At 49.6% G+C, this 62,281-nt stretch overlaps 1 long non-coding RNA gene across 1 annotated transcript, besides 3 other annotated features; it reads right to left on the bottom strand.

The window, feature by feature from the left end:
- Positions 7,869 to 8,421: an enhancer, noted in NCBI's record as "NANOG-H3K27ac-H3K4me1 hESC enhancer chr2:43216953-43217505 (GRCh37/hg19 assembly coordinates)". NCBI's record gives its function as "activates a minimal SCP1, AML or CMV promoter by ChIP-STARR-seq in naive and primed H9 embryonic stem cells {active_cell/tissue: H9 hESC(naive and primed)}" and the evidence as "EXISTENCE:reporter gene assay evidence [ECO:0000049][PMID:30033119]".
- Positions 8,715 to 8,888: a transcriptional cis regulatory region, noted in NCBI's record as "candidate enhancer chr2.1678 targeted for multiplex CRISPR interference". NCBI's record gives its function as "positively regulates THADA gene expression in K562 cells {active_cell/tissue: K562}" and the evidence as "EXISTENCE:mutant phenotype evidence [ECO:0000015][PMID:30612741]".
- On the bottom strand, positions 26,078 to 57,201 carry LOC112268413 (uncharacterized). The gene is made up of 3 exons (XR_002959381.2): positions 57,164 to 57,201; positions 45,032 to 45,144; positions 26,078 to 27,052 (listed from the first exon to the last, which is right to left on the bottom strand). It is a non-coding gene; the product is annotated as an uncharacterized LOC112268413 (long non-coding RNA).
- Positions 51,884 to 52,683: an enhancer, noted in NCBI's record as "H3K4me1 hESC enhancer chr2:43172691-43173490 (GRCh37/hg19 assembly coordinates)". NCBI's record gives its function as "activates a minimal SCP1, AML or CMV promoter by ChIP-STARR-seq in primed H9 embryonic stem cells {active_cell/tissue: H9 hESC(primed)}" and the evidence as "EXISTENCE:reporter gene assay evidence [ECO:0000049][PMID:30033119]".
- Positions 57,202 to 62,281: the final 5,080 nt, after the last annotated feature.

The following is a 62,281-nucleotide window of genomic DNA, read 5'->3' as shown; positions in this document are numbered from 1 at the left end:
AGCCGAGATCCTGCCACTGCACTCCACCCTGGGTGACAGAGCAAGACTCCATCTCAATAATAATAATAATAATAATAAGCTTGGAAAATTTTTCAAATAAAGAGTTTAACAGAATTTTGAATCAGTTTGCTAAAATTATAAAAACAAAACCTTCCAATTATTTTTCAAGAACAACCGGGGGCCGGGCACGGTGGCTCACGCCTGTAATCCCAGCACTTTGGGAGGCCGAGGCGGGCGGATCACGAGGCCAAGAGATCGAGACCATCCTGACCAACATGGTGAAACCCTGTCTCTACTAAAAATACAAAAAATTAGCCGGGCGTGGTGGCAGGCGCCTGTAGTCCCAGCTACTCGGCAGGCTGAGGCAGGAGAATGGCCTGAACGTGGGAGGCGGAGCTTGCAGTGAGCCAAGATCGTGCCACTGCACTCCACCCTGGGTGACAGAGCAAGACTCTATCTAAAAAAGAAGAAGAAGAAGAAGAAGAAGATTGGAAAATTTTTCAAATAAAGAGTTTAAGGGAATTTTGAATCAGTTTGCTAAAATTATAAAAACAAAACCTTCCAATTATTTTTCAAGAACAACTGGGGGCCGGGCACAGTGGCTCACGCCTGTAATCCCAGCACTTTGGGAGGCCGAGGCGGGCAGATCACGAGGCCAAGAGATCGAGACCATCCTGACCAACATGGTGAAACCCTGTCTCTACTAAAAATACAAAAAAATTTGCCAGGCGTGGTGGCAGGCGCGTGTAGTTCCAGCTACTCAGGAGACTGAGGCAGGAGAATGGCGTGAACCCAGGAGGCGGAGCTTGCAGTGAGCTAAGATCATGCCACCGCACTCCATCGTGGGCGACACAGCAAGACTCCGTCTCAAAAAAAAAAAAAAACAAAAGAACAACTGTTTGAAATTGGGAAAGATGGAAATTTACCAGCTAAATGTCAATTTGATTGCATCGTGAGTGAAATATAAATGCCATGAAATAGTGAGTGCAGCGAATGATGCACTTCTATCATTTGGTAAGGTCTGTCTTATAGCAATGGCCATTATGAATACTAAGACTCAAAATAAACTGAACCAAAGGCAGGGCGAGGTGGCTCACACCTGTAATCCCAGCACTTTGGGAGGTCAAGCCGGGTGGATCACCTGAGGTCAGGAATTCAAGACCAGTCTGGCTAACACAGTGAAACCCCGTCTCTAGCAAAAATACAAAAAGTTGCTGGGCATGGTGGCAGGCGCCTATTATCCCAGCTACTCAGAAGACTGAGGCACGAGAATCGCTTGAACCCGGGAGGCGGAGGCTATAGTGAGCCCAGATTGCGCCACTGTAATCCAGCCTGGGTGACAGAGCAAGACTCCGTCTCAAAAACAAAACAAAACAAAACAAAAAAACAAAAACAACAACAAAAAAACAAGTTTCCTTGAAAATCTCTCCAACAGAAGACATCTATATGCTGCCACCCCAGTGTGGGTGCTCCCTCACCTTATGAATCATTGCAAGATTAAGGCAGGAAAAAGGCATGGGTGTGGACAGCCAGCATGGCGTCACGGCTAATAGCATGGGCAACTCTGGAGTAGGGCTATCTGGGATCCATGCTGGTGGCCAGTTCTAGCTGAGTGATGGGCTAGTTACTCAACCTTCTTCTACTGCAGTTTCTCCTTCTGTAAAATAAGGAAAATAACAGTGCTTACTTCATAGGGGTTTTAAGAAGATTAATATTTGTAAAGCACTTAAAATAGTACTCTACAAAATATATATATATGTACACACATACAAAATTACATATATATATATATGAATGAACTCCTACACCTCAATAGAAAGAATATACCTAATTAAAATATAGCCCCAAAATTTAAACAGACATTTCACCAAAAAAGATACACAGATTTAAAAAAATACATAAAAGATATTTAACCTCATTAGTTATTAGGGAAACACAAATGAAAACCACAAGGCAACAGCATTACACACCAACCAGAATGGCTAAAATTAAAAAAACAGACAATACCAAGTGCTGAGGAAGACTCAGAGCAACTGGAACTTTCATTCATTGCTGGTGGAAATATAGAATGGTACAGCACCTAGGAAAACACTTTGTTTCTTATAAAGTTAAATATCCACATATCAAATAATTCAGCAATCCTACTTCTTGATACTTAGGGAAGAGAAATGAAAACACATGTACACACAAATACACACAAATGTTTATAGCAGCTTTATTCACAATTGCCCCAAACTGGAAACAACCCAAATGTCCATCAACCGGTGAATGGATAAACATACTGTGGTATGTCCATACAATGGAATACTGCTTAACACTAAAAGGGAACAAAGTACTCATATACACAATGTGGGTGAATCTCAAAAGCAATGTCAACTGAAAGAAGCCAGACACAAAAAGATTACATACTGTGATTCCACATATGTGTCATTCTGGAAAAAGGCAAAAGTATAGGGATGGAAATCAGACCAGAGATTCCTGGGGGTAGGAAGAGGGGAATAATTGTAAAAGGGAATGAGGGGACTTCTTGGAGAGATGAATCTATTTTGTATTTTGATCGTGATGGTGGTTACATACCTATACATATTTGCCAAAACTCACTAAGCTGTACACTTGATAAGGGTGAATTTTATTGTATGTAAATTATATTTCAGTAAACCTGATGGAATAAACAATGCTTAGCACATCATAAGTGCTACATAAACATTTAATAAAGCAAATATTTTTTTTATTTTTATTTTTTATTATACTTTAAGTTTTAGGGTACATGTGCACATTGTGCAGGTTAGTTACATATGTATACATGTGCCATGCTGGTGCACTGCACCCACTAACTTGTCATCTAGCATTAGGTATATCTCCCAATGCTATCCCTCCCCCCTCCCCCCACCCCACAACAGTCCCCAGTGTGATATTCCCCTTCCTGTGTCCATGTGTTCTCATTGTTCAATTCCCACCTATGAGTGAGAATATGTGGTGTTTGGTTTTTTGTTCTTGCGATAGTTTACTGAGAATGATGTTTTCCAATTTCATCCATGTCCCTACAAAGGACATGAACTCATCATTTTTTTATGGCTGCATAGTATTCCATGGTGTATATGTGCCACATTTTCTTAATCCAGTCTATCATTGTTGGACATTTGGGTTGGTTCCAAGTCTTTGCTATTGTGAATAGTGCCGCAATAAACATACGTGTGCATGTGTCTTTATAGCAGCATGATTTATAGTCCTTTGGGTATATACCCAGTAATGGGATGGCTGGGTCAAATGGTATTTCCAGTTCTAGATCCCTGAGGAATCGCCACACTGACTTCCACGATGGGTGAACTAGTTTACAGTCCCACCAACAGTGTAAAAGTGTTCCTATTTCTCCACATCCTCTCCAGCACCTGTTGTTTCCTGACTTTTTAATGATTGCCATTCTAACTGGTGTGAGATGGTATCTCACTGTGGTTTTGATTTGCATTTCTCTGATGGCCAGTGATGATGAGCATTTTTTCATGTGTTTTTTGGCTGCATAAATGTCTTCTTTTGAGAAGTGTCTGTTCATGTCCTTTGCCCACTTTTTGATGGGGTTGTTTGTTTTTTTCTTGTAAATTTGTTTGAGTTCATTGTAGATTCTGGATATTAGCCCTTTGTCAGATGAGTAGGTTGCGAAAATTTTCTCCCATTGTGTAGGTTGCCTGTTCACTCTGATGGTAGTTTCTTTTGCTGTGCAGAAGCTCTTTAGTTTAATTAGATCCCATTTGTCAATTTGGCTTTTGTTGCCATTGCTTTTGGTGTTTTAGACATGAAGTCCTTGCCCATGCCTATGTCCTGAATGGTAATGCCTAGGTTTTCTTCTGGGGTTTTTATGGTTTTAGGTCTAACGTTTAAGTCTTTAATCCATCTTGAATTGATTTTTGTATAAGGTGTAAGGAAGGGATCCAGTTTCAGCTTTCTGCATATGGCTAGCCAGTTTTCCCAGCACCATTTATTAAATAGGGAATCCTTTCCCCATTGCTTGTTTTTCTCAGGTTTGTCAAAGATCAGATAGTTGTAGATATGCGGCGTCATTTCTGAGGGCTCTGTTCTGTTCCATTGATCTATATCTCTGTTTTGGTACCAGTACCCTGCTGTTTTGGTGACTGCAGCCTTGTAGTATAGTTTGCAGTCAGGTAGTGTGATGCCTCCAGCTTTGTTCTTTTGGCTTAGGATTGACTTGGCGATGCGGGCTCTTTTTTGGTTCCATATGAACTTTAAAGTAGTTTTTTCCAATTCTGTGAAGAAAGGCATTGGTAGCTTGATGGGGATGGCATTGAATCTGTAAATTACCTTGGGCAGTATGGCCATTTTCACGATATTGAGTCTTCCTACCCATGAGCATGGAATGTTCTTCCATTTGTTTGTATCCTCTTTTATTTCCTTGAGCAGTGGTTTGTAGTTCTCCTTGAAGAGGTCCTTCACATCCCTTGTAAGTTGGATTCCTAGGTATTTTATTCTCTTTGAAGCAATTGTGAATGGGAGTTCACTCATGATTTGGCTCTCTGTTTGTCTGTTATTGGTGTATAAGAATGCTTGTGATTTTTGTACATTGATTTTGTATCCTGAGACTTTGCTGAAGTTGCTTATCAGCTTAAGGAGATTTTGGGCTGAGACAATGGGGTTTTCTAGATATACAATCATGTCATCTGCAAACAGGGACAATTTGACTTCCTCTTTTCCTAATTGAATACCCTTTATTTCCTTCTCCTGCCTAATTGCCCTGGCCAGAACTTCCAACACTGTGTTGAATAGGAGCGGTGAGAGAGGGCATCCCTGTCTTGTGCCAGTTTTCAAAGGGAATGCTTCCAGTTTTTGCCCATTCAGTATGATATTGGCTGTGGGTTTGTCATAGATAGCTCTTATTATTTTGAAATACGTCCCATCAATACCTAATTTATTGAGAGTTTTTAGCATGAAGGGTTGTTGAATTTTGTCAAAGGCTTTTTCTGCATCTATTGAGATAATCATGTGGTTTTTGTCTTTGGCTCTGTTTATATGCTGGATTACATTTATTGATTTGCATATATTGAACCAGCCTTGCATCCCAGGGATGAAGCCCACTTGATCATGGTGGATAAGCTTTTTGATGTGCTGCTGGATTCGATTTGCCAGCATTTTATTGAGGATTTTTACATCAATGTTCATCAAGGATATTGGTCTAAAATTCTCTTTTTTGGTTGTGTCTCTGCCTGGCTTTGGTATCAGAATGATGCTGGCCTCATAAAATGAGTTAGGGAGGATTCCCTCTTTTTCTATTGATTGGAATAGTTTCAGAAGGAATGGTACCAGTTCCTCCTTGTACCTCTGGTAGAATTCAGCTGTGAATCCATCTGGTCCTGGACTCTTTTTGGTTGGTAAGCTATTGATTATTGCCACAATTTCAGATCCTGTTATTGGTCTATTCAGAGATTCAACTTCTTCCTGGTTTAGTCTTGGGAGAGTGTATGTGTCAAGGAATTTATCCATTTCTTCTAGATTTTCTAGTTTATTTGCATAGAGGTGTTTGTAGTATTCTCTGATGGTAGTTTGTATTTCTGTGGGATCAGTGGTGATATCCCCTTTATCATTTTTTATTGCATCTATTAGATTCTTCTATCTTTTTTTCTTTATTAGTCTTGCTAGCGGTCTATCAATTTTGTTGATTCTTTCAAAAAACCAGCTCCTGGATTCATTAATTTTTTGAAGGGTTTTTTGTGTCTGTATTTCCTTCAGTTCTGCTCTGATCTTAGTTATTTCTTGCCTTCTGCTAGCTTTTGAATGTGTTTGCTCTTGCTTTTCTAGTTCTTTTAATTGTGATGTTAGGGTGTCAATTTTGGATCTTTCCCGCTTTCTCTTGTGGGCATTTAGTGCTATAAATTTCCCTCTACACACTGTTTTGAATGCGTCCCAGAGATTCTGGTATGTTGTGTCTTTGTTCTCATTGGTTCCAAAGAACATCTTTATTTCTGCCTTCATTTCGTTATGTACCCAGTAGTCATTCAGGAGCAGGTTGTTCAGTTTCCATGCAGTTGAGCGGTTTTGAGTGAGATTCTTAATCCTGAGTTCTAGTTTGATTGCACTGTGGTCTGAGAGATAGTTTGTTATAATTTCTGTTCTTTTACATTTGCTGAGGAGAGCTTTACTTGCAAGTATGTGGTCAATTTTGGAATAGGTGTGGTGTGGTGCTGAAAAAAATGTATATTCTGTTGATTTGGGGTGGAGAGTTCTGTAGATGTCCATTAGGTCCGCTTGGTGCAGAGCTGAGTTCAATTCCTGGGTATCCTTGTTGACTTTCTGTCTCGTTGATCTGTCTAATGTTGACAGTGGGGTGTTAAAGTCTCCCATTATTAATGTGTGGGAGTCTAAGTCTCTTTGTAGGTCACTCAGGACTTGCTTTATGAATCTGGGTGCTCCTGTATTGGGTGCATATATATTTAGGATAGTTAGCTCTTCTTGTGGAATTGATCCCTTTACCATTATGTAATGGCCTTCTTTGTCTCTTTTGATCTTTGTTGGTTTAAAGTCTGTTTTATCAGAGACTAGGATTGCAACCCCTGCCTTTTTTTGTTTTCCATTGACTTGGTAGATCTTCCTCCATCCTTTTATTTTGAGCCTGTGTGTGTCTCTGCACGTGAGATGGGTTTCCTGAATACAGCACACTGATGGGTCTTGACTCTTTATCCAATTTGCCAGTCTGTGTCTTTTAATTGGAGCATTTAGTCCATTTACATTTAAAGTTAATATTGTTATGTGTGAATTTGATCCTGTCATTATGATGCTAGCTGGTTATTTTGCTCATTAGTTGATGCAGTTTCTTCCTAGTCTTGATGGTCTTTACATTTTGGCATGATTTTGCAGTGGCTGGTACCGGTTGTTCCTTTCCATGTTTAGTGCTTCCTTCAGGAGCTCTTTTAGGGCAGGCCTGGTGGTGACAAAATCTCTCAGCATTTGCTTGTCTGTAAAGTATTTTATTTCTCCTTCACTTATGAAGCTTAGTTTGGCTGGATATGAAATTCTGGGTTGAAAATTCTTTTCTTTAAGAATGTTGAATATTGGCCCCCACTCTCTTCTGGCTTGTAGGGTTTCTGCTGAGAGATCCGCTGTTAGTCTGATGGGCTTCCCTTTGAGGGTAACCCGACCTTTCTCTCTGGCTGCCCTTAACATTTTTTCCTTCATTTCAAATTTGGTGAATCTGACAATTATGTGTCTTGGAGTTGCTCTTCTCGAGGAGTATCTTTGTGGCGTTCTCTGTATTTCCTGAATCTCAACGTTGGCCTGCCTTGCTAGATTGGGGAAATTCTCCTGGATAATATCCTGCAGAGTGTTTTCCAACTTGGTTCCATTCTCCCCATCACTTTCAGGTACACCAATCAGATGTAGATTTGGTCTTTTCACATAGTCCCATATTTGTTGGAGGCTTTGCTCATTTCTTTTTATTCTGTTTTCTCTAAACTTTCCTTCTTACTTCTTTTCATTCATTTCATCTTCCATTGCTGATACCCTTTCTTCCAGTTGATCACATCGGCTCCTGAGGCTTCTGCATTCTTCATGTAGTTTTCGAGCCTTGGTTTTCAGCTCCATCAGCTCCTTTAAGCACTTCTCTGTATTGGTTATTCTAGTTATACATTCTTCTAAATTTTTTTCAAAGTTTTCACCTTCTTTGCCTTTGGTTTGAATGTCCTCCCATAGCTCAGAGTAATTTGATCGTCTGAAGCCTTCTTCTCTCAGCTCATCAAAGTCATTCTCCATCCAGCTTTGTTCCGTTGCTGGTGAGGAGCTGCGTTCCTTTGGAGGAGGAGAGGCGCTCTGATTTTTAGAGTTTCCGGTTTTTCTGTTCTGTTTCTTCCCCATCTTTTTGGTTTTATCTACTTTTGGTCTTTGATGATGGTGATGTACAGATGGGTTTTTGGTGTGGATGTCCTTTCTGTTTGTTAGTTTTCCTTCTAACAGACAGGACCCTCAGCTGCAGGTCTGTTGGAGTACCCTGCAGTGTGAGGTGTCAGTGTGCCCCTGCGGGAGGGTGCCTCCCAGTTAGGCTGCTCGGGGGTCCGGGGTCAGGGACCCACTTGAGGAGGCAGTCTGCCCGTTCTCAGATCTCCAGCTGCATACTGGGAGAGCCACTGCTCTCTTCAAAGCTGTCAGACAGGGACATTTAAGTCTGCAGAGGTTACTGCTGTCTTTTTGTTTGTCTGTGCCCTGCCCCCAGAGGTGGAGCCTACAGACGCAGGCAGGCCTCCTTGAGCTGTGGTGGGCTCCACCCAGTTCGAGCTTCCCGGCTGCTTTGTTTACCTAAGCAAGCCCGGGCAATGGTGGGCACCCCTCCCCCAGCCTCGCTGCGGCCTTGCAGTTTGATCTCAGACTGCTGTGCTAGCAATCAGTGAGACTCTGTGGGCGTACGACCCTCTGAGCCAGGTGCAGGATATAATCTCGTGGTGCGCCGTTTTTTAAGCCGGTCTGAAAAGCGCAATATTCGGGTGGGAGTGACCCGATTTTCCAGGTGCGTCCGTCACCCCTTTCTTTGACTCGGAAAGGGAACTCCCTGACCCCTTGCGCTTCCCGAGTGAGGCAATGCCTCGCCCTGCTTCGGCTCGCGCACGGTGCGCACACCGACTGACTTGCGCCCACTGTCTGGCACTCCCTAGTGAGATGAACCCGGTACCTCAGATGGAAATGCAGAAATCACCGTCTTCTGCGTCGCTCACGCTGGGAGCTGTAGACCGGAGCTGTTCCTATTCGGCCATCTTGGCTCCTCCCCGCAAATATTTCAAAGCATAGAACAATTAACGATGTATACACCCAAAATATTACCAGGAATTATCTCTAAGTGGCAAGATTATTATAATTTTTAATTCCTTCTTTGTGTTTTCTGTATATAAAATAGTTTAAAATATATATATAAATTGAGAAACTAATTCTAAAACTCATATGGAAGTGCAAAGAAATGAATAATCACAACAACTTTTGAAGAAGCATAAAGTTGAAAGACAAACACCATCTGATTTTAACACTTATTATAAAGTGCAGTAATCAAGACAGTGTGATATTGGTATAAAGACAGACAAACAGATCAATGGAACAGAATTGAAAGTCCAGAAATAGACCCATATTTAAATGGACAAGTGATTTCTAACAAAGGCATAAAGGCAATGCAGTACAAGAAAGGATAGTCTTGGCCAGTCGCAGTGGCTCACACCTGTAATCCCAGCACTTTGGGAGGCTGAGCCAGGAGGACTGCTTGAGCTCAGGAGTTCAAGACCAGCCTGGGTAACATGGGGAAACCCAGTCTCCACAAAAATACAAAAATTAGCCGGGTGTGCTGGTACATGCCTATAGTCCCAGCTACTTGGAAGGCTGAGGTGGATCACTTGAGCCTGGGAGGTCAAGGCTGCAGTGAGCCATGTTTGTGCTACTGCACTCCAGCCTCCAGCCTGAGTGACAAAGCAAGACACTGCCTCGAAAAACAAAACAAAACAAAAATGATAGTCTTTTTCAACAAATGGTACTGGAACATATCCATAAGCAGAAAAGTAAACTATACTTTGCACCATACGTAAAATATAACTTCAAGTGGACTCTAGACCTAAATGTAAAATCTAAAACTGTGAAACATCTAGAAGAAAGCCTTTTTGACCATGGAGTAGGCAAAAATTTCTTAGATATAACACCAAAAGCATGATCCATAATGAAACAAATTGGTAGGTTGTCCAACACAGTGAAACCCCATCTGTACTAAAAATACAAAATTAGCCAGACATGGTGGCACATGCCTGTAATCCCAGCTACTTGGGAGGCTGAAGCACGAGAATCACTTGAAACCGGGAGGCAGAGGCTGCAGTGAGCCAAGATCATGCCACTGCACTCCTGCCAGGGCAACAAGAGCAAAACTCCGTCTCAAAACAAACAAACAAAAAAACTTAATAATGCCAGGTGCAGTAGCTCACACCTGTAATCCCAGAAATTTCCGAGGCCAAGGCAGGATGATCCTTTGAAGCCAGAAGTTTGAGACCAGCCTGGGCAACATAGCAAGACCCCATCTCTACAAAAAATTAAAAAGTAAATTAAAAATTAGCTGGGCATAGTGGTATGTACCTGTAGTCCCAGCTAATTGGGAGGCTGAGATGGGAGGATCACTTAAATCCAGGAGGTCAAGACCAACTTGGGCAACATACCAAGACCCCTTCTCTACAAACATTTTTAAAAAATTAGCTGAGTGTGGTGGTGCATGCTGGTAGCCCTAGCTACTAGGAAGGCTAAGGCAGGGGGATCGCTTCAGCCCAGGAGTTTGAGACTGCAGTGGGCCATGATCTTGCCACTGCATTCCAGCATAGGTGACAGAAAGAGACCCTGTCTCTAAAATTTTTTTTTAATTTAATAAGAAGAAAGCAGCCTAAAAAAATGGATACAAGATCTCTCATTCCACTAACTATTAGAATAGCTAAAATAAAAAAGACTGACTATACGAAGTGCTGGCAGGGATGTGGAGGAACTGGAATTTTCATACACAGCTAATGAGAACTTAAATGGTACAACCACCAAACACTTAGGAAAACATTTGGACAATTTCTTAAAAAGTTAAACATACGCATACTGTGGCCTGGTGCGGTGGCTCACACCTGTAATCCCAATACTCTGGGAGGCTGAGCCAGGCAGATCACCTGAGGTTGGGAGTTCAAGACCAGCCTGACCACCATGGAGAAACCCCATCTCTACTAAAAATACAAAATTAGCCGGGCGTGGTGGCACATGCCTGTAATCCAGCTACTCAGGAGGCTGAGTCAGGAGAATTGCTTGAATCCGGGAGGAGGTTGCGGTGAGCCAAGATCATGCCATTGTACTCCAGCCTGGGCAGCAAGAGTGAAACTCCATCTCAAAAAAAAAAAATAAATGTTAAACATACACAATTGTGCAATCCAGCCATTCCACTCCTAGGTATTTGTCCAGAGCAATAAAAGTGTCCATACAAAGACTTATTCATCAATGCTCATACCAGCTTTATTTGTAATAGCCTAAAACTGGAAACGACCAAAATGTCCATTAACAGATGAATGGATAAACAAACTGTGTTATATCTATACAATGGAATATTACTCAGCATTGTAAAGAATGAAGTATTGATACATACTGCAACAGGGATGATTCTCAAAATAATAATGCTGAAAGAAAGAAGCTAGGCAAAAAAGAATACCTGCTGTTTGAGTCCATTTATATAAAACTCTAAAAAATGCAAACTATAGTGACAAAAAGCAGATCAGTGATTTCCTGGGGATGGGGGGAATGGGAAAGAGGTAGAAGGAAGGATTGCATAGGAGGAAACTTTTCGGGTGATGAAAAATTCATTTACTTGATTGTGGTGATGGTTTCAAGGGTGTATAAACATGTCAAAACTTATCACATTAGGTACACTTGAAATATGTGCAGTTTATCATAAGTCAAGTATACCTCAATAAAGCTGTTAAAAAATAACTGATTGCTTTTGTAAGGCAGAAATATGAGACTAAGGATATTGTATTACATCATGCATTGTAATATTTCATTACTGTGTGGCCCTGCTTAATTATTCATATACTAGTTAGAAAATTTTGTGATGTACAGATTATGGGTGTACCCTTGATAGCTGCCTGAGTTTGATTTTGTGGTCAGTTCTATAAAATTTTGTATATCAGTTCCATGGCCAGGAACATAATCCTTTATTAATATATTGTTTCTGTGGGAAATCAGAATTGGCTTATGTGATATTTACATAGTTCCCTCCTTCTGCCCTGGGCCTCCTCTTCTCAAATCCATCTCACACACTGTTGCCAGGCCTACCTTTCTTTTTTTTTTTTTTTTTTTTTTTTTGAGACACAGTCTCGCTCTCTCTCCCAGTCTGGAGTGCAGTGGTGCGATCTTGGCTCACTGCAAGCTCCGCCTCCTGGGTTCATGCCATTCTCCTGCCTCAGCCTCTCAAGTAGCTGGGACTATAGGCACCCGCCACCACGCCCGGCTAATTTTTTGTGTTTTTAGTAGAGATGGCGTTTCACCATGTTAGCCCAGATGGTCTCGATCTCCTGACCTCATGATCCACCTGCCTCGGCCTCCCAAAGTGCTGGGATTACAGGCATGAGCCACCATGCCCGGCCCAGACCTACCTTTTTTAAAGAAATCAGACCAAGTGGTGTGGCTCATACCTGTAATCCCAGCACTTTGGGAGGCCAAGGTGGGAGGATCACTCGAGACTAGGAGTTCAAGAGCAGCCTGGGCAACATAGCGAGCCCTGTCTCTACAAACATTTTTAAAAATTAGCTGGGTATGGTGGTGTATGCCTATAGCCCCAGCTACTTGAGAGGCTAAGGTAGGAGGATCGCTTGAGGCCAGGAGGTAGAGGCTGCAGTGAGCTATGATTGGGGAACTCACTCCGGCCTGGGTGACAGAGTGAGACTCCATCTCAAAAAAAGAAAAAAATCAGATTGCGTTCCTTCCTCATCAAGCCCCTGAGTGGTTCCAAATGATAAAGTCTAAACTCTGTAACAGGACATTCAAGCTCCCTCACAACCACCCCATCTCCCTCACGGTCCTGTCTCCCAGGACCCTGTCCCCCTCTTTATGACTCTGGACCTTTCACCAGGTGCTTACATCATTTCAAGCTTTTGCTCAAACTGCCCAACTGTCAAGTACCTGCTCCCCTTTCACATTACTTGTGCATCTGGGAAATTCTCCTACCCTTCAAGACTAATTTCAAATATCACCCCCTATTGGAAGGCTTCCCAGATTTCTCCCAGACAGAGTTAATTAATCACCATTTTCACTGCACTCCCATGACGCCTTGCACATGCCCATACTAGTGCACTTATTCCATTGTATTGTAGTAATTAAGGTGCAACTACATTAGGTTTAATGCTCCGCTGCTGTAACAAGAAAATCCCCAAATACCAGTGGTCTAACCAAGTTCATTTCTCTCTCGCATCCAAGTCCTAACTGGCATGCTTGTTCAGCTCTACAATGTTGTTGAGATCCAAGCTCCTTCCACAGTCAAGCGTGCCTCTCCAACAGTCCACCTTCCAGCCATCAGGACAGGGGAAGGGGACAGCGTCTCCTGCCTTTTTATGGCATGATCTAGACTTGTACCAGCACTTGATTCACATCCCATTGGCTAGAACTTAGTTACAGCCACATATAACTGCAAAGGAGACAGGAGAATGCATTTTATCCAGGGGTCCATGCGTTTCACTAAAAGTCAGATGCTGGACTATTATGAGAGGCAAGGGAAAAGTGAATCTTGGGGTACATTATCAGTCTCTGCCACAGTTCACCAATTTAGCCACCCAGGTATCACTTTTATTTTCACATACAAAAGACAAACGCTACCTTTGGAGGAAAACCATCTCAAGTCCCACACTGTCCTGTGCCCCACACCTCAGTCAGGCCCGGACGTGGCTACCTGTGGCCTGGAGACCAGAACACTGAAAGACACGTCATCTGCCCCCACCCTCCCCTAACACATAATGATGGAATATCGTGGGATGGAATGATGGAACAGGAACCACATACCACAATTAAAAAACATCTCTTTCGGAAAATCAAACAATGGGAACTGCACAGATGGCCCCAGTCTATAGCAATTACCAAATAATGCCAGTCAGAAATTATAAAGACTCTTTGCTCTTCCATTTTCTGGAAGTCACTCCCTTGTCCAGTGTTTTCTTTGGCCCCTGGTTTTGCCCTCTGGGGGGGGCTCTCATTGGGTTATCATCCTACATCTGAAGTGGGCATTGGAGAACATACTTCTTTCAGGCTTCCGAACTATTTGCTTCTAGTCAGTTCCATGTGCAGGTAACTCCAGCCAAAGGTCTTGTCTTGACAGAGTTTGCCAGCCTGAAAACTCTGGTTCTGTTTTTACTGGCATCTGTGCTCTCCCCAGACCCCTCTCTCAGCTGAATGGCTGTTATCTTCAGGCCATCTGAGACAATAGGCTTGGGTGGAAAGGGAACACCCTTAATCTGATCTTGGCTGCCGGCTTACTCCCATTGTCTGGTAGAGAATTCTTAACTGGTAAAGCCTGAGAATGGCTCAGGGCCATCATCTTACCTCCCACTACGGCTGTCTCCGCAGCACCAACTTAGGTCGCTGCTTCCATTTGGGATCTAGAAGGCGCTTGGGTCTCCTAACTCTTCAAAGCTCCAAATTCTGAGACTCCCAGTCAACTTAGATGACAGGCAGCAGGCAGTGGGTTCTCTTGGCCAAACTATATTCCCTTCCCTCTCTTCTTGCAGACTCGCCAGGTTTAACCCCACTGCATTCACCTCTCTTTTCCAGGAATTTGCTGAAAGCAGCAAGTCGTCGATACTCACTGATTCTCAAGTTGTCCTAGAGTTACAGGCTCAGAGATCATGTGGTCTCCCTGCCAAAGGACCACAGATGACAGTTTTCCTGAGTCTTTTGCCAGAGCACAATGAGGGTCACCCACTTGCCAGTCTGCAATATTGATGTCTTCTCCACCTGACTTTTGTAAGCCAAAAATATCTGAGACAGGTCTCAATCCATCTAAAAGGTTTATTTTGCCAAAGTTAAGGATGCACCCATGACACAGCCTCAGGAGTTCCTGACAATATGTACCCAAGGTGGTCGTGGCACAGCTCGCTTTTACATATTTTAGGGAGACATAAGACATCCATCGATATCTGTAATGTGTACATTGGTTTGGTCTGGAAAGGCGGGTCAATTTGAGGTGGAGGGGCTTCTACGTCATAGGTAGATTTAAAGATTTTCTGATTGACAATTGGTTGAAAGAGTTATCAATAGAAAGGAATGTCTGGGTTTCAATAAGGGGTTGTGGAAACCAAGGTTTTACCATGCAGGTGAAGCCTCCCCACAGCTTCACCACAGGCTTCGGAGAGAATAGATTGTAAATGTTTCTTATCAAACTTGAAGAGTCTGTCCTAGCAGTAATTCCAAAAGAGAGGAGGTTAATGAGACACATCTGGCTTCTCCTTCCCCTCATGGCCTGAACTAGCTTTTCAGGTGAGCTTTGGAATGCCCTTGGCTGAGAGTAGGGGTCTATGCAGCTGGTTGAGGGGCCTTAGAATTTTATTTTTCCTGTGCACTACGAAGCCAGTGTCATGTCTATGAGACTCTTTTATGACAGTACTCTCCTTTCAGATATACTGAATTAGTTATGGAATAGATTTTGGCAGCTATAACTAGAAGACCACACATGAGAGCAGCTTAAACAAGAGAGAATTTTATTTCTCTGCCATGAGAGAGCTGAGCTGGTGTGATGGTTCTGCTGTACAAAGTCATCAGGGCTCTGAGCTTCTTTTGTCTTGAACCTCCACCATCCAGAATGTTGTCCTCAGCCACAGGGTCCAACATGATTGACCCCCAAATTCCCATTCCAGTGAACAGGAAGGGCGGAAGATGCAGGGCAATGTGCAATTTAATAGTTGTATACATTCCTTCTGTTCACCTCTGCTATGGTCCGAATGTGTCCCCCAAAATTAATGTGTTGAAACTTAATTGCCAGTGTGATTGTATTAAAAGTGAAGCCTTTGGGAGGTGATTAAGTCATAAGGGCAGAGCCCTCATGAATGGGCTTAGTGACTGACATGGTTTGGATATTTTGTTTCCTCCAAATCTCATGTTGAAATGAGACCTCCACTGTTGGGGTGGGCCTAATAAGAGGTGTTTGAGTCATGGGGGCAGATCCCTCATGAATGGCTTGATACCCTCCCTATGCTAATGAGTAAGTTCTTACTCCGTTAAGTTCATGTGAGAGCTGATTGTTTTTGTTGTTGTTGTTGTTGAGACGGAGTCTCGCTCTGTCACCCAGGCTGGAGTGCAGTGGTGCGATCTCGGCTCACTGCAAGCTCCGCCTCCCGGGTTCACGCCATTCTCCTGCCTCAGCCTACCTGAGTAGCTGGGACTACAGGTGCCCGCCACGGTGCCCGGCTAATTTTTTGTATTTTTTTAGTAGAGACGGGGTGAGTGCTCATTCTTTAAAGAAGCCTAGCACGTCCTCCTCTCTCTTGCTCCCTGTCTTTTCATGGGACACACTGGCTCCCCCTTTTCCTTCCCGTAAGCTTTCTGACTGTAAGCTATCTGAGGCTTCGCCAGAAGCTGAACAGATGCTGGTGCCATGCCTGTACAGCCTGCAGAACTGTGAGCCAAATAAACCTCTTTTCTTTATAAATTACACAGCCTCAGGTATTCCTTTATAGCAACACAAATGGACTAATACAGTGACCTTATAAAAGAGGTTGAAGGGAGCACCCTAGTCCCTTTCTTTTGCCCTTCCACTGTCTGAGGACACAGCAAGAAGGTGTCATCTTAAGAGTAGAAAGTGGCTGGGCACAGCGGCTCATGCCTGTAATCCTAGAACTCTGGGAGTCCAAGGCAGGCAGATCACCTGAGGTCAGGAGTTCAAGACCAGCCTGGCCAACATGGAGAAACCCCGTCTCTACTAAAAATACAAAAATTAGCCAGGCATAATGGTGGGTGCCTGTAATCCAGCTACTTGGGAGGCTGAGGCAGGAGAATCACTTGAACCTGGGAGGTGAGGTTGCAGTGAGCCAAGATCGCACCACTGCACTCCAGCCTGGGCAACAAAGCGAGACTCTATCTATCATCTCAAAAAAAAAAAAAAAAAAAAAAAAAGCAGAGAGCAGCCCTTACCAGACACTGCATCTGCCAGTGGGACTTCCTGGCCTCCAGAACTGTAAGAAATTACATTTCTATTGTTTATAAATTACCCAGACTTAGGTGTTTTGTTATAGCAACTGGAACAGACTAAGACAACCTCCCTCTGGCTAAAACATGGTCATAGGGCTACTCTTAGTTGCAAAGGAGACCATGAAATGTAGTCCTTATTCTGGGCTGCCATGTGCCCAGCTAAAAACGTGGGGATTCTAGCAAATGAGAAACAGGGGTGTAGGGAGATAATCAGTCATGCCTGCTACAGTCTGTCTCCTCTTGAAAGAACTCTTTGAGGGGCGAGGACCACATCTTACCATCTTTACAGGCCCAGCCAAGTGCCCAGAAGCATAAGTGACCACATATGTTCAAGTTCCATTTTCTCAGACTATGACTCAATTCCATCATAATGGGCATTTATAGTGCAACTTGTGTCTAAAGCACCCTTTATCTATTTAACTAAGGTGCCTCTAGCTTTCATGTCTTCAACTTCTCCGGTTTTGTGGAATCACCTTCCATTTTCCAAAATCCCTGAGGGTTCTTTGGGGTGAGCGTTTCAATTCAATGGGCTCTCCAAGGTCACTTTGCTCCTTGTTGTGGCTGTCAGCCTGTGCCTGCTATCCGCTCTCTGAACCGCCTCTCTCTAAGCTGACGCCCATCTCTCTTTCATCCCTTCCAATGAACCACATACCCAAGGCTCTTGTGTGTGGCCAACGTTTGGTCAAGTTCGGGAGGAATGGGGGGTGATTATAGCACAAGGTCAAAAACAACTTCAAGAACACATATCACATCTTCAAAACATGTTGGTCACTCCCCAGCACAGGGAATCTCTTCCTGGCATTGCTTCTTGGCCGGTCCTTACTCTGCCCCACACCACATTCTCTAAGCCTCCCTCTCTCTCCTGATGCCAGGTATCTCTCTGTTCTCATCCATTTCTTGTGCCTTGACCGCGTTCCTGAGCGGCCCTCACAGCATCAGCATTAGCATTCCTTTCGCTTTATTACGCAGATCTGTTCAGTTCTTGCTTCATCTCAGCCGTACATATTCAGGGGCCCTCAGTTTTCTAAACCCTTGACCCATCACTGTGTTTCTGTAGGCAGAAGGCTAACAAGCCCTGAGATGAATGATGCTCTTCCCAAGGAAGGCAGAGGAGGCGACAGTCCATTTGCGTTCTCTCCTCTGCAAGTACAGGATCTCGTTTGATTCTCAAAACCACCCTAGAGGAGACAGGAGGCACCTGAGGCCCAGAGACGTGAAGCCACCTGTCCAAGGCCATACAGCAGGTAAGAGGCAGGGTCGGGCCCCACACTGTGCTCCAGTGCCCCTGTTCTCAAGAGGAGCAACCCGCATTATCTTGTGTCATCTCTGAGTGCTCTGTGACACGAGACTTATTTTCTCTTTCCCACTCCTAACCAGGCTGGTCCCATGACAGCCACATGCAGGGCCCACCTGCCCTGCCAACACCGTGCTCAGGGCAAACACAGCTCTAGGGACACTCTCCTTGGATGCATCCTACTTAACAGTCCCCTGAACGCACCCACATGGACTCCAGCCTCAGATTCCCAAATGTCCTGCCCCCACCCACTTGCAGGGCCAGGTCAGTCCCCACTAGAGGGTGGGAGGGGAGGTGGTAGTGGGGAGGAGGGAAGGGGAGAGGCTGGGTAAAGGGCTGGAATTGAATAGCTGCTTTCTTCTCAGAGGCTTCCCCCACCTCCAAGTGGTCATTGATTAACCCTCTAGACCAGATAAACCCTCCATGGGAGGAAAAAAATGTGTGTTTATCTTGGGTCATAAAACATCAATATTGACTTCTCACCGGTAAAGCCCCAGGGGAAGAGGAGGTGGGGGCTGTGGGAGCAAGCCAGCCTGGGACACACTTGCCTGACACCCAGAGGCCAGCACACACATTCTCCTTCCCTATCGAGAAGAAGCCAGATTCCCACCCCACCTCCACCTCAAAGGCATGCCCTGAGCCAGAGGCCTGGTCTCGCTGGGCCTCTTCTCTGCAACCCGCAGCTGCATGGAGCCCCTTCCCCTTCCTGCATTGCCCCTCTGCCCTGCTCCCTGCAGATAACAGAGTTATACCGGACCCAGGTCAGGAATCAGACTGCCCCTGCTCTGCTGTTTCCCAGCTCCAGGACTTGGACAAGTGGCCCGATTTATGCCTCAGTTTCCTCGTTTATGAAATGGCCATAGTAATAGCACCCTGCTCTCATCACTGTTTAGGATGATCAAACAGGATCACGTACGCATATAACAAGCACTAGAGCTGGTCCTGCTGTAAACAGCATCACTCACTCTCTCTCCTCTCCTCCTGCCTCTTGATACACAGCCCTTTGTGGACCTTCCTCCTTGCTCTTGGCTGAGGCCTCCCTGATGGGGTGGACAAGACCATATTCACACAGGGCCAGAAACCAGAGGTGGTCATGGTCCCGCCAGGACTGGGGGATCTCTCATCCCTCTTCCCTCTGGCCTAGAATGAATCAGCTCTCCTGACACCCTCTTGGGCTGGCATTTTCCATCAGAGGGCCTGAGGAGGGTGTCTGTGGCCATGTGCTGCTCCGGGTGGGGACTCCGGGTCTAAGCATGCAGCTCCACACAGCTCAGGGACCCTCACACCTTCATTCTGGGGTCTTCTCTCTGTCCTCCATCTCCTTCCTTTTTGGGGTAAAGGTGTTTCTCCCCCTCCTCCCTGTCCTTCTGAGGGTAGGAATGAGGATGTTCTCCATGCAGAATCTCCAGCCACCCTGGCCTGGGCACTTTCTACCACATTTAATCCTGGACTTGGGGAGCAGTGGGGGAGGCATTTGGGGCTCCTTGATCCTTACTCAAGGCCGGCGCCCTCCATTCCCCTGGCCCCAGGTGAGCCCCACCTGATGCCCTGGGAGGCCCAGGCCCCAGACCCATGTGCCCTCCATCCACTGGGAGGCCCAGGCCCCAGACCCATGTGCCCTCCATCCAGCTGGACAGCGGGGCCCTGTCCCTGGGTACCTGGTCAATAATTAACACTGAGCAAACTCGGGCCATGGCCAGGCCTCCCAGGAGGATCAAGATGAGACAAAAGCCCTCCTGTCTGGCTGTGCTGCCATCTTGGTGGAGGGTTACTGGCCCCTCAGTCACCCCAGAGTGACAAACAGCCCCATCTCCATCAGGGAACTAGAGCAGCTGCTACCCAGCAAGGCACTGGTGACACTAGGCCCTAGAGGAGGACAAACAAGGGTGGGCAGGCAGTCACATGCCTGTTTCTTAGCTCCAGCTTCATGTTTGTGAGTAAGCCTAAGACAGAGGCTGGTGAGCTGAGGGTCCACTGTGGGGCTCCTCAAGCTAGGGTGCTTTTGTAACTTGGCTCATGGGGGGTGGTCAAACCAGAGACCTGCCCGCATCCCTTTGAGACCAGCTCTCAGCTCCCTCTTCCTTCTTCCCACTCTCCTACCCTTCCTTCCTTACTTTGAGTGTCTTCTGTATGCAAAGCTTAGTGTCCTTTCATCTCTCCCCATCCCCCAAACTTTCCACGCCTTGGTGCCTTTGCTTACAGTGTTCTCATAATCTTGGAAACCTGTCCTTTTTCTCCATCTGAGAATCTCCTTCCTCCTCCAAGAAGTCCACTTTGAGCCCTCCCTGATCCCATCCTCTTGGCACCTCCCACATGGACGCTTCTCTGCAGCTTCGCATCTCATTGAGCACTTGCGCTGCCTCACCAGCTGCATGGGAAGCTCCTTGTGGGCTGGGAGCCTCAACTCCCTACCCCTATCATGCTCAAGGGGCCATGTTAGTAGGTTTATCAGCAATGCCACCCTCAGCCACAAATTAGGCAAGAAGTTATATAATACATTCTTACAGAACAGCAACTCAGGAGACAACTTCTACACTGGTCAGAAAATTCCAGATACAAAGCAGTTCCCAAAGTCAGCCTTGCCAGCCCAGCTTCCCTCCAACTGGCTGCCCAAGATGTCTGAGAACTCATCATCATCCCTTCCTCTCCCCGCCCACCACTCCCCCACACCAGCATGCCCCCAGGTTTTGGACGTTTCTGACTGCCTCCTGATCCAGCCTTAAGTGCATTCCCCACAGCCTCCCAGCCCTTCCTCCCTGTGGCAGCCCCACACTCACTGCCAGAGCGCCCTGGGCATTCTTTCCCCAGCAGTGACAGAGCGGCTGCCAGTGACGGCCTCTTCTTGCCGGGCTGCCCTGGTCCCCCCCTTCTCAGACACACGTTCATCTCTTCCCTTGGCTCACACTTCCTCCCTCTCAGCCTTCTCGGCATCAACCCACCTGTCTCTGCCCAGGTGTGCTTTGAAACAAAAGTTCACAGTCAACATAAACTCACTACCATCTATGCTACACTGACCACCTAAAAGTTCAAGCAGAACCAGAAGCTCTTTCCAAGGAAGGCATCCCATCCCTAGGAAGACTAAGGGTGACAAGTTGGCTTTTTATTTCAGGCTGAAATCGAACTGAGATGTAGGGACCCACACAACCTCCCACCCACCCCAGCTGAGGGGAGGAAATGAGTGACAACTTGGGGGCAGGTAGTATCGGAGTTCAGGTGTCCCAGGGGAACAGACACCTCTGTGCTACCAGACAGCCCTTCTCTCAAATATTCTGCTCTGTTGTCTCATAAATATCCTCATTCTTACCAAAGCAATGACACCAGTTTAGAGTCTACAAATGATGGCAGCTGTCCTTAGGGAGTGCAGGACCTGGGGAGAAGGGCAGGCTGGGAGCCACAGGTCCTGGGCTGGGCGACAGCCTCTCTGGATCAGCCACCACTCACACCAGCCAGACCCTTTCCTTCCCTCTGCCCCTAGGACTCTACCCTAGAAACTATGGAAGTTTCCCTCCTGAGCGCTCCAGCCCTCACCAGCTCCTTCAGAGAGGGGCCTGCGGTGGACATCCTGTTTCCACGCCCCACTACCCCCACCAGCCACCCCCAACTCAGTGCCCTACCTAGGCCAGCTCTGCCATCACCAGCCCACACAGATCTGTCCACTGGCAAGGGGGACACTCCCCTCCTTTGTGACAAGTGTGGAACCCAGCCCCAAGAAGAAGTGGGGAGAGAAGGGGAACCAGCAGGGCCGGGAGGCCCAGTGGGAGTCCCCTGGGCCCCTCAGGTTTCCCTCTTGACGCAAGATGGGAGATTGAGAGGTGCTAGGCATGTTCCCCAAGAGCTGTTGTAATTTATTTTGTCATTCATTAGTAAGCCCCCTTGCCATAGCAAAGATTCCTAGGAGCTGGGCTCATGGCTTATGCCTGTAATGCTAATACTTTGGGAGTCTGAGGCAAGAGGATCGTTTGAGCCTAGGAGTTCAAGACCAGCCTGGGCAACATGGTAAGACCCCGTTTCTTTCTTTCCTTCCTTCCTTTCCTCCTTTCCGTTCCTCTTTTCCTTTCTTCCCTTCCTTCCTTCTCTCCTTCCTTCCTTCCTTTTTTTTCTTTTCCTGCCAGGCCTTCCAAAGACTTCTGGAACTTGTTCACCTCTTCCTGTCCCTACTTCTCTGCATGCACAGCCTGGGTTACAGATTTTTTTTTTTTTTTTTTTTTTTTGAGACAAGGTCTCACTCCATCACCCAGGCTGGAGTGCAGTGGGCAAATCTCGGCTCACTGCAACCTCCACCTCCTGGGCGCAAGTGATCCTCCCACCTCAGCCTCCGGAGTAGCTGGGACTACAGGCATGCGCCACTAACGGCCGGCTAATTTTTGTGAGTTTTTTTTTCTTTTTTTTTTTTTTGTATGTTTTGTAATTTCGTATTTTTTGTAGAGACAGAGTAGGAGAATCGCTTGGGCCTGGGAGGTGAAGGCTGTAGTGAGCCGTGATCGCGCCACTACACTCCAGCCTGGGTGACAGAGTGAGACACTTTCTCATATATATGTTCCTAGGAACCCCTCCTCCCCAAGCCCCAGCTCGGGGCACTGAACACCTCCTGAGGGCATAGAATGTAGGCAAACCCTGGGAGTCGGGGCTGCTTAGAGAGGCCCCCCACGGTGCCACGCCATGGCCAAACGCCCGCTGGGCTGGGCTGAGAGTTCCCTTATCCGGTAGGGATGCTTCGGAGTGAACCAGCTGACCAGACCCTGTCCGGGGACCCCAGCCGAAAGCAGGACTGGAGGGCTGGAGGAAGACAGGAAGGGCAACAGGGACAGAGTGGAGACGCAGGAGAGCTGGGGACAGGCTGGCAGGCGGGCGGGAGTGACTGGAGCAGGGAGGCCCCGTGAGGGTCCCAGGCGCAGGACGGCTGCCCCCCAGCCGCTCCAGTCGCGTCCCTCTCCACAGAGCGCTTCCCAGCCAGGCCCGCAAGTCCAATCCCAGCAAGACGGCGCCACCTGCTGCGGGGAGTGGGCAGCGCAGCTCACTCCTGTCGGGGGTTTGAGAATTGGGGGAGGGGGTAACTCCCACCCCAGGAATCACCGCCTCTTGTCTCCCCCATCACACCTCTCAGGTGGCCAGTGTGCTGCCCGGCTCCCTACTGGCTCACTCCCCCAGCCCCCTGCCTCCTCTCCTCCAGCCGCCCCCGTGGCCACAGCGTCCTGGGGGGCCTCCCCACGACTGCCAGTTCCGCCCCAGGGCTTCCCCCGTCACAGGCCTCACCGTCCCCCAGAGAAAGGCCAAGGTCCAGTAGGCTGAGCATTCCTCTGGGATGAGGACGGCAGATTGGGGTTGGGATTCGCTGGGCCCGTCCCGAGCTGGAATGCTGGGGTCAAGAGACTTTTCAGAGCAGAGGCCTGGGCTCCGTGTAGGACTTGAATTAGATGCTTTATCTGAGATGAGCTGGGCTGGGTTCAGCCTGTAGGCATGACTGGAGGCTGCCAGGCCTTCCAAAGACTTCTGGAACTTTTTCACCTCTTCCTATCCCTACTTTTTGCATGCATAGCCTGGGTTACTGCTGTCTCCTCCTGGACTCACCCTTTCTAGAACCTTCTCTCTACTGCCCAGCTAATCTTTCTAAACCATGGAGCTGATCCCTCCACACCACTGCTTAAATTCCTGCATAATCTCTCTGTTGTCTTCTGGAAGAAATCCAAACCACCCCACCCAACTAGCAGAGCCACGCTTCTTCTGGCCCTCCCAGCTCCATCTCTCAGCACTCTCCCACCTGTGCCTGATGGTACCTCATACCAGGGATACCTCGTGCCTGCCATACCTCTGCAAGAAGCAGCCCAGGCCTCACCTTCTGACCAGCCCAGCCCTCTCCCAGCAATGTATGCTCCCCATGCACCCATCACACTTCACAGATGTCACCCCTGTACTGGGTATCATCCCTTACTCAACTGTGACCTCTGAGGACAGGGACCTGGCCTTTGTCTCTGTAACCCCAGCACCTGACAGGCATACAGGAATGAATGAATGAATGAATCTGTGGTCAGGGATGACAGCCCAGAAAAATGGCATGCTGACCAAGTAGAAGACTGGTCCAGCCCTCGATTTCTTGCCTTCCCTCTCCCTCTCTGAGCCCTGTCTCTCCCTTCCTGCCTCACTTCTAAGTCCCTCCGGGACCCTACCTTGCCTTCCCTCTGGGAGCTCCCTAGCAGCCTCTCTGTAGCCACGCCACACTCCCCTGTCACCCAGCAGACAGAAACCAGCCCCCTCACTTGGCCAGGCCTCCAAAGGCTTCCCCATCTGACCAGTTTACAGTTACCAAGTCTCCTTCTCCAGGGAAGAGCCACTCAGGGCAGGATGGGGGGCGGGGGCTCTTCTGCCCACTCACAGAAGCCTCCCTGGCTGCCTGACTGGGGTAGCTCACTCTGTCCTCAGAAAGCCCAAATCACTTTGCTTGGACCTCAGACATCTTGTTTTGCACTAGGGACTTTACATCTACCCTGCAATACCATAAGCTTTTGGAAAGCCTGGACCACATGGGGAGGTGTGGCTTTTTTTTTTTTTTTTTTTTTTGAGACAGAGTCTCACTCTGTCACCCAGGCTGGAGTACAGTGGCACAATCTCAGCTCACTGCAACCTCCACATCCTGGGGTCAAGTGATTCTCCTGCCTCAGCCTCCCGAGTAGTTGGGACTATAGGTGTGCACCACCATGCCCAGCTAATTTTTGTATTTTTTTTTTTTTTTTTTTTTGAGAAGGAGTTTCACTCTTGCCACCCAGGCTGGAGTGCGGTGACACAATCTCAGCTCACTGCAACCTCCACCTCCCGGGTTCAAGCGATTCTCCTACGCAGCCTTCTGAGTAGCTGTGATTACAGGCAAGTGCCACCACGCCCAGCTAATTTTTGTATTTTTAGTAGAGGTGGGGTTTCACCGTGTTGGCCAGGCTGGTCTAGGACTCCTGACCTCAGGTGATCCACCCACCTTGGCCTCCCAAAGTGCTGGGATTACAGACGTGAGGCACGGCGCCTGGCCAATTTTTGTATTTTTAGTAGAGATGGGGTTTCCCCATGCTGACCAGGCTGGTTTCAAACTCCTGACCTCAGGTGATCTGCCTGCCTCAGCCTCCGCCTCCCAAAGTGCTAGGACTAAAGGTGTGAACCACCACAGCTGGCCCTTAGGTGTGGCTTTCAATGCTAGGTTGTCATAAAAGACACTGAGGCTTCTGTCTTGCTCTTTCAGATAACTTATTCTGGAGGAAGACACCTGCCATGCCGTGAGGACAGTCAAGCAGTTCTGTGGAGAGATCCATGTGGTGAGAAACAGGGGCCTCCTGTCAACAGGAAGAACAACCTGGCAGGCCTGTCTTGGATTCAGAGCCTCCAGCCCCAGTCGAGCCTTCAGATAACTGCACCCTTGGCTGTCATCTCAACTGCAATCTCACGACAGACCCTGAGCTGGAACTACTCTGTTTACCAATGCCTGGCCCACAGAAAGACTATGAGATAAAACAAGTATATTGTTTTTAGAAGATATGTTTTGGAGTAATTTATTATGCTACAATAGATAATACAGAATTTGGTGATTTTATGATTCTCAACTCCTGGCCAAAGCAAAGCACACAACAAGTCTCAAAGAAAAGTCTCACAAGTGGAATTGAAAGTACAAAGCTGGCCAGACAAGCTTGTGCAGACATGTATGTGGTGGAGTTGAAAATCACACACTACGACTCACACAAGTGAGTAAAACCTGCGTCTTTCTTAATTTTTCTTGTACTCTTCTCATCTAGATCTAATGAGATACTTCCTGCTGTTGACAGGCAATAAATGAATGAACGACAAAAACAAAACAAAAAGAAAAGAAACAAAACAGAAAGAAAAGAAACAAAACAGAAAGAAAAGAAAGAAACAAAACAGAAAGAAAGAAAAGAAATCTTTAACTTGCCCACTACAGGTTTCTCTATTTCTGCATGTTCAAGCAAATCTCCTTTCAGCAAAATACTCATCGTTTTCTCCCTATTCCCTCTTCTGCTAGCCAGATGTCTCTCTTCCTGGTGCAGGGAGACATTTACAGACCTCATGGTGGTGGGAAGAGGAGTTCAAGGTCGGTGTGGAGTTCTCTGCATTCTTCCCACATACCTTCCCCACACACAATGGGACAGGGCTGGTCGGGCCTGGTCCCTGGGATCCCTGGTGGCATTGGTGATGGTTGGGGATGGAGAGGGGTACTGATGAAGTGAGTGGTCCCCGCACAAGGCTGGTGGTGCAGATCCTACCTCTGTGTTCTTGATTTCTCTTTTTTTTTTTTTTTCTTTGAGACAGAGTTTTGCTCTTTTTGCCCAGGCTGGAGTACAATGGCGTGATCTCAGCTCATCACAACCTCCGCCTCCCGGGTTCAAGTGATTCTCCTGCCTCAGCCTCCCAAGTAGCTGGGATTACAGGCATGTGCCACCATGCCTGGCTAATTTTGTATTTTTAGTAGAGACGGGGCTTCTCCATGTTGGTTAGGCTCGTCTCAAGCTCCCGACCTCAGGTGATCCACCTGCCTCGGCCTCCCAAAGTTCTGGGATTACAGGTGTGAGTCACCACACCTGGCCTGTGGCCTTGATTTCTACCCTTTCCCTGGGACCTAGGACCGCCTGGCTGCATTCTACCCCTCCAGAAGAGGCAGAGTTCCGAGAGCCACTTCCTAGACTGCTTCTTTAGACATTTCTAAACTACCTCCTGGGCAGCGCCATAATGTGTTACACCTTCCTCAATCACTGCTTTCTTAAAGGAGTTCACTGAAATTCCCCACAGCTGTCATCTGAGAGTCAAATTCCACCTACCTTGTGCGGTGAAATTTAGCTGCAAATGTGGCTGGGGTGTCTCCCACACAGCCCTCTGAGTGTCCACTGGGGTGAGGGACAGAGCTTTTTGCTTCTCACCTTCTCTCTTCCTTGAGTCCTGCTGTTCAGTAGCTGTATCTCTCCATCCCGTCCTACCTCATCCGTCCTGGATGACTTGCTTCGATTCAACCCTACACTTACTTCCCCGGGCAATGAACGTCACCTTAGCCTTCACCCTGAAGGGCTACAGGAGAACGAGAATTATAGAAAGTGAAAATACATCCCTTTGCTATTTTATAAGTGCTATTTCTATAACACATGCATACCCGAAGCACACACACTTGCATGCAGAGACCCAGAGACAAGCTGATTCCAAGACCCCAAACACACTAGAGACACACCACAAACACCCTAGGGCTGAACTGGGGCCTGCTCAGGGAACCCTTGCCTGTGACTTCTCAGTATCATCCAAGGGGACCCACCTGCTCCTGGAGCCTCCAGGGGGATCCCTTGTTTACTCTCAAGATGATTGTTCTCACCCCTTCTCTCAAAGGCCCTGGGAGTGAGGCAAAGAGGAGGGAGCGCCACCTCTAATCAGATCCTCCTCAGGATAAAAAAAAAATCAGCAACTGGAGATGCCCCTGGCTGGTGGACTACTTCTTTTTTTTTTTTTTTTTTTGAGATAGATAGATAGAGTCTTGCTCTGTTGCACAGGCTGGAGTGCAGTGGCGCAATCTTGGCTCACTGCAATCTCCACCTCCCGGGTTCAAGTGATTATCCTGCCTCAGCCTCCTGAGTATCTGGGACTACAGGTGTACGCCACCACGCCCGGCTAATTTTTGTATTTCTAGTAGAAATGGGTTTCACCGTGTTAGCCAGGATGGTCTTGAATTCCTGACCTTGTGATCTGCCCACCTTGGCCTCCCTAAGTGCTGGGATTATAGGCATGAGCCACTGCGCCCAGCTGGACTTCTATAGCTTCTACTGCCTCCTGTCCCTGCAGGCTCTTAGATGGGTATCTGGGCTCAGTCTCCTTTGCTGAGCGCCAGACACCTTGGTCAGCTGCTCCAGGACTCTGTCTGATTTCCCAAAGGCATCTCCAATGCAGCCATCCCAAACTGACTCATCCTCTTCCCCAGGACAGAGACAGGCCTCTCTCCATCAATCCCTCATCCTCTGGCCCTCTATTCTAACTACCCCTCCCTCTCTCTAACACTGCGATGGGCAGGGGCTTATCTTCTTCTTCCCACCTGGTCCTCCTGTTTCTACCTGCCTCCAACCCCCTCACGGCAACAGGGGGACTTATCTTGATTGGAAAGTGGGTCTCATGGATTTGCAGCCTCACGTTGAAAAACCTGTCACCAACTCCCCAGCGCCCACAGGATCACACCCTTGGGCAGAGCAGTAAGCCCCATCCTTCCCTGGCCTGGCCCAAGTGCCCCGCACCCAGCTGCAGCCGAGGTGAGCATTGCAGGGTTCCCCTCCTGGGCCTGGCACCCTCTGGCTTCGGCCCCTGTCACACACAGGGTTGGAATGCTGTAGCTCCTTGCAGTCCTGCTGAACTCATTTTTCAAGATCCTGCTTGAGTCACCTCCCTAGGGAAAGCATCCTTAGTCAGAGTTTATCATTCCCTTCTCCAAGTTACCCTGGAACCATATTCAAGTTTCTCCCAAGGCAATTCTCCCATCCTCTGCCTGGCTGCAGCACCCTCACCTCTGGTCTGGACTGTCAAAGTCGCCTCCTGACTGCCCCTTGCCCTTGCCCCCTGCCCCTTCCAGTCGGCTGTGGACCCAACAGCCCAAATGGTCCTTTGAAAATGCCAGTCAATACACATCTCTCTGCTCACAACCCTCCAGCACCTCCCATTTCACTCACGGTCAAAGCTAAAACTGCACAGTGGCCTCCGACTCCTCCCTCTCTGGTCCCCCTTCCCTTTGGACCTTCACTTCTACCCTCCATTCTCTCTCCACCCCAGCTTGCACCAGCCTCCTTGAAGCCCTGAACACTGCAGGCCCCTCCTCTCTCTGGGCCTTGGCACGTCCCCAGACACCATGCTCATCTCCCTCGCCAGGGACTGTCTTTGCTGCAGTCTTGCCTTCTCAGGGAAGCCCACCCTCCCTGCCCTGGACACCACTGCAACCAGCCCCTACTTCCTGGCCCTCCTCCCCCTGCCCCACTTTTCTTTCTTTCCATAGCATGCGTCACCTTCTAAACATATTATTTAACCAATTTTTAATTTTTTTTATACTCCATCTCCCTTGCAAAAAGTGTCAGCTTCACTAGGGCAGGGTCTTTACCTATTCTGTTCACCGGTGGCTCCTATGAGCCTAGCAGGGTGCTGGTACACAGTGTGCACTTAATGTTCAAGCAATCGATCCATCCACTAAAGCTGTTCATTGGTTTTTGTGGGGGCTCCCTCGGCAGTTGGGGAGGTCCTGGAGACTGAGTTCATGCTCAGTCACCTCTGGATCCTCAGGGCTTAGCCACTGCCTTGGCCACAGTGGGTATGCAAGAACCATCTATTGAATAAATAAATGAATGGGGCCTGCTCCATTGGTCAAGGGAGAGACTTATGGGCTGTGCAGATCAGAGGATCCCTCTGCCAAGTGATATTATTGCCAGATTGTTCCTGGACTCCTCACCTGTGCCAGGACCTCACTCTCTCCAGAATCCTGCCTCACCCCTTTCCCCTTGGGTCCAGTTCCCTCTGCCAGTTTGGAAGTGGTTGATATTCATCTCCACTCCAGAGAGGCTGCCTGAATACTGCATAAAACTTGATGGTTTCCGAGAGAAGCATGAACTGTGAGCAGGATCAATCCCTCACCCCAAAGATTTGAAGCAAAGTGGTGCAACCTGACTGCAAAAGGTGTTCTGGTGGCCTGGGCATAGGCATCAAGCCAGCCCTGGGCAGGGAAGCTGCTGGTAACCCCAATAGAAGGTGTCTTGCCCTTCCTAGGTGTCTTTCTAAAGACAGGGACTTGGTGCAGGGGCTCAAACAACCCTACACACAGAGCTGGAGCGAGAAGCCACAGTGGCCCGGGGCCTCGCTCACCCCATCGCCTTCCATTTCACCCTCTCCTCGAGGCGCTCGGGCGCTATCAGGAGGTGATCAGGGCGGGACTGAGCTCCCCAGGCCCAGGCTGGATCCCATTGTAGGCTTTGGGGGTTTCAGGCTGTTTTTGGAACCTCGGTCATGTGTCCTCCCATGTAACCTGAGCCCCCTGACACGGCATGAGTCTGCACTCCAGCTCTGAGCCACATCTGCTTCTCATTTCCGCCCCAGGAAAACGGCCCAATTTCCAGGAGCCACTGGCCTAAGCCAAGCCTCCAGCCTCTCAGCAGCCAACTCCACCCAGCCCAGCTCCATTACCGAGGTGGGTGTTAGGGGTTGGGGGCTGAGACAGCATTAGTGGCAATGGGGTGTGTAGTGGAGCTGGACTGGGGCCAGGAGGTCTGAGTTCTTGGGCTGGCTCTGTCAATACCTTGCTTTGTTGTCCATGGGGAAGTCTCTTAACCTCTCTGAGGCTTGACTTTCTCATCCATGAAATGTGTTACTCTACTGATGGAGGTACTATCAGGATTTGGGGACCAAGGTGGCTCCTTGGGGATAAAAACAACATAATTTTCCCAAAAACAGAACTTAGAGGAGTATAGCTGCTGGAGCTGGCCTATGTCAGGAAGAGGCCAGAAGCCAGAGCCACTTTCCCACCTGAGCAATGGGTCAGGCCCACCCCTGGGGTAGTTTGGTAGAGTTTGAGCCTAAGTCTTTGGGGTAGAAAAGTCTAACCCCAATTCTAAGCCCTTCACCTACCAGCATTTATTCAGGCCCTAGTATGTGTCAGGCCCTGGGCAGGGGTGGGGAGACCAAAGTGATAAACACAACTTAAACTCCTCAGGGTGGAGAGGAGCCCACAGGTAAATAAATAAACACAGCCCAGCCCAGTATTGGGAGGTCACGTGGACGAGGTGCGGTCAGGGGGCAGAAGTAACACTTTCTATTTATATTCTTTTAGTGGAGACCCTTAATTTTTAAGACATTCTTTTTCTTTTTCTTTTTTTTTTTAAGAGATGGGGTCTTGCTATGTTGCCCAAGCTGGTCTCAAACTCTTAGCCTTGAGCAATTCTCCTGCCTCTCCCTCCTCACACCTGGGATTACAGGTGTGAGTCCACTGTGCCTGGCCAAGACATTCTTAAGTTGATATTTTTTTTCTGTTTACAGCAAACTTCATCCTCCTTCTAAGAAAGACAAGGTCTTTAGCACCCTCCCTCCAGGTATCTTCTCCTATTCTCCACATTTTTTTTTTTTTTTTTTTTTTGAGACTGAGTCTTGCTCTGTCACCCAGGCTGGAGTGCAGTGGCACAATCTTGGCTCACTGCAACCTCCGCCTCCCAGGTTCAAAAGATTCTCATGCCTCAGCCTCCTGAGTAGCTGGGACTACAGGTGTGCACCATCATGCCCAGCTAATTTTTGTATCTTTAGTAGAGACAGGGTTTCACCATGTTGGCCAGGCTGGTCTCGAATTCCTGACCTCAAGTGATTGGCCCACCTCGGCCTCCCAAAGTGTCGGGATTACAGGCATGAGCCACAATGCCCAGCCCCATTCTCCACATTTCTATTTTTTTTTTCTTTTTTAAGGCACAGAGTTTCACTCTTGTTGCCCAGGCCTGAGTGCAATGGTGCGATCTTGGCTCACCGCAACCTCCGCCTACTGGGTTCAAGCGATTCTCCTGCCTCAGCCTCCTGAGTAGCTGGGATTACAGGCATGTGCCACCACGTCCAGCTAATTTTGTATTTTTAGTAGAGATGGGGTTTCTCCATGTTGGTCAGGCTGGTCTTGAACTCCTGACCTCAGGTGATCCGTCCACCTTGGCCTCCCAAAGTGCTGGGATTACAGGTGCGAGCCACCGCACCTGGCCGCAATCCTCCACATTTCTAAATCCCAAATCAATTCCCCCTTATAGAAGCTCATCAGTGACTCCCCCCCCCACCCCCCCCCGCCACATGGCAGGACCCCAAACCTTGTATGCCACCCCTGCTGCCCTGGGTCCTGCACCAGCCATGACCTACTATGCTACCTGCTTCCTCGTAATAGGGCAGGGCCCTGGGTTGAAGGAGCTGCGGGGGCTGATAAGGGTGAAGAAGAGGGCGGCCACATGGGAGGCTGCCCCTTAGCTTTGCCCCCTGCCTACAGGTTGAACAGCAGGACATAAGCAGCACACTGTACAGCTCCCCAGGGTCCTCCCCCTTCCAACATGTCCCTGACAGCACTAAACCATGACCCTGTAACACAGGTACTATCTTTGTTCCCATTTTACAGATGAGAAACCCGAGGCTCAGAGAGGCCCTGTAATTTGCTCAAGAACAAGAAACCACTACATCTGAGATCTTATCCTTCTGACCCCTCGATCCGGGTCTTTGCACAGGCATGGCACCACTCTTGAGTACCCAAGTTAAAATTCCAGCTCTATCCTTTAGGAATTTGACCTTGGCCAAGTTCTCAAAGTCTCCTGTGCCTTACTTTAAAAAATACGTTTCTTTAATAAATGCACCTCAATAAAGTTATTGAGGGATAATTTACATACAACAAATGCACAGATTTTATGTGCCCAGCTTGATGAATTTTGACAAATGGATACCCCCATGTAATAACCACACAGTCAAGACGTGGAACATTGTTCTTACCCCAGAAAGCCCTTCCTTCCGTGCAAACAAAAGGAAGCAAACAAAACTATCTGCCTCATAGTGTTAGGAAAATCGAATGAGATAATACAGGTGAGATCCTTAGCAAGGCGCCTGGCACGCAGGAAACGCTGGATAAATGCATTGCTATCATTCCCTGGCTGTCCCCCTCCTTGACTGGGGCAGGGATCAGGGCATATGCTGAACCATCTCCCTTCTCCAGCCTAAGGCCATTTAGCCAGACTAGAAGAAGACTCGGGGGGATGGAATATGTGTCTTGGAGGAGACTTGGAACCATTTTCGTAAGTCTCCAGAAGCCATGATGGGGCTGGGGGTGGAGGAATTGGCCAGCTTTTGCCTATGTCTGGCCCAAAGATAGGGTTTTGCAATCATAGCTCACTGAAACCTCAAACTCCTGGGCTCAAGCTGTCCTGTCTCAGCCTTTTGATTAGCTGGGACTACAGGTATATATGCCGCCATGCCATGCTAATTTTTAAATTTTTTGTAGAGACGGAGTCTTGCTATGCTTCCCAGGCTGGCCTCAAACTCCTGGCCTCAAGTGATCCTCCCGCCTTAGCCTCCCAAAGTAAGCCTGGCCATCCTCTGTTCTTTTGAGACTCAAAGGATGAAGGCGCTCATGGCAGGGCCAGCTTCACAGGTTGGTGACCAAGGCAGCTGCACAGGGCCTTGCTGTCAGAAAGTCCCCACAACTTGGATTAATGCTCCCATGTTATGTGAAATCCTTAATAATTTTTGAACAAGGGATCTTGCATTTTCATTTTGCACTGGGCCCTGTAAATTATGCAGCTGGTGGTGATGGTGGGGAGGGTGGAGCAAGCTGGCTGGTTTCCTCCCTAGAAAAGCCAGTGCTATTGCCCTCCCCACTTCCACTCACTGACTACACACAGCTACACATGCTCATTCACCTCCATGGTCCCCTCTCTGTCCCTCTCCACAGTGGGGCATCTAGGAGAATCTGGGTCACTCAGGGCCCTCCGCTGCCAGGAGACACCAACAGAACCTGGAAGCCTGCTTGGCCTGGAAACCCCCTTGGGAACAGCTCCTGCTCACAGGGCCTGCTGGGCAGGCCACCCGAATTCCCATCCTCTGACACTCCTCTCCAGCCGCCTCCACCCAGCTCTGCAGCTCAAGTGCAAAACCACAGCTGGGTGCCAGCCAAGGGGTCTTGGGTTTCATCACATTCAACTTCCCACACCTCGGCCAGAGGCCAGGGTCGAATGGGGCTGCTGGCCAGAGGCCTGGGCTGGAAGGCAGAGGAGGGGGTGGGGTCCAGTCCTACCCTCGCTTCCTATCCATGGCAGAGTACCCCCTCTCTTAGGCCTCAGCTTCCCCTCTATGTAATGGGACAGGACTCCACAGGGCTGGAGCAGATGCCAAGGATGTCGGGAAGGAAGGCCTCAGAGGCCAAGGCATCGAAGGAGCTCCTAGAACTTCACTGTCCAATATGGTGGCCTCAAGCCTCTCATAGCCATTTAAATTTAAAGGAATTTAAAGGAAAGAAAATTCATATTTCAGTTCCTCAGTCACTCCAGTCACTTTTTTTTTTTTTTTTTTTTTTTTTTAGATGGAGTCTTGCTCTGTCACCCAGGCTGGAGTGCAGTGGCACAATCTCGGCTCATTGCAACGTCTGCCTCCCGGGTTCAAGCGATTTTCCCACCTCAGCCTCCTGAGTAGCTGGGATTACAGGCACATGCTGCCACACCTGGCTAATTTTTTTGGTATTTTTAGTAGAGACTGGGTTTCACCATGTTGGCCAGGCTGGTCTTGAACTCCTGACCTCAAGTGATCCACTCCCCTTGGCCTCCCAAAGTGCGGGGATTACACGTGTGAGCCACTGAGCCTGGCCTCCAGTCACATTTCAAGTACTCAGTAGGTAGCGACAGGTGGCTCATGGCCACTGTATTGAATAGCACGGATACAGAACATCTCCGTCAATACAGAAAGTTCTACCGAGACGCATGCCCTGGCTAGGAAAGACCAGGTGCCAGGGACACTAGTAGCTTTACTCTCCTGGGGTGGGGAGCTGGGGCAGGGGGCTGTGATTGAGAAACACTGGAGACATCCTCTCACTCCTCTCCCCACCTCACCACGGATGAGGTGGACTCGCCATGAGGGGAGCCAGGAGCCTGACACCCAGTACAGGTGTGGACACCCCAGAGGCAGCTTCCATCCTGACTCCTGGAGTGGAAAGCAGGCTTCCTGGGTCCCTGGGAAGAGGCACTGGGGGAAGCTTCAGAGAGGGAGGAAGTGGCCAGAAGCAGGTGCTCTTCCTAGCAAAGGGCTCCCCAGGAGCTACTTCCAAATGGGAAACATCAGCCCTCCCCAATCCTCACCTCTGGATGAATTCCCTGAAGGCTTCAGGAGCATTTGCATGTTACAGTACAATGGTCCTCAAACTTCAGCTTGCATGGGAATCCCTGGAAGCTTGCTAAGGCACAGCCAACTAAGTACAAACTTGAAACACGCACACTTCCACTGTCTATGCGGCAGGCCGAAATAGGGATATCTGGGTTCTGTCCATCATAGGGTTCATTATTGTGTGGGCCTGTCTGGGGCAGATCATTGAAAGATATTAGGTTGGTTTTATCTGGGCATCTTAGGGATGCAGCAGAGAGGGTGATATGGCAGACCTCAGGAGAGACTGGTTGGGGGAGAGGAAAGAAAGGGGTGGAAGCGAGGGATGGAGGACAGGGAGGGAGGAGGGAAGAGGGGGATGGAGTGGGAGCCCGCTCGTGCATCTCCTGCTGACCTTGTTCTTCCTACCTATCTTCTCACCTCCTCCTCACAACCACCTTACAAGTCGGCAAATGTGTGGCTCTGAGAGATTACACAACCTTGCAGCAGATACATGGTCCCTAGGGAGTCAGGCTGGACTCTGTTTCCTCTACCTTTTCTCCCTCCAACTCTGAGTATTTTCAAACGAAATAAGCCTGGGAAGCGGGGAAGACTCAGAGCTGTGAATACATTTTTTTGTTTTCTGAGCTCATTCGGCTTTGACAGGAAGCTTGGCTGCGTGCGGGCAGGCGTCTGAGCCCTCCCTCAATGGTGCTTTTTAGGCATGCCTTTATACAGAATGTAAAGAGTCGCAGTTATAAATATCAGCGGGCTTCTGTGGCCCACTCCGTCCCTCAGCCCCCACGCCCAGCTGGGATGTCCTGGGACTTCCCGCTTGCCCTCCTCCCCCAACCCCTCCAGCCAGTACCACCCTCAGTGCATCTGGGAAGGGTGGGAACCGTGATGCGCCTTGGGCTGGGAAACCAAGGGGGAGTGAAACCCAAAACTGAATTTCTCCTTTTTCGGAAGAAAGGTTGTTTTCAGTGTCAGGAAACCCATAATCCTACAGCCAGCTGTGAAGATTCCAGAATGCCTCTCACTTTACAGGTGAGGAACTAGAGGGCCCCCTGGAAAGCTTATGAACACCCTGACCCCAGAGCTCACCCTCCCTCACTGGGAAAGAAAGTCCCTCTTTTCACTTTGTCACCCCCACCCACCTCCCAAGGCACCCACAGCATGGTCACTCTTTGATGACTGTTTGTATTATAAGCGGCTCCTCCAACTCTGTTCTACAGTCCCCTCCATGGATGCCCTGGAGGGAGGAGGCAGGCGAGACGCGGTCCCATTTTACAGACGGCCAAAGAGTTGAGTGACTACACAGCTCATCCCAGGAGAGCTGCCTGGCCCTGCTTCCTGATAGCCGGCCTGTGCCCCTAGACCTCCCCCGACCCCACAGGCCCCCTCCCCCTCCCTGTATGCACCCCCTGTCCCCTCACTGAGGCCCAGGAGCACAGTTGATTTAGAATTTCCTGCCCTTCTGACAATCTGCGTGCACAAAACGGGCTTTCTTTAAACCGCTTCGAAGGGCATCTCCTCCAGCCCCTTCCCCTGCCTTCATTAAACGCCTCGTCTGAAGCAGGATAAATCTTCGGTGATTAGAAGCATGCTCCTTGTTCCTGTCCCTGCCCCGATGGGAAGCGCATTTCTCAAAGGGTTAATTAACAGCCTTCACACAGGCCGCATTTAGCAACGAACACAAAGCCACACACATAAATAACGTCTGGGGCGGAAGAAGAGGGTGCAGATGGTTTGTGACTTTGCCGTCCAGAGTTTTCTAAACCGGTGTGAACCACGTCCTGTCGGGACCAGGACCATGAGTCAGGGTCAGGCTTTAAGGTGGGCCAGGCCAGAGACGCTAGTGGCCAACTTGGTGCTCTTTGAAAGCAAGTCCTAAAGGAAAACAGAGCGTGGAGCCAAGATGTGGGGAGAGAGGGAGGGGACGGGGTAGGGAGGAGGGCCTGCTGGCTGACCTGGAGAGAAAAGAGCCAAAGAGAGCCAGAGATGCGAACCGGGAAGAACCAAGCAGGAGGCCAGAGACATTGAGTCCCAGCTCCCTGCAAAGTAGTGCTGAATTTACCAGGGGCTCCACCCAGAAATTCAGACCCTGGGGCATAGGGTCCCACTCTGGCCCTGTAGTGAGAGTGATGGCAAGACATCCCCAGCCTAAGAGGAGTTGTGTGGGGCTGAGAAAAGGGTTTCAGGAAGGATAGCCCTGAGGAACCCTGGAAAGTTCTGGAAGTGGCACAGTGATATTCGCAGTATTCCGCCTCATCCATGCATAGGGTCTGTTCCTCTACGCAGCCTTCAGCTCCCCTGGGGGCTCATATGCCCCTTCCCAAAGCTATGGGAACACATCTGAGGTCTCAAAATGCATGGCAACAGGAACACAGGATTCACTTTACAGAGATCAGCACTGTTGCAAGGGATGCCTGAAGCCAAAACAGAGGAAAACGAGAGCCAAGAAGCAGAGGGAGCGATGCAGATGTGCACTGGACATCCACAAACCGCAACAGGAATGGGGAGAGGAGAGAAGTGATTGGAAAGCCAGTTTTTGGCATTCGGCTGGCTGCCATTCTCTTCACCTTTGTGGTCCCTCCAGTTTGCCCTCCTCAGCCCTAAGGGGTCCTCCCCTACTCGGAGAGGCCCTCACCATGCTCACTCAGACCCTCTCCTCCTAGGAGCCAGGAGGTGGGACATGGGGAGGGGGACAGTGAGTCCTGAATGGATTTCTGCCCTGGAGGTGAGGGCACCCCTGGTGCCAGGGAGAGGCCCTACCACAGCACAAACTGGGCTGCCCTTCCTGACCCAGGGATGAACCAGCCTGGGCACTCAGGCCACGGCTGTCTCCCTGTGCCAGGCTCAGCGCCCTGGGGATGAGGGCGCAAAGAAAGAGACGGGGCCGACAACACAGGCCCAACAGCAGGCCCTGTGTCTGGGAGCGGCAGTTTCTCCCCAAGTAATTTTCCACAGTTTGGCTTTTCCTCCACACACAGGCTTGCTCACAGAGTTCAGATGGTGGCTGGTCCTCCAGAGGGTTACTCTGGGCCACTCACCTGCTCGGTGACCCCACCTGCATTGATTTCTGCCCTCATCACTCAGCTGTCTCCAGCTTGCTTCTCAAAGCCCTGTGCCCATCTCAGGGATATGGCTTCTCCAGCCCCCAGAGCTCACTTCACCCCATCAGGGCCTGGATCTTGGGTAGTTATGGGAACCCCTAAATGCACCATCCTCTCTGGGCCAGGGCCAACATTTCTGTTTTCTCAGAAGGATCAAAGCCCCTTTCCTAGCCCTGCCAGGAGGAAGCAGTTTTGACTCGTGCAAATATCTGAAGCCCATTTGGGATTTTACTTTGGTGAGAAATAAATACACAGCCATCTGCAAATGATGGAAATATGACTTAAGTAACTTTTTGGTCGAGGCTCCTGGGCCAGAGGCCAGATGGAAATAAGACCTTGTATCTCAGTCCTCCTTGCACACTTTCAGAAAAAAGAAAAGGCTGGGGGAAAAAGTTGGTGGAAACTGAAGTTCAAAATGGAGTGTGCTAAATTTCTTGGCCTGGGAAAGGAAAAATAAACATCAAACAGCTACCCCATTCAAGTGTGCGTTATCTTGCTCATCCTCGCCAAGAACTCACCCTCCTCCCTTCTTTGACCGGGAATTGCTGTGCCCACGAACAGCCCCCACGCCCACCCCTAACCCAGGGCAGGCAAACAATGGGCCAGAAAACCCTGCTCAGCCAAGGCCTCTCCCCCTGCAGCCCCCAGAGGCCATAAGATTGGGAAACACAGGCTATTTTTATGTGTTATTTGTCTACCAACTGTGGCTCCAGGAGCCTGAGCAACAGTATCATCTGTGGGAGGTACCATTGATTTTTTTGTTTTAACTCGCTCAGACAAAGCCACATTTTCGCAACTTTCAGAAAAGCCAAAAAAGCAACACTCTGCAAGGCTGACCTCTTCCCTGGCTTGCCTTTCTGCCCTCCAGGGAGCTCTTTCTGGGTGTGTCTGGGCCCCTGTTGCTCTGTGCTGGCCCACACCAAGCACACAGCCCCAGATCCAGAGGGCCCAAAGGATAGCCAGTGAAACAAGGAAGGGTGAGGGGGGCAGAGAGAGGATCTGAGGAGAAGGGGTAGTGTCTCCAACTGGTGAGGGAGGCACAAACCCTGCCCTGGGGGTGCCAGTGTGATGGAGCAGTGGGGCTAACAGAAGAGTGTGAGAAGTCGCACACAGAGAAAATGGCTGCTTGATAGCCATCCATCTCCCAAGTCCACGGGTTGGGATGCTCTGTGCAGCGGGTACACCCAGAGGCAGATACAGGGCTGAGAGGGTGCAGGCCAGGTGCGACTGCCTAGGCTGGGGCTGAAAGAATCCAGCTGGCAGAGGTGGCTCACACCTGTAATCCCAGCACTATGGGACGCCGAGGCACGAGTCCAGGAGTTTGAGACCAGCCTGGGCAACATAGTGAGACCCCTGCCTCTACAAAAAATTTTAAAAATTAGCTGGGTGTAGTGCTATGCACCTGTGGTCCCAGCTACTTGGGAGGCTGAGGTGAGAGGATCGCTTGAGCCCAGGAGGTCGAGGCTTCAGTGAGCCTGTTTGTGCCACTGCATTCCAGCCTGGGTGACAGAGCAAGACCCTGGGGGCGGGGGTGTGGGGGAAAGAGAGAGGAGACGGGGAGAGAGAGAGAGAAATGCAGATAAAAGAAACATAAAGTGAGAAGGGAGAAAGGAAAAGATGTAGAGAGTGGGCAGAGATGAAAAGACATAAAGGAAGAAGAAGAGGGAGGAAGCTCTTCTCTGTTGACCCCATTCCCAGCCATGATTCCCAGCCATGACCATCAGGACAGATGGAAGAGTGACTGCTCAAGAGGACCAGAATGAGGGACACCCCCCGGAGTGAGCCATTTCCTTTCTCCATCAACACCATGCCCATGTCCTTGGGGGTGAGAAGGTAGAGGTCCTCCAGCAGCAGCCTGGCCGGAGCCACGCAGACTTCCCTATACTCTTCACTTCTCAGTTTTCTGATCTGTAAAACGGAGATAATGGTAGTAATACCTTCCTCACTTGGGTATTGCAAGGATTGACTGACATTGTGTGTGTGTGTGTATGTAAAATACTTGGATGCCTGGCACACCATGAGGGCGGTACAGATGGCAGCTTTAATGCATGTGGTGTGGAGTCAGGCATTCCGCGGGGAGAGGCAGGGTTGTGAACGCTGGAAAGGAGAGCAGAGGGGGCAGGCAGAGGAGTCTGAGAGAAGGAATCCATATGTCCCTAAGCTGGATGGCACCAGTGGCACCCCCAGTGCTGACCGTATCCAGGACCCCTGAAGGACCTGAGGCCATCCCTCCTGCTAGATTTCCCTGGCTCCAGGGCTCCCCACTCTGAGAGCCAAGGTCAGTCTCCTGCCAAGCCCTAAGCCTTCCCATTCATGCCATGCTTTTCCTTTGATGGGATGGTCAAGCTGAGCCAAGAGAAGAACAGTGGCTGCCAGATGAGCCAGCAGCTGGGGCTTAGGGCCCACCCAGAGCCCTTAACACATGTCTAGGGCAAGCAGGGAACCAGGGAGAGGCCATGATGCTGGCTGCCCCTGAGGGCCAGCTCCTGGTTAAGAATCACTTTCAGCAGCTGCTGTAGTGCCCTCAGGATCGCCACAAGGGCTCGGCGCCCTTCTGTTGCAGGAGGCCCAAGTTGGGAAGGAAGTGACAGCACTTCACCCCTTTTTTACCAGCCTTCAATGGCACCTTCTCCCACCCACCTGGGCTGACCCAGTGCCTGCCCTGTCTCCACTGTGGCCATCTGGGGAGCCAGGCCCACCCCACTACCTTCCCCCGCGAGAGGGGCCCTGGCAGCCAACCCCTCCCGCATCTCAGGGGCCAAGGTAGGAGAAGGGAAGCCAACCATGGGGGCCACTAAGAGGCAGTCCCAAGACCCAAGCTGCAATCCTGGCTTAAATTTGCTGAGCCTCCTTTTACTCATCCAGGAAATAAGGATAACCATTTTTACACGTTGGGAATCTGGTGAAACTATGACACATATCTGTAACCACTTAGATAGCATTCTGACCTGTTCCTTTTGTGAGTGGTAAAATGGTGCAATTGGTGTGTTAATCAACAATCTAAGGTCACTGGTTCAACTGTGGCTTTCAGCTGAACCCAATTAGCATTTGCATTCAAACCACCCAGTGAGGGTTGGAAAAAAAATCAAGAGGCTGGTGCTGGGCGCAGCGGCTCACACCTATAATCCCAGCACTCTGGGAGGCTGAGGCGGACGAATCACCTGAGGTCAGGAGTTTGAGACCAGCCTGGCCAACATAGTGAAACCCCGTCCCTACTAAAAATACAAAAATTAACCAGGCATGGTGGTGTGCACCTGTAGTCCCAGCTACTCAGGAGCCGGAGGCAGGGAGAATTGCCTGAATCCAGGAGGCGGAGGTTGCAATGAGCCAAGATCGCACCACTGCACTCCAGCCTGGGCGACAGAGCAAGACTCCATCTCAAAAAAAAGAAAAAAAAATCAAGAGGCTGGCCTTTCCAGAACCTCGTGGCAGCAAGAATGACAGCGCTGTTTCTGGAATCTGATGGCATGTGACCCGGACTATGCAAATTCTCCAGCCCTCAGTTTTCTCATCTGTAAAGGGGGATGGTTCTAGCACACTCTGCATTTAGGTTTGTGTGATGATTAAATAAGGTAATCCACGTAGATCTCTTAGCACAATGCCCGACCGTCACACACAATGCCTGACCGCCACGCTCAATGCAGGTGGTCAGTGCTCATAAAACAAATGAAGGCACCCTCTAGGAGCTGATGGGGAGAGATTCTGTGGGGAAAAGCACAGCACAGCAGCGTGTATAGCATGCTGCCATCTGGGTGGGAAGCAGAGAGATCAGACCACATGGTCATTTTTGCTCGGATTTTACATAAGGACATTCTGGGGAGATGCAGAAGAAACCAGTAAACAAAGTTACCTCGTGGGAGGTGGGGAAGTGGAAGGGGCGGGGCTGGGAGCAGGACTCTGAACTGTTCCCCCCCCCTTTTTTTTTTTTTTTGAGACAGAGTCTCGCTCTGTCGGCCACACTGGAGTGCAGTGGCGTGGTCTCGGCTCACTGCAACGTCCGCCTCTCGGGTTCACGCCATTCTCCTGCCTCAGCCTCCCAAGTAGCTGGGACTACAGGTGCCCGCCACCATGCCCAGCTAATTTTTTGTACACTTCTTTAACAATTCATCATGTGAGGGTTTTGGATTTACCTATCCCAAAAATGTTTACATTAACATAAAAGGTGTGCTTTCAGCATTATTATTCCTTCTGGGTGTCGGTTTCTTTCCTAATGAGGAAGGTGGTCTATGCGCCACTGCCTAACTAGACTTTTGTGGAATTCAGAAAGAAAGTGAATATGCAAGTGCCCAGAAGAGGAGGATGAGGCTGAAGATGAGCAGGATGAGGCTCGGATGAGGAGGACGAGGCTGAAGATAAGGAGGATGAAGATGAGGATGCAGATGTAGACAAAGATGAAGGAGGGCAGGGGAAGTGGGTAGGGCAGCTCTCCCGGCCGCTCTCATTCAAAGGGCCATGGTGGGACTCACTGAGCCACTGTCCCAGGAGCTGAGCCTCAGTAGAGTTAGATAAGCCATCTAAGCAGTTTGCTCTGGCCTGGGCCTCTGGCCACTTTCCTCAAACACCCAAGGCCCAAAGAAGGCCCCTCAGCCAGCCAAGCATGCTAGGAGAGTTATCTGCACGTGAGTGGGGTCAGGGGTAGGGCTCCTGGGGACCTGCCTGTGACCCTTGACACCTGGCTGGAGCTCTTGGGGGCAGGAAGGGGTGCCAGGAATATGAAGTTGTGGGATGGATGACGGATTGAGAAGGAAAAGGAGAGATTTGGCCGGGCATGATGGCTCATGCCTGTAATCCCAGCACTTTGGGAGGCTGAGGCGGGCGGATCACAAGGTCAGGAGTTCGAGACCAGCCTGACCAATATGGTGAAACCCTGTCTCTACTAAAAATACAAAAATTAGCCGGGCGTGGTGGCGGGCGCCTGCAGTCCCAGCTACTCAGGAGGCTGAGATGGGAGAATTGCTTGAACACGGGAGGTGGAGGTTGCAGTGAGCTGAGATCACACCACTGCACTCCAGCCTGGGCGACAGAGCGAGACTCCATCTCAAAAAGAAAAAAGGAGAAATTTGGCTCAGCTGAAGACAGGGAGTGGCTGGACCACACCAAGGTGAGGCAGGTACAGCCTAGTCCTGGGCTCAGGGACAGGTAATGGGAGAGTTATCTCATTTATTCCCATCAGCAACTCTGCAGCATAGATTCTATTATCATTCAGACGAGGAAGCGGAGGCTTAGAGCGTCTTGGGTCATGGTATGGCCAGCTAGCAGGTAGCCAAGATTCAGATTCAGGCACTGTGTTTCCCTCAAACCACTACCCCATCCCACCTCCTCACCCCAGATCCGGACTGGCCACTTTCTGGTGGACTCAGTTTATAGCAGCAGGATAGAAACAACCATAGCTTAGCTCAGAAATCCTGGCGGTGGCAACAGCATATGTGATGAAGAGTTCCTCCTCCAGAGGGTGTCCACGCTAATGAGACGCCCAGAGGCCAAGGGCAAACGCTGGGAGGGGCCGGGCTTGGGGATCCCCCAGGACTCCGTGCCCCTGAAACTTCAGGGGCACAAGGCTGGAAGAATGAAAGCACTTTTCATGGAATTCCAACAGGAAACCCACGAGAACATTCCTGCTTGAAGGATTCCAACAGGAAAACCACGAGAACATTCCTGCTCGTGGGATTCCAACAGGAAAACCAAAAGAACATTTCTGCTCATGGGTTCCAGCTGGGAGCTGGAGTCCCTATTCCCTGCTAAGGAGGCTGCTCAGTAGGTAGAGGGGTCACAGAAGAGAGCTTGCCTCACTCTCATGAGCTGTCCCCAGCCCCCTAGATGAATTCAAAGATCCCTTTGACCTCTGACCCCTCAGTGGAGCGCCAGCTCCCAGGGTGGGGCAGGTCATTTGGGAGCTGGCCTGCCCAGCTCCCAGTCTTGCTGCTTTTGCTTAAAGTGACTGGCCTGGCCTGGCGCAGTGGCGCATGCCTGCAGTCCCAGCACTTTGGGAGGCCAAGGTGGGAGGATCATTTGAGCTCAGGAGCTCCAGACCAGCCTGGGCAACATAGTGAGACCTCATCTGTACCAAAAAAGGGAGGGGGGCACACGTGGCGGCTCACACCTATAGTCTCAGCACTTTGGAAGGCTGAGGTGGGAGGATTGCTTGAGCCCAGGAGTTTGAGGCCAGCCGGGCAATATGGTGAAACCCCCTCTCCACAAAAAATACAAAAATTAGCCAGTCCTGATGGCACACACCTGTAGTTCCAGCTTCTTAAGAACCTGAGGTGGGAGAACTGCTTGAGGCTGGGAGGTTGAGGCTGCAGTGAGCCAAGATCACGCCACTGCACTCCAGCCCTGTCTCAAATAAAAATAAAAAACCAAAGTGGCTGTCCTGCCATCTGGCTTCCCAGACAGCACACAGCCCCTTCAAATGTTTGTCTTTTTTTTTTTTTTTTTTGAAATGGAGTCTTGCTCTGTTGCCCAGGCTGGAGTGCAGTGGCATGATCTTGGACAGCTCACTGCAACCTCCTCCTCCTAGGTTCAAGCAATTCTCCTGCCTCAGCCTCCCGAGTAGCTGGGATTACAGAAGCATGCCACCACACCTGGCTAATTTTTTATATTTGCTAGAGACGGGGTTTCACCATGTTGGCCAGGCTGGTCTCGAACTCCTCACCTCAAGTGGTTTGCCTGCCTCGGCCTCCCAAAGTGCTGGGATTACTGTGGTGAGCCACCACGCCTGGCCCAAATGTTTGTCTTTTAATGACTGCCCTTCTCTGCCCCTCCAAGGGGCATAACATCATAATCAGATAGGGTGAGGAGTTGTGAGCAGGTGAAAAGCCTCTCTTAAATTTAATTGCCTCTTGAGACTAATCAGTCAACCACCGAGTGTGCCTGGAGAAACAGGACACACCCCTCACCCTGCCCAGCCTCTGTGGCGCCTAGCAGCAGGGCCTGCCTGAAACTCCGTGTGGGGAGGGGCCCTGAGGAACGGGACAGGGTCCTGGCCTTGAGAAACTTCCACTCAAGTAGAGGGGCTCGGAGGCACTCCCACAGGAAGTGCTTTTAGCATGCTAAAAGAGAAACGACCACTCACCACAGGAGCCCTCAACGCCGCTTGTGTTTTCTGTGGGGCATCTACCATGGGCCAAACACGGTGCTGAGCTCCAAGGCAGACTGACGTAGCTCCTCCTCCCGCAAAACCATGGCCTGATGGGAGAGACCGGCGAGTCAATGGCTGTTTCTCAGTAGGAGGGGAGTCACAATCAAGGTTTGCACAGGATTCACCTGTAGGACACTCAGCTCTGAGAGGAGAAGGGAGGAGGTCAGGGAAGGCTTCCTGGAGGAAATGATACTTGAGCATGCTGAGGAGTTGGGCTGGAAGTGCCAGTGGGACTTTAGGGGGTGGGACTGGGAGGTGGTGGGGCTGACCTAAGCCCTGGTAGTAGTGGTTAGAATTTGGGTCGTGGGACAGCGATAAGACCTTAAGGCAGACAGAGGAGACTGAGTAGGTTTGGGGCACAGGACAACAGACCCCAGATGGATGGATCTGGAGGGGAGGGTTAGGACAGACAGAGGGTCTCCGAGAGCTGGAGGAGCTGGAGGTCAGCTTGGGACATTAGGATGTCTCTCTCAGTGAAGGAAAGAGAATAAATGAATCAAGGTAGAGGAGAGGGTAGCAATTAAGAAGGCAGGTGGGAGGGAAGCCAGTCTTTAAGGGGGTCTCAGAGCTTGTACAGGAAGAGTGGGGCATTCAAAAAAATGAAAGAAATTCGGAAGGAGCTTGTAGTAGTCCGTTTTCATGCTGCTTATAAAGACGTACCCAAGACTGGGCAATTTACAAAAGAAAGTTTATTGGACTTAACAGTTCCACGTGTCTGGGGAGGCCTCACAATCATGGCAGAAGGTGAAAGGCACGTCTCACATGGCAGCAGACACGAGCAGAGAGCCTGTGCAGGGAAACTCCCATTTCTAAAAGCATCAGATCTCGTGAGGCTTATTCACTGTCATGAGAATAGCATGGGAAAGACCCACCCCCATGATTCAATTACCTCCCACCGGGTCCCTCCAGCAACATGTGGAAATTCAATTTGAGATTTGGGTGGGGACAGAGCCAAACCATATCAGAGCTCCCAGGACCTTTTCATCTGCAACCATGCAGACATCCCATTCCCAAGTCATGGAGTAGCATCTTAGCCCCTATGGTGAAGCATTGGAGCCCTTCCAGGGAGGCAGGCAATGGCCAGAGGCAGCCATGGCTGAGGTAGGAGGGAGTGGGTCTCACCCAGCAGGACACTAAGAGGGACCAGAGGCAGGAATGTAGGAGTCAGGACTCCGGGGAGCAGAGGTAGCAAACTAGGGACACGTGATGGCTTCAGGTTATGGGGCCAAAAGCCAAAACACTAAGCCAGGGTCAGGTCAGGAGAGAGACAGGCCCATGGGCCTTAACCAAGACATTGGATGTGAGAACAGGGCAGGGGGCCAGGACACTGGATGCGAGTACGTGGCTGGCAGGGCCTAATGTGTGCTGGAGCAAATTCATACCAGCTCCAAGAGCCATTGTTAAATGCCAGTAATTTTTCAAGAAAGTTGTTTAAACATTGACAAAATCAGCCACAGTGGGAGTATTTACACCATGGAAATCAGCAAGTGCTACAAATCCAGGCCACGTTTTCCCCGCCAGAAAGCCGGCACTGCAGCTGGTCCAGAGAGATGGCTGAGAGAGACCTCATGGGACTGGGGCTCATGGGACCAGGTTCTCACCCTTACTCCATCACATGATTTTGTGCCATTGTTGATGTTCTCACCCTGGCTTTCCACAAAGGACTATTCAGGGGTCAAATGAGAAACTGTGGCTGGATGTGCCTGCACAGGACAAAGCATTGCATGGAGTGAGAGATCATCATTAGCGGGTTTCCTGGTGTCTTCCTGGATGTCTGATCTAAATTTAGGTCCTTGTAGTCACAGTTGAATCCCAGCCACTGCCTTTCCTTCCTTCCTGCAGGCTCTCTGTAGCACAGCCACGGGAAGTCACTGCTGGAAGGGGTCTGCCTTTGTTGTTTCACCTGCAAGTTTGCATGCATGCTTCTGGGCAAAGTCCCTCCAAACCTTCCCTGTGCCTTCTCCAACTCCAGGCCTGCAGGCTTCCTCCTGCTGAGACACTTGCTGGGCTCGCTGCTCCTCTCCTGGTATCCCAGACTGTCCCACCCTGCCCCAGGGGTTCCCCTGTCCTAACCACCTACCCCCCTCGCTCAGTCACCCCCTGAGAGAGCACATTCTTCCACATCAGGACACCTCAGGCAAGTCCTTACCCTCTCTAGGTCCCACGTATACTCTAAGGATGATGCCAGCCCACCAACCCTCAAAGGGCCTCTAACAGAGCCTATGAGTCTTTCTGGAAGTAACAGAAACTTCAGCTAACAGGGACTTAAACAATATAAAAGTGGTTGCCTACTAAGAAGTCTAGAGGCAGGCTAGTCCCAGCTACTCAGGAGGCTGAGGCAGGAGAATGGCATGAACTCGGGAGGCGGAGCTTGCAGTGAGCAGAGATCGCGCCACTGCATTCCAACCTGGGCTACAGAGCAAGACTCAGTCTCAAAAAAAAAAAAAAAAGTCTAGAGGCAGGCAATTCTCAAGTTGGCTTTGCAACTCCAAGATGCCAATGCCTCTAAATTCTCTCCCTCATCCCCATATGGTCTCAAGATGGCTGCCACAGTTCCAGATATCACATCTTCTTAAATCTCCTTCCAAAGTCAGGATGTAGGGTGATGGTCAATGTGGCAAGAGCTCTCTTTATGTGCTTTTCTTATTTGATCAGAGATGAAAAGTCTTTCTCAGAATCTTTTCCATCCCCACTCCCACAACCCAGTCTCAGGTTGTGAAGAGATAACTTTGGTGAGGTTGTCCATCACAACTTTGGAGGAGTAAATGAACCTATTTCCACATCAGTTGTTCATCTGTAAAATGAGGGCTAATGATATTTACCCCAGGAGGTGGTTGTGGGGATTGAATAAAGTGATCTAGGCTGGCCATTCCAAGTACACAATCCTCTTGGCTTGGTTGGTTCAGAGAGGGACATGTGACCTGATGATACCAACCAGAGTCTTGCTTTAAATTTTGTCTGTGGATGCTGGAGGGGGTCTGTCTTCCTCTGGGATGTTGAACAACGAGGCTCAAGAGAGCCTAAAGCAATTGCACGTAACTAAGCGATTGTTACCATTTGTCTTGGTAAAAAACAAATTTCAGGAACTAAACTCCATTTCACTGAAGCCTAAATGCATCCTAGGAGGTTTTCTAGAGCTAGTCCCTCTGAGCAAAATATATTTATGCCCCTGAATTGATCAGATCCTCCTGTTATATGGATTCATGGAGCCCAGTCACTTCCCCTCATAGTTTGCAACAATTTGTAATTAAATATATTACAAATGATATCATGCCACAAAATTTAGGATTCAAGAAATGTTACATTTCTTAAATGTTCCACATTAAGTTGCATCTGGCTAAAACCCTCCTTTGTCAAAGTTATAGAAAGTTGATGCAGAAGGTGATGCAGAAAGACCCCAGAGTTTGCCCCACCCATGAAAACATGTGTTTTTAACATAGTAGGGACTTAACTGTCAACCATGGTTGTCCCCAGTGCTGCCCACGAGACAGTAGAGGGATTAGGGCAACTTTGAGGCAGGCTTGACCTGGGGGGCATTGCTCAAGGTTCCTGAGACTGGGCATCTGGGCGCAGTTCTCCAAGGCACAGGGCAGCCCCCACCAACATCCAGGGCCCTGCCACTGCAGCACTTGATGGGGGCGGATCTCTGGGGCCCCTGCAAAACCCCTAACACCTCTCGCCTTCAGTCCAAAGAGCCTCACAAGCCCTGAAGGCCATGGCCCTCCCCTGGCCAAATCTGACTGACACTTTGTTTACCACCTCCTAAGGGGCGTAGGCCTTTCAAATCACAGGGGCAGCCCACCTGGCCTGGCAACTTCTCCATTCAGCCGGAAACACAGACCAGAGACTGTTACTTTCCTCCTCGTGATAAGGAAATCTCAAACCTCAAGAACTCAAAGGCCAGGTGCTCCAGAAGGGTAAAGGAAAAAGCAAATATTTCTTCCTTTATCTTGATAAGCCAGCAACCTAGAAAGTGGAAAAATGAGACCCGACTTCTCAACAACTTCTCATTGGCATCAAACCTACCTGTCACATATATCTGTATATGGTGGACAGGGGATCCTAGGGGCTGGTGTCTAATTTGCTCACTATTTTATCCCAGTTTTTTGGCTCACAGTAGGGCTCAGTAAATATTAGTCCAATAATTATTAATCAGAACTCTTTGTGCTCTAAGTGACAGAAATTCAAACTGAATCAAAATTTTTAAAAAGATAATTGGCCGGGTGTGGTGGCTCACGTCTGTAATCCCAGCACTTTGTGAGGCCGAGGCGGGCGGATCACGAGGTCAGGAGATCGAGACCATGCTGGCTAACACGGTGAAACCCCATCTCTACTAAAAATACAAAAATTAGCCGGGTGTGGTGGTGGGCACCTGCAGTCCCAGCTACTTGGGAGGCTGAGGCAGGAGAATGGCGTGAACCCGGGAGGCAGAGGTTGCAGTGAGCCGAGGTCACACCACTGCACTCCAGCCTGGGTGACAGAGTGAGACTCCGTCTCACAAAAAAAAAGATAATTAACTGGCCCTTGTAACTGGGGAAATTGAAGGAAGACCTGACTTCAGGCAAGATTGGAACAACAATATGGTGGAGTATGATTTTCTCTCCAGCTCTATGGCCACCTTTACATGTTAGTTTCATTCCCCCAACAGCTTCTTCCTCATATCCTTGGGCAATGGCTCCAGCAGCTTCCAACTCTCTTGGTCATCACTCAGCATCTCAGAGGAAGACAGATCCTCTTTCCAGCATCTATAGCTTGAATCTTAAGCAAGACTCTGATTGCATGATGTGTCTATCCCTGAACCAGTCACTTGGCCGGGAGGACTGTGTGCTCAGAATGACCACCTGGGTCATGTGCCCAGCTCTGGGTGATGGTGGAGAGGCATCATAAGAAAGAACTTCACCAAGAACTGGTTTGGCTCCTGGAATATAAAGGGAGCTATGACCAGCTATATTTGCTTTGGTTTCCTTATCTGTGAGGTAATGGCATTGGACTACATGGGCTTCAGAGCAGGCAAAGAGAGAAAGGGTTGGCAGAAGCATCAGATGTCCTCCATATAGTGTTGGGAGCTGAGGCTGGGCGGGCTATGCATTCAGTTGGGTTCAGTGATGGTGGGTGTATTAGTTAGGGTAAGAAAGCTGCTGTAACAAACAACCCCCACCTCCCAATAGCTCAACATACCAAACTCAGTCACACCACAGTCCAAAGCATGGTGATGGGGTATTCATCTCCATGCAGTCATAGAGGGCCCCCTTATTTTAGCAACATCCTCATTCCCTAGAGTTCTGGAGTCTTGTGCTTGTAGTTGCACTGATGGGGAAGGAGTGGAGGTGGTACGTGGAAGATGATACAGGAACTGTTGGAGGCCAGGCCTGGAATAGATGTACCTTACTCCTGCCCAATAGCCATTGGCCAGAACTTGGTAGCTGCACATGGTAATAGCAAGGCAGGCTAGAAAATGTGTCCAGAAAGAAAAGCAAACAGAGTTTGGTGAGTTCCTAGTCCTGCTGCATTGCGGGAGGACTGAGGTGGGTTTAGGAGGTGGCAGGGGCAGCGGGGTAGGATGTGGTGGACCTGAAACTCTAGGCTGCCTGCCTCCAGATTTTTCACTTGGGCAGGTCATTTCAATTGAGGCAGATTTTTCAGCTGAGACTGAGCTCTCTGGGCCTCAGTGTCCCCAACTGTCAAATGTAACAAAGCCACCTCTAAAGCCCCTTCCCATGTAAACATTCTCTGCTTCGCCCACTGCCTAGAGCCTCCATTGCTCTGCGCAGCTCTGTTTCCCTGATCTTATTATCTCTGACCTCCCCTTTAACTTCACAATGCCCCTATTCCAGCCCTCCTTTCATCCCTATCTGCTTTATTTTTTTTCTCCATAGCACCTATCATCTGACGCGCCAAATGTTTTTCTCATCTATTCATTGTCTTCCTGCATGAGAATGAAGCTCCCAGGAGGCACAGATTTTTGTGTTTAGTTCACTGCTCTATCCCAAGAACTTAGAAAAGGGCTTGGCACATTGAAAGCACTCAGTAAATACTTGTGGAATGAATGAATGAATGACTTTTAAAACTGTTCCATCAAGTCATTCATAACAGAGCAACGCTGCCATCTGGTGCCAGAAACTTGAATTGCAAGCACAAACTGGAGCCGGGGAGGGAAACTGTGCCCAGGGACAAGCCTTGCCAAATTAACCCTATTTCATTGCTTCAGACACCACGGTCTGACTCTGGAGGGCTCAACAGTCCCGTGGGGTCTGGTTTTCTGTCCTATGTGTGTTCCCCTCCAGATCGCCACGTGACATCTGAGCCATTCATTAGGTTCTCAGAGGCATCAGGCACTCCGCGCTTGCTCTGTTTCTGCTCAAGTAACATCTGGGGACCGCTGTGTCTTAGAAGATGGGCTATCAGGGAAAAGATTCCAGCCCTGAGAGAGGATGAAAGAGAGAACGTATGGTGGGGGCTAGTAGGGAGGACCAAGGGGAGGGTGGGGAAGAAGGAAAGGCCTCTGTGGAGGAGACCAGGCCCACCTCCAGCTTCACTCCACGTTTGCTTTGGTCTCCTTATCTGCGAGGTGACAGCCTTGGACTAGGTGAGCTTCAGACCATAACTCAGCCTAGCCCTAAAATCCCACAATTCTTTTTTTTTTTTTTTTTTTTTTTTTTTTTGAGACAGTCTCACTCTTGTCGCCCAGGCTGGAGTGCAGTGGCGCGATCTCGGCTCACTGCAAGCTCCGCCTCCTGGGTTCACGCCATTCTCCTGCCTCAGCATCCCAAGTAGCTGGGACTACAGGCACCAGCCACCAAAGCCCAGCTAATTTTTTGTGTTTTTTAGTAGAGAAGGGGGTTTCACCGTGTTAGCCAGGATGGTCTCGATCTCCTGACCGCGTGATCCACCAGCCTCGGCCTCCCAAAATGTTGGCATTACAGGCGTGAGCCACCGCGCCTGGCCAAAAATCCCACGATTCTTAAGAAAGACCAGAAGGTTCATGGTACATCTAACTTCTGGATTAATGCCTAGAAGACGGGTTTCAGCCACTGGTCAGAGGCTGGCGTCCTCAGTCAGGGGGTCTCCTCATTAATAGGCAGGTGATCTAATTCAGTGGGGGTCTCTCCAAGAGGACACTCCAGCTTCCCTCTTGAGCCTTGCCCCTGCTGGGGCTGAGCACCAGCAGTGTGGCCCCGTGCTCTTAGTGTCTTGCAGCCAGGAGCACCACCACCTCCTCCCCCCTCATGCCCCCACACCTATGTGTGTTTGTGCTGCTCCTTTCGAAAGCCTAAGGACTGGCTCTGGCTAATCTCTGATGTCTCTTGGGTCTCTGAGGTCTGTATGAGCCAGGTTGGCTGCTCAGGGCATGAAGGAAGGGGCCCCGGAGGGACTTCTCCCCTTTCTTTCAGAGCTTTGGTTGTTGGTGACAGGAGCAGCTTCAGTGGCTCTGCCGATGCCTGCAAACCTTTCTTCCTGGCCTCCACCCCAGCTCCCTTCAGCACAGATGTGTAGGGCACCTTCCAAGATGCTGTGGGATTTAGAAGATAGTTTGGGCTCTGACCCCGAAGGGCTCCTTGTGAGTGGGGGCATGCCCCGTGCAGCACAGCAAACGAGCTGTGGCCATGCATGTGCGAACAAGCATCGAAGTCAGGAGTCCAGGCTGACAGGAGAGTTGCTTGGGAAGCCTTCTGGAGGGGTGGGGTCCCTACGGCTTCTGAGTCCACCCACACTGAAGCACTGAAGTAGAGTATCTGAGGCCTTGGGGGCAACCACCTTGCCCCAGCTCCTCTTAGCACCCAGAGTCAGGGGGAGTGACACCTGTGAGCCTCGCCCCGCCCCAATGTGGGGGTCACTGAAATGCGGGCCTGGCCGCCTCATGACACTAGAGCACCTGTATGTCCAGAATGCGGTAGGGACTCACAGAGACCCACCTTTTTCCTCCTTCCGTGCCCTTCCATCTCTTATTCTCCTACCCCCACCAGAGGCTCCTCTTCCCTCTGCCCCTGGGAGTCAGCTCGCTCAGGGTCCCCTGCCGTGCCCACTGCCCTCCCTCCCTGTGCAGCCTTGCTGTTCCTCCAACCTGGCAACTGGCTCCTATGTACTTCTAGGAGCACTTGCCCAGTGGAATAATGGGCCGGATTGTCTGTGGTCAATTCATCACCACTATCCCTTTCCAAGGTCTTCTCTGTGGCTCTGAGAGAAGCTAGGAACTACAATTCCCAGAATGCCCTGCTTGTGGGGCTACATCTTTTCTGGCTTGGTATTGGGCAGGTGGAAGAGAAGGAGAGGTCATTATTAAATCTAAATCAGATGAAGAGCTTTCTATAAACTGCACACCAGACTTCGAAGACTTTGTACAAGAAAATGTAAAATGTCTAACTAATAATTTTTATATTACTCCCATATTGGAATGATAACCTTTTATGATATATTGGGTTAAATAAAATGTATTAAAACTCATTTTGTCTCTTTTTGGTACTTTTAAATGTGACTGCTGAAAAATTCTAAAGTACATAAGTAGTTCACATTAGAAGTCTACTGAACAGAGCTGGTTTAAAGTATGCTGGTTTAAACTATGGTTTAAAGGGGCTGGGCGCAGGGGCTCACACCTGTAATCCCAGCACTTTGGGAGGCCAAGGCCGTTGGATCACTTGAGGTCAGGAGTTCCAGACCAGCGTGGCCAACATGGTGAAACCCAGTCTCTACTAATATTACAAAATTTAACCAGGCATGGGGGTGGATGCCTGTAATCCCAGCTACTCAGGAGGCTGAGGCACAAGAATCTCTTGAACCTGGTAGGCGGAGGTTGCAGTGAGCCAAGATCCTGCCATTGCACTCCAGCCTGGGTGACAGATTGAAACTGTGTCTCAGAAAAATAATGATAACTAAATAAAAAAATAGAGTGTGCTTGGGGATAGAAGAGGCACATACAAAGCCCTTCATAGCCACCTGAGATGATAAACAATGTTACATGTTGAATGGGGATTACTACCACATGAGAGTGGTGCAGACGTTGAGAGTTAAGAGCTTAAGGGATAAAAGGAGGTCCCTGAGGGCTCCAGGGTAGGGAATGAAGGAGGTGAAGGTAGGATGGAGCCCACCTTGGAGAACGGGGGGATGTGGACGGGAGGATGTGGATGGTGCAAGGGCGTGGAAGCCGTGCCAGGCAATGGATTCCATGGGTTAAGAGAGGAATAACTCATGCCTGGCAAGATGCAAAGGCCAGATGGTCTCAAGCAGATGTGAAGAAATGGTTATTGAGTCTCCTGTGTCTACAGTCACAACTCTATTCAGTCTACCCAATGCTGCAAAGTGTTGGGTGAGGGAGGCAGACAGAAAAGTCCTGTCTGAGCTCTGGGCACATGGGTGCCATCTCCTAGGGTGCCTAGGTCACAATGCAAACTTAAACCCAAGCCCCATCAACTTCTCCAGCTCTGTCTAGAATGTGGCTCCTTGAGGAGCCAGGTTTTCAAAAATTTTTATTTTTATTTATTTTAACTTTTATTTTTTCGAGATGGAGTTTCAGTCTTGTTGCCCAGGCTGCAGTGCAATGGCGTGATCTCGGCTCACCATAACCTCCGCCTCCCAGGTTCAAGCTATTCTCCTGCCTCAGCCTCCTGAGTAGCTGGGATTACAGGCATGCACCACAATGCCCAGCTAATTTTGTATTTTTAGTAGAGACGGGGTTTCTCCACGTTGGTCAGGCTGGTCTCGAACTCCCGACCTCAGGTCATCCACCCGCCTTGGCATCCCAAAGTGATGGGACCACAGGCATGAGCCACCGCGCCCGAGGAGCCATGTTTTCTAGGGGTGCTGGGGCCAAGGATCTAGGCTCCACGGGGCAGGGTGCTCTGCCCTGGTCCCAACTCCACGGGCCCTGCCTCCTTGCCCCAGCCTTGTCCCAAGCAGTTTCCTGGTGGTTGTAGACTTGAGTCAGGGGAGAAGTCACAGGAGGAAAAATGTGTTCCCGTCTGAGATGAACTCACTCCACCTAGACATTATGGAGTATGGTAGATGAGGTTGTGGGAACTATGAAGCCACCGCTTGAGAGTGCTTGTGCTTGGCATTTTGCAGAATTTCTGGCATGGCTGCCCCTGGTCAGCAGTGAATCTGAGAAAATCTGGGACCTCTGTGGCCCTGGCCTTGTCCTGTGGGACGGGCCTCCTGGAGCCAAGGGGGACTGGAATTGAGTCCACGTTGGATGTCGAGTCATTCTGGGAAGGGCTAGCTGTGGTTTCCAGGCCCTCTAAAAGGCTGCCCAGATACTGACCAAGAGGAGCCCAGAGATGGCCAGGCCAGAGCGAGTGCCAGAGCAGGTTGTCCTGCGGCCCAGAAAAAACTCTGATTCTAAAATCCTGAAGGTGCTTTGCCTCCAAGGGGCCTGCACGTTGAGGGACTTTTGAAAACAGGAGAGCTTTTCCACCATTGTCTCAGGGGCCTGTGCCCTTGCTTACAGAAAGAGTTAGACAGCAGCTCAATACATCCTTCCTAAGCACCTCTCTTCTACCCAATCCAGAAGCAGGCACAATGGGGAGAACGAGGGGAAGAGCTGAGAAGCTTTAAGGCTCAGGGTGTAGGAGCTTTGAGAGGCCATGGAGACCAACATGCCTTTTGAAGTAAAAATTCCTGCAACCACATCCCTGGTCATTAGATGTGGTCTTTGTCCTCTCAGAACAAACAGTTTAACAAAACCAAAGACATAAGCAGTGTTCCGGGGACTGGCAGTGTGCACATGGAGGCAGGGGGTTGTGGAGGCAGGGGGCTGTGCAGCCTGGAGTGTAAGTGCCAGGGGGGTCCTGAGCCCAGGGTGACCAGGGTGACCCATGCGAGTGGGACCATGTAGGACTGGAAGTGGGCCATCCAGACTAATAGATGGGAGTGTGAAGTGGGGAGTGTGAAGTGGTTAAATAATAATCATAAAAAGACACCAGGAGGAGGAAGAGGAAGGGGAGGGAGAGGGGAAGGGGAAGAACGAGATGATTAGAGAGACAGCAAGTTCCTCAACTCCCAAATCTCTGCTGCTTAAAATCCCACCATTAAATATTCATTTTGGGGAATTAAGTTTTGTGTTCTCTATTTTCATCTTTCAGAATGAAGCTTTCCTTGCTGAGAGAACATGTGAGGGCCCAAACAGGACATAAGAGGCTGAAAATCAAATAACAGGCAGATAGGAGAGGAATGAAGACAAACTCTGCCAATGTCACAATTTTTGCCGGAGATTAGCCAGTATGGCCAGCTGCTAGCCATGTCAACAGACAGGCTATGCAAGTACAGAGAAGACAGGGGAGGTCAGTGTGGACTAGGGGGTCAGGGAAGGCTTCATAATCCATTTGGGTCTTTACCCCCATTGACCTCAGGAAAACCCTGACATTTCACTTTGTTTCCCTGAAGTTCAGCCCTCCAAACAAATCTCCAAAATCAAGAGAGAAGCAAGGTCACTCTGACGCGCTGTGTTCTTGTTGACTTGTACAGCCTCTCCTTTCCAAAGCTCCCATCAGAGAAAAGCCCTTGAGAAGGTTTCACAGCAAAATTGTGAAGGTGCTGGGCTCTGAAGCCAGGCTCCACTGGCTGCATCTATGACCTTGACCTCCATCTCTCTGAAGCCCAGTTCCCTTATTTGTAAAATGGAACTGATGAGAGTACAGTCATTCTTTGGTGTCCGTGGGGGATTGGTTCTAGGACCCTCACTCCCCCAAGGATACCAAAATGTGACGGTACTCAAGTCCCTGATATAAAATGGTGTAGTATTTGCATATAACCTACACACATCCTCCCTATATTTTAAATCATCTCTAGATCACTTATACTTCCTGCAATGTAAATGCTATATACATAGCTGTTATACTGTATTGTTTAGGGGATGACAAGGAAAAAAAAGTCTGTTCATGTTCATCACAGATGGGACTATCTTTTTTTTTTCTCAAATAGGGTATTATCAATCCATGGTTGGTTGAATCCATCGATGCAGAGCCCACAGGTGTAGAGGGCCAACTGTATTTATTTCATAGGATTGTCATGAGAGCTGAACTATAAAATACACTTGAAGTACTTGGAATGCCAGGGACTGGGCATAGTGGCTCATACCTGTCATCCCAACACTTTGGAAGGCTGAGGCAGGAGGATCAATTGAGTCCAGAAGTTCAAGACCAGACTGGGCAATATAGTAAGACCTCATCCCTACAAAAAAAAAATTTAAAAATTAGCTGGGTGTGCTGGTGCACAGGAGGCTGAGATGGAGGGATCATTTGAGGCAGGAGGTCAAGGGTGCAGTGAGATGTGATCACATCACTGCCCTCCAGCTTGGGCAACAGAGCAAGACTCTGACTTGGAAAAAAAAAAAAAAAAAGCACGCCAGCCATTATGCTTGATAAATTTTGTTATTACTATCACTGATTTTCTGCAACTAGCCAAAGAATTCCTTGTCTACCTAACCAGAATGATTTTCACATTGTTCTTCCATTAATTCGATACTTACTTTCTGGGCACCTACTGTGAGTGGGAAGCTTTTCCGTCCTCAAGGAATGTACAACCCAAGTAGGAACAGTGAGACATTATCTTAAAGAGCGACAACATGGTGCAGGGGACAGGGATGTGAGTTGAACCTACAATGTTCCTGTATCAGTTAGGATTAGATCGGGCTACAAGCAAACTGAAAAGCCAACAGGATGGTGTGTTAAACAAGGTGAGAGTTTATTTTCTTCTCCTGTAAACAAACTCAAGAGGTAAACAGTCACAGGCTGGTGTCGTGGCTCAACCCTCGTTAAGGGTCCAGACTGTCCTCAACACGTGGCTTCTGCTCCAGGACACAGTATGGCACTTGAGCTCCAGCCCCGCCATCCTCATCTTCATCCTCATCATCATATTCATTCCAGCCACACTTGTAGAGCTTGTGCCAGGAACCCTTCTACTCACTCTTCAAATATGAATTCACGTAATCCTCACAGAATATCTACTGTTACGTAGATTTTCTTTTTATTCCCATTTTACTGCAAAGGAAACTGGCACAAAAGGGTTAGGTACTTGTCCAAAGTCACACAACTCATAGGTGGCAGGACTAGGATTTGAACTCCGCCAGCCTGGCTCCAGAGTCCATCTAGCCAGAGGAAGCAAAGAAAGGCATTCTCCTCCCTTTAATGTCGCTTTGGCCAGAACCTAATCACGTGCCCCTTCCAACTGCCAGGAAGGCTGGGAAATGCAGTCTTTATTTAGGACAGCAAAAACCCGGGAGTTCTATAACTGAGAAAGATGGGGAAATAAATCCTGGGGACCAATTTGTAGTCTCTGGCATGGACCCCTCTAAATGCACCCTTTCACCCAAAGTGAGACACCCTCAGCAATAATTCTGTATAACATGACCCTTCCCTTTGCCCCTGCCCCTAGAGAGGCTGGTCAGGGCTGAACTGGGATGAAGGAGGAGATTCCATCTTTCCATGTCAGACTGTGGCGTGTACCCTTGAGTACCATAAACAGTGGATTCCAGCCAAGTCTGCAAGGCCACAGTCTACAGAGAGAATAATTAAATGAATGTTCAGAGAGAGAACCCTACCCAAGCAGTATTTCCAGACGCCAGTGCCAGGGTTTCCTGAGGTGCTGTGCATTCCTGCCCTGGGACGCTGCAAGGCCCATTCACACGCTTGTGATAAGAATCCCCTTGTTTGGGCTGGGCGTGGTGGCTCATGCCACTAATCCCAGCATTTTGAGAGGCCAAGGTGGGAGGATCGCTTGAGACCAGCCTAGGCAAGATAGACCCTGTCTCTAAAAGAAAAAAAAAAAATCCCTTCGTTTGATCCAGTGGGTTTTGAACAATTGTCCAATTGCCATCAAAGAATCCTAACTTCACAACCAGGCAGATATGGTACAGATTGCTACTGGTGTCAAGGAAAATTCTTGAGGTATGGAGGAAAGAGAGAGATTGATGTGGCCCAGAGTAGCCTTCAGAAGGATCAGCAGAGGCTTCATAATCTGGGGTATTACAGCTGACATACAGTGCAGACCACAAGCTGGACGCTGTCTCAAGTGCTTTACACGTAGCCTCACTTAATCTTCACAATATCCAATGAAGCAGTTGCTACTACTATTGTCTTCCTTTTACAGATGAGTAAAGCTAGGCAAAGAAGGGTTACAAAACTTTCTCAAAAGGTCAAACTCTAGAGGAAATAGAACTGGGTCTTGTACCTGGTCAATCTGGTTGTAGATTCCATGCTCTTAATCACCATGTGGGTTTGAGCATTTGGTGTCTGGGTCTTGAACGAAGGGTAGGAATGTGATGGGCAGAGACAGGACTGTCCATACCAAGCAGGAGGCATGAGAAAGCCACACCATGGAGTCAGTAAGCACAAGGCTGACTTTGTGGGGCTGGGGATGACATGGAATCTGGAACAGCTGCAACACAGGTTCACAGGAGCAAGAGGGGGCCACCATGCTGGAGAGCAAGTTTGGGAGCTGATTCAAGGAGGGGACTGTGAATCTGTATAACAAGTTTGGGCCTTACTTTGGAGGCAACGGGGAGCCCTCAAGGGTTTTTTGGGGGGGTTTTTCGGTTTTTCTTTTTTTTTTGAGACAGAGTCTCGCTCTTTCGCCTGCAGCACTGCAGGCTGGACTGCAGTGGCATAATCTCGGCTCACTGCAACCTCCGCCTCCCAGGTTCAAGCGATTCTCCTGCCTCAGCCTCCCAAGTAGCTGGGATTACAGACACCCACCACCACACCCGGCCAATTTTTTGTATTTTTAGGAGACACAAGGTTTCACCACATTGGCCAGGCTGGTCTCAAACTCCTGACCTCAGTTGATCCACCCACCTCGGCCTCCCAAAGTGCTGGGATTACAGGCATGAGCCACCACATCCGGCCAAGGGTTTTTAAGTTGGGAAGAAACACACTCTGGGCCTGGCTTTGGGATGATTGCTCAGGACGTTGGGTTACACTTCAGGAAGGGGACAGACAATCAGGAGGCTCTTGCAATAAATGATTCCAGACTTAGGATTTCAAGGAGGATGGAGATGGGGCCTCTAGGGGTAGAGACGCAGGACTTGGGGCTTCCTAGACTAGGGAGAAGGAGGAGCTGAAGGCAATTACAGAGAGGTTCTGGACCTGTTGGTGGCGTGGGAGTGGGGGCAGCAGGAGAAGATGAGTTCTGGTTGGACGGCAAAACTTTGAGGTACCTCTGAGACACCTTGGTGAAGAATCTTAGAAACATGGGAAAGAAGTCAGGCCTTAGAGACAGACGCAGCTCTGAAGTCATACACATAGTGTGACCCCTGAGGCTGTGGCCACAAATGACACCCCCAGGAGAGGGACCCTTGACCAGACGTGGTGGGAGAAACAGAACGAGCAGCCAGAAGACAGGAAACAGCCTGCTTGGTGGTCCAAGGATCACCAGGAGCATGCACGGCTTGGAAGACCAGAGCAGGCTTTCAAGAAGGAAGGCAGGACCCTCAGTGCCAAGCATGGTGGGGGAGGAGGGCGGGAGGTGAGCAAGGGCTGTAACCTCTGTTGGGGGCCAGGCCCTGTTAGAGCTCCCACAACCTTCCTGTTGCCCTGGTCATGGCTACAGGGCTGGGGATCTGCAGAGTCGAATAGTTGAGATTTATGGTGGAAAATGGCCCCAGGGACGGGGGCAATTTGCTGCTCACAAACAGATTCCAACTTGTCCATTAAAGTGCTTCATTCCAGTCCCAACACCAGGCTCGTTCACACCTCAGGTGAGGAGTCAGGCCTGCCCTGATGATTAGCACATGGGCCCCGCTCTGTGGGGAGTGGCCTTCCTTCCTCAAGGAAGCCACTGCAGCCTTCAGAGGCAGGGTCATGCTATCCGCAATGCCTCCAGAGAGAGGCAAGCCCTGGCGACAGTCTGTCTGCCCCAGCCTGCCCTGGACTCCACGGGGCAGGCGCCAACCCCCCTGGAGCGACTCATGCGGAGCTGGGTAATAGAGGGCAAGAAGGCTTTGCTGTCCGGCCCCAGCCCTGCCACTTAAGAACCGGGTGACCTTAAGCAAGCCCCTTGGCCTGAAATTGTTTCCTCTTCTGTAGAGGGGGGCAATAATTCTCACCTGGGGAGGGTGTTGTGACAATTACACGAAACACGTATGTGAAGCGTTAAGCTCTGTGCCTGGGGTGTGGCACTCACTCAATAAACCAGAGTGATGGTTGTTACTGACTGTCCCTAAAGTCTGGCCTCTTCTCCAAAGCATGAGGGGCCCAGGGGACTCTGCTGAGGGGCAGGTCACAGGACAAGACCTCTGAAAGAGCCAGTTGCCTCTCTCCTCTTCTGGCCTCTCTTTACCCTTCCCTCCTCTTTCCTGGAGAGGGATGGGCCCAGAGAGTCCTCGGCTCTCTGTCCCTCCTTCCCCTCCTCCCAGCCGAGCTGCAGCAGGTGACTTCCCCTCATTCCTCAAGGACCCCAGCCCGGAACTTGGAAAACTTTCCCAAGGTCTCCAGGAAATGGGGCAGGGTGAGGACCCAGCCTGAGGGAAGGCTCCTGCTGCACTCAGAACCTCCAGGCTGCCCCAGGCAGGGGCAGGGTGGGACCAGTAGACCAGGGAGGGAGAGGCAGAGGAGGACAGGGATGCGTTGTCACCTCCCTGAGCCACTGGCCTAGGGGCTGATGGGCAACCCACAGGATCCTCCCAGGTGTTTGTTGTGTAATCCCGTTTCTCATCCCCTCTCCCTCACCATGTCATCTTTAGGCGTCTATATAAATGTGGAAGCAATTGACTAATTTTGAAGCAATGCAGAATTCTTCACACTCTTGCTTAATTTTCACCTCCCTGGGCTGCTGACCCCCAACGCCCTCAGCTCAACCCTGGGCTGCCCTCCTCATCTAACAGCACTAACAGCACTGCAGTTATTTTCTTTGCTGCCGCTTCTTTCTTTTAAAATTGGGTCTGGAGCCAGGAAGGAGAAACGGACTGGGGATCTGACTGTGCCCCTTGGGGCTCCCTCCCTCCGCCTTCTTTGCTGGAATCTGCAGGAGAGTGCGCACCGAGCAGCTGGGGAAGGCACATCCCAGTGGAAGACATCACCCTCTCGCCTCCTAGGCCCTCAGCCCTGTCCCCAGTGTGAGGGGGGCACTGGGGGTGGAAGATGTGCCCCAAGGTAGCAGCTGAGGCAGATAGAGGCCAGATGTGTTCCAGTGCCCCCATCTCCTGCAGTCTCCTGCAGTCACACACGCTCTGTGACAAGCGTCATTAGCCTAGGTAGTGAC

Source organism: Homo sapiens, chromosome 2 (assembly GCF_000001405.40).
Source record: "Homo sapiens chromosome 2, GRCh38.p14 Primary Assembly".
NCBI lineage: Eukaryota > Metazoa > Chordata > Mammalia > Primates > Hominidae > Homo > Homo sapiens.
The sequence above is the reverse complement of the archived record's forward strand: the minus strand, read 5'-3'. Positions and strand labels throughout refer to the sequence as shown.